The sequence below is a fragment of the Prosopis cineraria genome, unplaced genomic scaffold, assembly GCF_029017545.1.
Source record: "Prosopis cineraria cultivar Desert tree isolate PC_DT_omini unplaced genomic scaffold, ASM2901754v1 PC6, whole genome shotgun sequence".
NCBI lineage: Eukaryota > Viridiplantae > Streptophyta > Magnoliopsida > Fabales > Fabaceae > Prosopis > Prosopis cineraria.
In genome coordinates, this window is record NW_026555337.1 from 2,766,466 (window position 1) to 2,838,554 (window position 72,089).

At 33.6% G+C, this 72,089-nt stretch overlaps 4 protein-coding genes and 3 pseudogenes across 16 annotated transcripts in view; all 7 read right to left on the minus strand.

Annotated features, from left to right (window-relative positions):
* The window catches only part of LOC129312718 (protein-tyrosine sulfotransferase-like), a 7,159-nt gene extending 1,677 nt beyond the window's left edge, over positions 1–5,482 (minus strand). The window contains exons 1-9 of one of the 7 annotated variants that reach the window (XM_054955399.1): positions 5,138–5,482; positions 4,578–4,643; positions 4,307–4,430; positions 4,136–4,207; positions 2,904–3,192; positions 1,703–1,843; positions 1,052–1,159; positions 797–938; positions 66–112 (exon numbers count right to left, since the gene is read on the minus strand). In XM_054955399.1, coding sequence (XP_054811374.1) covers positions 66–112; positions 797–938; positions 1,052–1,159; positions 1,703–1,843; positions 2,904–3,192; positions 4,136–4,207; positions 4,307–4,430; positions 4,578–4,626 — 972 coding nt within the window. In that variant the 5' untranslated portion in view covers positions 4,627–4,643; positions 5,138–5,482. Of the gene's footprint in view, positions 1–65; positions 113–796; positions 939–1,051; positions 1,160–1,702; positions 1,844–2,903; positions 3,193–4,135; positions 4,208–4,306; positions 4,473–4,577; positions 4,644–5,137 lie in introns of all 7 variants that reach the window. The other 6 variants (XM_054955400.1, XM_054955396.1, XM_054955398.1 and 3 more) reach the window with 6 other exon arrangements.
* Positions 5,483–10,253: 4,771 nt separating this feature from the next.
* On the minus strand, positions 10,254–18,683 carry LOC129313168 (protein ENHANCED DISEASE RESISTANCE 2). Its single transcript, XM_054956117.1, is given in 22 exon segments — positions 10,254–10,598; positions 10,774–10,875; positions 11,085–11,180; positions 11,912–12,055; positions 12,139–12,189; positions 12,303–12,404; positions 12,800–12,975; positions 13,070–13,133; positions 14,257–14,564; positions 14,695–14,841; positions 15,133–15,204; positions 15,310–15,374; positions 15,477–15,510; positions 15,513–15,571; positions 16,080–16,180; positions 16,255–16,301; positions 16,376–16,506; positions 16,661–16,722; positions 16,803–16,868; positions 16,942–16,995; positions 17,108–17,182; positions 18,234–18,683. Coding segments are annotated over 22 exon segments (2,202 nt in total). The 5' UTR covers positions 18,387–18,683; the 3' UTR covers positions 10,254–10,505.
* Positions 18,684–27,740: 9,057 nt separating this feature from the next.
* LOC129312780 (UDP-xylose transporter 1-like) lies at positions 27,741–34,814 on the minus strand. Of its 7 annotated transcripts, none has more exons than XM_054955494.1 (10): positions 34,752–34,814; positions 34,397–34,524; positions 33,666–33,850; positions 33,494–33,561; positions 33,255–33,387; positions 32,801–32,962; positions 32,436–32,708; positions 30,984–32,345; positions 29,967–30,084; positions 27,741–28,841 (listed from the first exon to the last, which is right to left on the minus strand). In XM_054955494.1, exons 2-8 carry the CDS (start codon positions 34,506–34,508, stop codon positions 32,256–32,258), a joined length of 1,023 nt encoding a protein of 340 aa, XP_054811469.1. In that variant the 5' UTR covers positions 34,509–34,524; positions 34,752–34,814; the 3' UTR covers positions 27,741–28,841; positions 29,967–30,084; positions 30,984–32,255. The 7 variants fall into 7 exon arrangements, with proteins under 7 accessions (XP_054811469.1, XP_054811468.1, XP_054811466.1 ...); XM_054955493.1 differs by having other exon boundaries at positions 29,967–30,113; XM_054955491.1 differs by having other exon boundaries at positions 27,741–28,175; positions 28,689–28,841; positions 29,967–32,345.
* Positions 34,815–37,293: 2,479 nt separating this feature from the next.
* LOC129313208 (uncharacterized) lies at positions 37,294–42,183 on the minus strand (annotated as a pseudogene).
* A 4,002-nt stretch (positions 42,184–46,185) lies between these two features.
* LOC129312847 (uncharacterized) lies at positions 46,186–50,097 on the minus strand (annotated as a pseudogene).
* Positions 50,098–53,719: 3,622 nt separating this feature from the next.
* LOC129313619 (cytokinin riboside 5'-monophosphate phosphoribohydrolase LOG1-like) lies at positions 53,720–57,137 on the minus strand (annotated as a pseudogene).
* Positions 57,138–68,464: 11,327 nt separating this feature from the next.
* Positions 68,465–72,089, minus strand: part of LOC129312452 (protein CNGC15c-like) — a 5,703-nt gene continuing 2,078 nt past the window's right edge. Inside the window, 7 exon segments of the mRNA XM_054955084.1 lie at positions 68,465–69,172; positions 69,522–69,758; positions 69,851–69,962; positions 70,440–70,732; positions 71,339–71,424; positions 71,427–71,550; positions 71,636–72,089. The exon segment at positions 71,636–72,089 is cut by the window's right edge and continues 105 nt beyond it. Of these exon segments, the coding sequence (XP_054811059.1) occupies positions 68,495–69,172; positions 69,522–69,758; positions 69,851–69,962; positions 70,440–70,732; positions 71,339–71,424; positions 71,427–71,550; positions 71,636–72,089 (1,984 nt within the window). The 3' untranslated portion in view covers positions 68,465–68,494.

Consider the following 72,089-nt stretch of genomic DNA (forward strand, 5'->3'; position numbering starts at 1 on the left):
TGAGTAAGGTTTCCACACTAAAACTCCATTGACTAGGTGTCTTCGTGGAAGGAGATCCTCCTTACCTGATGTTCAAAGTTATCGGGTTCAGAATTTGATAGTGAACTATGCCCTGCAATACAAATACGTGATCAATGCCATGTCATCAAACAGATCTAACAAAAATAAGGTAAAGACTAGAAATGTCAACATCCACACGTCCCCTGAGTTTCAATGCAAAAGATGGCACTTGATAAACCCACCCAGATCAGCCCAGACCCCATTATGTGCCACAGACATATCCAAGTGCACATGGTATTACCGGTGCTTTAATCATGCTCCAAATACTGTAAGGTATCATTTGAATTGATAGATTTGAATTTTAGATTTGAAATCCAACATTTCAGATCTTACATTTCAAATCCATATATTTAAAATCCTTGGTTTGGGTAGTTTACAAAATTTCAAATGAAAAGAGATGAACTGAGATTCAAATGAAAATAAAAAATAAAAAATAAAAAATTTATTTCTATTTTTTAATCGACAAAATATGAGAATAGATACGAGAGTCAGAAATATCAATAGTGAAAATATGAAGAGAACATGATGTTTAAAATGATTAGAATTTCAAATGACTGGGATGTAAATGAAATTTAAAATTACAAAGGAATTATAATTTGAAATGAATTTAGTTTTAAATCAAATCTAAATTCATAAATTTTTGTGTATGCAAATGAGGGATTTCGTTCAAATCCAAATACTTGTTAATCCAAACATGCCATAACATTCATTTGACTGTCTGACATACCACACTAACCTATGTTATCAACACTAGTCATGCTAGCATTTGGTGCTCTCAGCTGTGATATCACCTGAGCCCCAACAACGTTTGCAAACATGGAGGCAGATTCTTTGTGCTCCTCAGTCAGACCAACGTATAACATGTCATCTAATCTCTTCTACAAGAATTACAAACATCTGTCATACATGTAATAACAGGAACCCAGGAAGTGGTGAACATTTATATGATGCAAAAAACACAATTCACAACCTAGACAACTTATTCACTCACTACCTTTGCAACTTGAAGCACGTACTTGCCAAGAATCTTATACTTCTGTACACAATGGCGCACTTCATGTGATTCTGCTGCATAAGAATTGTTTGTCAGACCTGCAACCTGTCAATTGAACAGTCCACCAAAAAAATTGAAATGAACACTTGGATACATGAAATGCTAACATCAATTAAGTTTTGGAAATTCCAGAATCTGACTCATCCAATTATATTTGAGGGGTTAAATTCACAGGATATAATATCTAACTAAAATCTTGAACTCTCCATGCCCATAATGTTAGTCAAGTACTATGCTAGTTGCCTAGCTGCACACAGGGTACTAATTTATCCACTTAAATATTGGAAGAACGTTTTCACATGCCATCAAACCCAAAGCCGGGGTATTGGCATATAAGCGTATAAGACATAAAACTGAGAGTGGTTAGTCCAACAATAAAGTTGGTAACAACAAAGGAGTTTTGCACCGGCAAAATATGTGCATATTCTAATGGCAATGGCACATGAGCAGGAATTAAGACTCCAAATGATGTATTCCCATAAAATAACTATTTCAGAGGGCAGTGTAACTAACATAGCAGTCGCAAAATACATAACCTATAAGAAATTAAGAATGACCACAGGGATAAAGAAACACATACTATAGTACCTGGAATGTGGCCCCATTATGTACAATATCCTCAGCCACGGGATGATTGATGAATTCATGCAATGGCATTGCAAATTCTTCCATGTCATAGAAATCATTGCTCTTAGGGATAGGTAACCCCCTACTTTGCCTTGAGTCCCTCTGCCTCACAAAATGAACAACAATACATCACTTGGTAAATTTAGAAGTTGTATCCAATTAGAAGTTCGTGCGTTAGCAGACAACATGGCATCATGAAGCAGAAGTATAATTACTCCATAAATGCATCTATTTCCCCTCTATTTGGAAACCTTAATGACTGTTATTTCCATATTCAAAAGTACATGGATCTGTCCGTGGTCACAATATAAAAGGCAAGTAATCAACTTCAAGATATACCCAATCAGGATGTCCATGATTACTCTTTCCAAATAAAGTCTGGGCCCACGCATTCTTAGATTATAATTATAATAAATCAGCAGGATTATCCATTTTACATCATTTCCAAAATATATTTGTCTTCCACATAATAATGTTCATTCAGTACATCATGCACAGATAGCAATCAATTATTGTCCAACGGCAATCATACTATAAAATTTCACATAAAGATCCAGTCACAGAACAATATGCCCCTTGCAGAATGTCCATATATTCAATTACAATTGAAAGGCTTTTTAATTTTCAGAATCTCAGGAGAAATTGGTAAAAGTGGCATGTCAAAGTTTCAGTTCACATTTGCCCCATTTACAGGAGACCCAATGTGAAATGCCTCTTGCAGTTATCATAATCCACCACCATTTCAATACTCAATAAGGAAGTTACTAGATTAGGTCCCTGATTCACAGGGATCATCAATAGAGAAACAAAAAAGGAAAAGAAATAGAAGCACTCTAATCCAAACTTACCTTCCCAATGATCAACTATCAACGCTCTCAATAAAGATCATTTTCAGAAAAGACAAACGCAGGTGCGTAGACGCTAATTGTCTTACAAGTTACCACATCATTTATTATTTGATAAATCTGATGCTTTGAATGTATCAACACCCCTCTACTTAGGGGGCATGTGTATTTATGTAACCTTCACAACCCTATGTTTCAAGTTCAAATATTATGGAAAAAGAATACACTCCTTTATCAGATATGCTTGTATGTATGAGCAAGGAAAGGATATATTCCAATTGGTAACATCCAGAGATAAAATGAAACGAGGAACCTACCCTGGCAAACAGGTCTTTCCTCATCCATGGAACCAGATACTTCCAGGGCCAGATATCAAGTGTACTTACGCCTTTAGTCTTAGAGCACATGCGTCCAGCAATACGAGTTGCAGATGTCAAGTTTGGATGCACCAAAAATCTAGCTGCAACCTCTACTGAAAATTCATAAGTACTAAAGACACGACTGATAGGATCCCTAAGTATGGTAACCACAGAACTTCTCTCCCTTGGAAGTTTTGAAGTGATGCTAAAGTCATCATGCGTAACTAGAAGCCTGCAGTTAGGTTTGCTGCAAATTCATGAAAATAATAGCAAGCAATTAATAAGAAACTTTTGACAAAGTTTACATTGAATTTTGCATGCAGGAGATGGGTTAAACAACTGAATATACAACGGCTGAAAAAGTTGGGGCCCTCAATAAGCTGATATGCTTAAGATGCCATAGACAATTTAAAATGAAGCGTTACAGTTTTGTTGAGTAAATATTCTACAGAATAGAAGCTGTTATAGAATAAAAGCATATTATATTAGTTATATTAATGTAAAATAATAGCCAAAGAAAGTAAAAACCTAAAAAATATTTTAAATTTATAATGTCTATTTTATCATGTTATCTTATTGTATGGACTTTTCTGATGGTATTACATAGTTTTTGGGATAAGGCTTCTAGTCAAACTCCTTCACATGACTATGGCACCTAAGGTGCTTGACTTTTTCCATATAAAAGTTGCCAAAGGTGATGCCTTTTGGCAAACTTTGTGAAGCCATGGCCTCTCATGCTGTGAGAGGCACTGGAGGTGTTTGGCGCCATGTCTCAGTGCCGTAGACGCTCAGGCAAGCATCTTTAATGACACTGGTAAAATGGTGGGTAAAAATAATTTCAATGCTTCTGCAACTCAGTAATTATTCTAGAATCAGAGAGACATAGCTGATAAGGTTGAGTAACAAGGTTCTAAACCAGGAAAAAATAATTGCTAGAATTTATTAAATGCTAAAGGTTTTTATAAGCACAATAGATTTTTAACCGTCATAAAAGTTTTAAAAAGCAATCACTAGGGTCTCAAAAGTTTTGCTGTCAAAAACTGCAGCAGGAAGAATAAAAAGAATCAGTCCTTTTATTTTAGCATATCCAAATGTATCAAAAGCTGTTTATAGGAATAATAGTTGAAAAGTAACAAAAATTTTAAAAAAAATTGCAGTTTAGTGTAAGATAGAAAGAAGTTAAAAGGAACCTTGGATCAAAGTGCAGCTTATCGTAAGAACGAGGGCATTCGAGAGAGCTGGGATACAACTTCTTCAAGAAACTGCAGATACAATATACCACCAGAAGCATAGATCAATGAGTTTGTCAAGATGCAGGTCTTATCTTTTTCAGATACCTAACGGGAACCATACAGAATTACCAGTGAAAATATGTGCGTCCTCCTGTTCTTGGGACATGGAGGAAAAATAGCAAATCTCTTAGTGTGTGTTTATCCTCTCTAATTTCTTTGTCAAGTGAAGAGTGCGCCCAATTTCTAACAGCTCCTTCACAACGTCCAAAATCATGTTTTGTGAAAGAGGCATCCGCTAGTGCAAAAAAAGAAAGAAAGAAAGAACCCCAATGTAGACCAAATTAAAACAAAACAATTATTAAAAAAAATCAATCGAGAGACTAAACATGAAAATGTATACCTAGTCCAACAAGCGTCAACAGCACACAAAATTTTAGGATACGATCCATCCACAAATCTCCTGCTCCTGGAAGAGCCAAATGAAACACCGAAAAGGAGACCAGCAAATGAGTAAATAAATGGAAATGAATTACAAGCCAACTGCAGGTTAAGAGAACAGCTGCTATCTTCTAAATTCCTTAGACCTCGTAATGGCTTCCCATGATGAAAATCCTAGTCAAACACATTTCTACATCAGCCCAAGAAACCCCCCTATCACGGTAAGTCGTTTCTAAGCCCAAGCCAATATAACAATAAACTAGAAAAGCGTAGAACTCAACCAAACACCGGTGATTAAAGGAGCATCATATTCATATAACATCCGGAAATGGTAAAGCAAGAATGCGACATATTCAATGAAGCAGCCAGAATACCTTTCAGTTTCACAAATATGGAAAGATTGCAATACATTGTAGGAGACCAGGATAACAGCTCAAACAATAAGCTAAATAAACCAACGACAAGAACAGAGCACGAAATGAAACACACAGACACACATCAATTCGAGTAGTAGAAATATACGAGTAAAAGCAACTAATGGACCCGCCTGTATCGGCCTCAGGATCTCGTGCTCATAAATTCCCAAAACAATGTTGGCACTTGAATAGACAGACCTCAGTCAATTTGGACCCACCAACACCCCTTTCAGAGCAGATACTGAAAGTCTCTGTCCCGAAATTCCTCACCAGCCAACGTGAAGTTTGAGAATTTTCCCGGGAAAAGAATGACCCCAGATTTTACAGGCCTTTCCTCGGGAGTTGGTGGGTTTAATAACGATGTGGAATGGAAGACCGAAGACCAGTGTCCTTTCCCTGCTAGCCGCATTCATAGACAAAGGAGCTGAGAAGGATTCCCCAACTCTTAAATCACGGAACAAAAGGGGACAAAACAAAAAGAGTAAGGGCATAAACGTATAATGCAATCAATACTGTTATATCAATAACTTTTATTAAATATATTTAACAATTTTATTTTTTTAAAATTAAAAATATAAATTTTTAAAAATATTCATCATTTAATATATTAAAAAAAGAGATAAAAATTAATTATAAAAAAAAATAATATTAAAATTGACATATTTAATAAAACATTAATTTATTTAAAGTGTTTTATATTTTGAGATAGAAAAAATTTTTTTAAAAGTATCCTATAATTTGAGATAAAAATAATATTAATATATTATTTGTAAAATTTACGAGTGTTGGCCGAAGAAGCAGAGGGTAAATACTAAATGGCGAGAAAGAATTTGTTTATATGTAAAATTTGTGTATATAATATTTTTATTGTTATTATTTCAAAATTTCCATTGAATATGGATCATTTGAAGGGAGAATCTGTTAAAAAGACCAAGTTAAAAGATAAGTTATGTCCAGGGATTAAGTATTTATAAAGCAATTTGATCGATTGACTGAAATGCCCCTGTGCGTTTGGGCCTATCCGCTTCTCATTATTCGATATTCATCTCCTTCCCCTTCATCGTCTTAGACCCCATTGGAGGAGGAGCGGTTCTGGAGAAATGCAACAGAGATGGTGGCAATCCAATCCAAACATGAAAGCCCCTATTAGTGATGGTTTGTTCAGAACGCCCTCTTTCCTTAAGATTAGGGGAGAGTGTGGTGCGCATAAGGATTTCTCTCTTCGATCTTGCTTTTCCGATCTCAATCCGGTGAGGTGCGGGTGCGCAAATCTTCATGACAGCGAGGCGACGGTAAGGCTACGCCGAACAGCTTCAAGTTTGGGTTTCTCTGATTATTACCCAGTGAAATTTTTCTTGCTGGTTTTGGAATCTTCTTCTTGAGGAATGAGAACGAACAAATTCGATTATTGCTGAATCTTGTCGACTCACCAAACTGTGAATGTCGACTCCCGCGACTAGTCGAGTCACCGGACTGAGAATTTAAAGGTTCGATTGCTTTTTTTAACTTTTCACGTTCGTAAAATTTTACTTTTAAAAAGCAAAAAATTATTTAAATAAAATATTTTATAAAAAAATACATAATACATTTAAATAGTAATTAAAAGTGAATTTTTAAAATATAATTATTTAAAATTTTTAAAAAATAAATTAAAAAAAAGAATATTATTTAAACATATTATATCAAGTTTAATATTTTATTTTTATTTAAAAAATAATTAATTTATTAAAAATATAATTATTATTTTAATAATAATAATTAGACTTGACATTTTTAGTATTTTAAATTAAATAATTAATCATGTTAATTTTTAACATTAATGTATAATAAAAATTATAAATATTTATCATATTTTTTAAAATTATAAATGAAAAAAATATAAATCACTAAAAATTAAATTTATAGCATTATAGATCAAAATTTATGTTATTTAAAATTTTTATCATATTTTTTAAATATTTTAAATATAGTATATTTGTAAAATAAAAATTACAAATTGTTATAAATTAATTTTTTAAGTACATTTCACTATTATAACCCAAACAACTTTCAGTATATCAAACTGACTTTTAAAAAAATGTATCCAAATACAAATTTCGTTACAATAACTAACTTTCACTAAATTAACTTTCATCAAATAAACTTTCACTAAATAAACTTTTGACAAACTAAAAATCAAACATACACTTAAAAATTATCAATATCAATTTGGTTTTCTAGGTTGTAGATTATTGATTGTAGATCTGAGTTGTTGAATATTTCAATTATTGCTTCATATTTTTTATTGAAGACATGAGCTGGATTGTGTGATATTTTGGTGTTCCATTTTTTATTTTGTACAATCTTGAGTCTAGATGCATCTTTGTTAATCAGGGTGCAGGGTACAGGGTTGTAGATACAAGAGATTTGGTGTAGGATGTAAAGGTTTTGACTTGAGTCTAGGAGTATGGACTTAAATCCAAGGGCTTTGACCCAGGGTGTAAAATGCAATAGGTTAAGTATAAGGTGCAAAAATTTTGACTTAAAAATGTAAGAATATGTTTGCTCAAAAAAAAAAAATGTAAGAATATGAACTTAGGGTGTTAGGGTTTTCGCTCAAGGTGAAGGTGACGTGTTGGCCTAAGGAACAAAAGTTTTGGCTTTTTTTCATTAACACATAGGGCATTCGATCAATTGTATATATTATTTTATGAATAAAATATTTAATTTGATCATTAAATTACACTTGATTCTTGAGCATAATTTCTTATTTGACTAGGAATTTATTAGCAATTCTTTCTTATTTGAATCAATGCATTATGCATCATAACAAAATATAGATTATTTTTGTTTTGAAAAATAAAATTATAAAGTAGATTTATAGATAGGTATAATTTTATTAAAAATTATCTTATAAATTAAGATAAAAAAGTATAAAATATAATAATATTAAAATTGATGTTACAATAGAGTGAGAACACTTTATTATACTTGTTCAATCCCAATTTTAGAAGATAGTTTAAAAAAAATTCATGTAATAATAAAATTTATTGATTACATCTTCTTCAAATCCTAATTTTCAAGAATCAAAAGATAATATTAAAATAAATATAATTAATAAACAAAAGATCATTTCTCCACCACAAAAAGTGACCCTCCAAGAAGTGCAGGGTGTCGATTTTCATCTCATCTAAGGTTCCGTTTGGTATATTAGAATCTTGCCTTAAGAATTAGAAATGGAAATAAAATTTAAAACATAGTTAGTTTGGTATGTTAAAAATCAATTACACCAAATTTGATGGAATTGATTTCATAAAAAATATTCAATTTTTAAATTCCATCCTTCATTTTTCATCTTTTACCCCTTCTTCTCTTACTCCATTCAACTTTCCATCCACCATCTTAGCACCTAGCAACCAGCGCTGGCGACCTTCTCAGCATTGGAAACCTCTAGCGACTTCTAGCACCTAGCGATAGTGACCTTTGGCTTTGAGATAGCGACTACGAGCAACCTCTAGCCACAGAAACCTCCATTAATAGTGAAAATCGATAGCAACTCTTCCTCTTCCTCTTCCAACAATAGCAATCTTCGATTTTATAGCTAAAGCTTGAAGGTGACTTCAAATCTAACCTCCGATTTGCTAAGATTGAGGCTCAAAACCAAAAGGAGATCGAGAGAGAAACTACTTTGATTTAGGTGTTCTCTCCCCCTCAATCTTCTAAGTCTGAAAGTGTTACACAAAGAGAGTGATTTCTTAAATCTAAATCTTCGTTTTTGATTTCTTGATTGTTGTAGAGCAAGTATTGAATCTAGATTTCCCTCACAATCTCCCTTTCCCTCTTGATCTTCATCTTCGATTTCTTGATTGTTGCAGAATAAAAGTGTTGAATTTGGACCTCCCTTTTCCTCTCAATCTTTGTCTTTGGTTTTTTGATTGTTGAATCTCCATTTGTTGTTTCAATGGTAACTTTTGTTGATTGTTGAATCTAGAGTCTTGTTGATTGTTCTTCGATGGTGCGGTGGTTCTTTCAGTAGCAATATGGAGAAGAGTGGTTATGTTGGTCTAGGTATTTTTTCAATAAGGATATTTTGGTCTTTTAATATTATGAATGTGTTTTGATAAAAATTATACCAGGATTTCATGGACATACCAAACATATCATTAAACCTCATATTCACTTCCATATCCATTTTCATTTTTACTTTCATATCTATTTTCATTTTCATCAAAATAATTTCCATCATATCAAAGAAGCCATAAAAACTTCACTGTAAAAGCATTTCTATGGTGGTGGTTTGTTGCAATATGTGTTCTTTTCTTTCTTTCTTTCTTTCTTTTTTTTTTTTGGGTGAATCTCTTTCACTTTTCTCATCTTCACCTTCTCTCTGACTTCTTCCGTTCGTTTCCCCTTCTTTTTCCAAATCTGGTTTCTTCCAATCTCCACTTGCTCAATTGTCCCATTTTTCCGGCTCATCCTTAATTTTGACCAGTTGACCCATTTTTTGACTGATTCATGCAACTAGCGGTTTGATGGTCTCTATCGAACCCGACCACTGGCCAATTCCCAATTTGATCAGTCATTTTTTTTTAAAACCCTGGTCAAGAACCTTTTTTCACTCGTTCCAGCTTATAAATCCTTTCCTCGCAAATAAATCATCACAAATGCTTTTTCAAAACAATCCTAAGATCACAACCACCTAAATAATTGCATCACTCTTTACGTTACACTTCAACCATCGTTGCAAAAATCATTAAAATTATCAAATCGTTTTATAGAATTTTCAATTTCTCTTTAGTTGCAAGGAAAATTAATTAATTAAAAGTATATAAGCATAAAAAGTTGAAAAAATATCCATCTGTAAATATATTTAAAAAATAACAAATGTACGGACATATAAGCTTAAGAATAAGTTGAAATATTAAAGATAACAAAAACAGAAAATAAAAGAAAAATCCTTACACCTCATTACGAGTGAGATCGCATTCAGCGGGTTCCAAAATTTAAATGAGTTCATTAAGCTTAACATGAAATATGAAAGGTATAAACATTTTTTATGGACCAGTTTGAATCTAGTGTATAAAATCGTAAATTTTAATTTATTGGGTTTAAGATAAAATATTACAAGAGAAAAGAAATCCTTGTGCATTTGAAACCATGAAGTATGAATTTGTCCCAATAATCTCTACTCTCAAAAGTCTCAAAATACTAAGCGCACATAAAGCATGAGTATGGATGCCAAGTCAAGAATAATATCACCTATACCAGATTTGAGATATAAGCTTCTACCGAACAAGTATATAAGATTTTACAAATAGCAATCCCCCCATCCCGCCAATGGTTTAGCAATACAGCCCACTGTAAAACTCAATTTGATTGAATGAAATAATGGCTTCTGGTAATTTATCATCACGGAGACAATAATCTATTTTTCTTCAAAAAAAATAATTAAATTTCAATCATGAATTTATATACATATTGTGAGTTCAAAAAAATTATTGCTTCAAGCTGACTGACTTGGACGCATCAAGATGGTTAAGGCGACAGGTTCCAAGAAGATACTCAGGGAGCTCCTCGCGCGTGTTTCCCTGAGCAACATATATTGGCCATTACCGCATGATCATGACGTCGCAAAAGAAAGTCCAGAACGCAGTAAAATATTGTTACAGGAGTATAAATTTGACCAGTTTTTTTCTATCCTCACGAAATTTGCAAGACATTAGTCAGAACCCAGAACATCGGTAAATTTGCATTGAGTGTTACCTGTACTAAAAATGCCATCTCAATAACCAAATTGTTGAGGTACCCCAGCACAAGACTCACAACGCCTCTCGCAACCGTTGAAGATCCAATATCAACTCCAAGCTGAAAAGGTTGGCATGAATTCGAAACAAACTTAGAAAGTGAGATGATTCGAACTTATACGTCTAGTGATTACCTCCTTGGCTGTGTTCATAATGTTCTATGAATACCACATCAAGACAGGACACATTCGCAAATTCTAACTCTGAATAGTAAACATCTTCATCTAATGATGAATTAATCATTTTGAGTCATTATTAATGCATAATTACCTCCATATAGTTCTTCCCCTGGAAATAATTGATTTCCAGAGCTTGACCAATAAGACATGCCTTCTTTCCCACACTCTGCTTTACTATCCATGAACCCTGAAAGTAGGATCGTCAAGACTCATTCCATGGGAAAGACAAATGACAAGAATGTAAAGTTTGCCTCTTAAACAAAAGGATGCTGCAATAAAAATCTCTCTAAATCATTTCTCATGTCACAGTATAGGACCATTGTGGGAAAGAAATCTAACAAAGCAACACCTCAAATTGAGTAACAAAGTGTTTATTTGGTTAAACGGTGAAAGAATTCTTGCCAAACTAACTTCAAAAACGGTGAAGGTAACTCCCACTTGCGTTTGCCAAATTCACTTTTCCAGGACTTCTAGGTTTCGTTGATGGCCTTTCAGGAAAAAAACCCCACTCAAACAAGGCTTTAGATAGCCAACTTTCTAGGAGGACTTTTGGGGATGTTGGGTAGGGTATTCAAAACACCTCCTAAATACAACTAAGCCAGAAACCCAGTTTAGGAAGAAAATAAAGCACAGTTCCACTGAACAAAGTGTTACCACTTTCTGCAAAACCTAAAAGTGGTCAGGGAAGCCATTAGGGATGCAGCAAGGGTACGATAGAGGCCTAGAGGTTTCTAACATGATTCGAGATTTAAGTTACACAGATTCATGCAATCTTAAAGCATGATGCGTCATTAACTTGTTTTTGTTTACATTGAAATAGGATGGAAAGAAGAGGAGAAAGTATATCTTCAAGCTCCAATATACACGAGCTATTTGGCTGCAAATGAGCAGATTGTACCAGTGATGACATTTGCTAACCTTGGATATGTATGGTATAAGTTTAAATCTTGAATTTCTAAAGGCGTCATCACCCTTGACGAAACTCTCTAGCAAAGGAGAATCTTCAATAGGGGCATTCATCATGTAGTATAGTGCAAGGTTATATGTTGTAGAACCTGGAACCTGGTCAAAAGAAAGAACCTAATAAATGTTATAGCAGCAAAAATATAATAATAAATATATAAAAAAACAAAATCGCAACCAACCTGAATATTTACAATGAAGAAGAACTCAGATCTACCCTGTGTAGCATATTTCTGCAAGTAAAAGCTTGATCAAGTTGGTTTTCTTTTAATGTAAACCATAGGTTGCTAATGCAGAATTCAACATTATCAATACCGAGAACCAGAAAAACAAGGTCAAAGTCAACCTGCACAATGCTCCCAGGGCGACCACCAAGATCATCCTCCCTTTTGTCAGATCTAAGCCAATCTGCACCAACCATTTGCATCAAGGTTCCCTTTGCTTTAACCTACTCATTAACACCAAGAGATAAGTACAAGTGTACAACACAAAACAATCGTCATTCAAAGAGTCATTTCACCTCTAACTTGAATGAGTGTAGAAGTTTGAGAATAGGAATAATGTCCGCAACAGAATCAAGGATAAGAAGATACTGAATGTAATATATTTCCCACTTCATATTCATGGTCATTATCTTTAATTAAAGCATCTGGACTGTACGTAGATGTATAAGACAGACAAAATCTGGGACTTGACTGTCCTATGAGGGCAAAGTAACAATATGCATAACAGCAAAACAAAACATGCAATGGGACAACTTCGCCACCAGGGCAATGCACCAAGTGTTTTTTTTTTTTTTTGGGCCAAATATTTTAATTAGAAATCAATTGTTGCCACACGTACCTTCACACGGTCTTCCAGATAATTTTCTCCACGAATCAGGAAAGTAGAAGGATCTGCTTCCGTCCAACTGGAAAGGACAGTACATGCAGGATCTTTTGGAAGTGTAGAACCATAGGAGCATGGGATACTTTCTTCCCTGATCATCTCTTGCAAGTCTACATAACCCCTTTTCTGAACTGCAATGTATTAACTCGAGGCATTGTTAATCAAACTATCATAGAAGAAAATCAAATATAATGGTGATATGCCATCAAACGTAACACTAATCACCTGCAAGGTCGTGCAATCTTTTCACAAAACTAGCAGCAGTTGACAACTTGGGATGACGACTTTCCTGAAATTCTCAGATTCACAAGAACAAATGGAGACATATCAAGCAAATCGCAAAATTAACATCACTCTGAACAAAAATGACATGAACTCAAAGAATATCGAGGAGGAGGGATGGGGCAGGGTGGAGGGGAATCCAAAATTATAAAACTATTGAGTGAATTACATGCATTATGAGGCACGTAATTAAAATATGATCAGATGCTGCCCCTCCTTTGGGACAGCAACAGCTTGAATCTCACCAAGCTGAGCATCTTTGCAATAAACACCCAATGAGTCTCAACAAGAAAAAAAGCTAAAATGTAAGACTAAACAAAAATGCATGAAATCAAATATAAGCCATCTCAGAGCATAGCCACGAAGCTGGCTTGATAAGATAAAGACAACTGGGGAGAAACAAACAATGACACAACCTCAGTTAAATTGAAAGTCCTGCTATTGTAATTACATTTTAGTAAACGACCAAATTTACTGTAAGGAAGTCATCACATTTCTCTCTACCTTAGACAAAGGGGTGCATGAAAAGGCCCTTCTGTACCAGTCCTAGAAATTGAGATTAAAAAATGTTTTAAGCAATTCACATGGTTTTGGGCCTGGAAATAAGAAAGCATGAAGCCGGGGACAAATATTAATAAGAGATGCATGCTGGGAGTATTCCCCTTCCTGTGATAGTTATCCCTGTATCTGAAGAATTCATTTTCCAGTTTTTAAGAGTCATACAGATCATACAGACTAGTGGGCAACTCAAACAAATAGTTGGGCAACTTAAGTCTTTTTTTTTAAAAAAAAAATAGAACTATTAAATCTCTGACAATTATACAAGTTCATGGTTTAGAATAAAAGTAAGAACTAGCAATTAGTGTCATTTGGCAGTCCGTTGATGACAAAGTCTGATTATTCGTAAAAGCCAAGCACTATTTTCTAAATGATCAAGCAGATATTCCAAATTGAGAATGATAAACGGCATTTGACAGCTCATTTATAGCATTGATTAGCCATTACCAAATGCATATTGACAGAAATATGGAGATAAACATCAGGTCTGAAGATATGAATCACACCAGGGACATGATTTGATCATTTTTCAGCATTATATAAAACAAAATTATTTTTAAATAGCTTTTTACCTGGAACTTCTTGTGACTACAATCTGGTGTCCATCCATTTTCTGATTCATCACAATCTGATGGTTCCGGAACATCAAAAAATTCATCATCTGCATCGTTTAGACCAACAAGGCTTGCGTGCTCTGATTGTGTTTGATCCACTTCCCCATCTGTGTCAGCATAAGTTTTCTCATTTTCTGCCTGTGTTTGGATATTGAAGTTGTCATCCACTTCCTTTATAGGAAACTTGACTCTTCTTGTCAACTCTCCAGATGAACAATCAGAGGAAGAACAATTTCCGAGTCTTGCTCTATATAACTCCCTCAGAGCTGCATATGCAAGAGGGAAAAAATAATTAAAACACAATCTTAATCCTCCAAATTTGAATATGGAGTATCAAGTTATATATAATAAACAATTAATGTCCAATAAGAAAACTTAATAGACAAAAGAAACAACCAGCAACTCTGCCAAGCATTTGAATAGTTATGGAACGGGCTGCCGAAGTTTTTAGATAAGACTTCCAGAATTTCCAATCAATAGCAAGCATATGCTTTACAACAGATTGCTTTCCTTTGCTCACCGGTGATATAACATAACCTCCACCTGAAAGAGAATGCAGGTTGTCATTCCCAACCGCTTTAATTCAACATAATTCACATAGGACATCTTGAGAAACTCCAAAGACACCAGAGATTTAAAAGGACAAAGTTAGAAATCCTCAAGTTTACATAATTTGATAAGATGATGACAATGGTGATTAAAGTCATAAAAAATCATTTAAAAGGTCAGTGTGCCATTCAAGTTCAGAATAAAGATGATTGAAACTGAGCACAATACCAAAAAATAATATGGTACAGAAATATTAACTACTTTTATTGTTCAAGCATACATTACTTTTAAGGCATGCACGGACATAGCCTCTCTGAGGGGGACACTTCTTGTGAAACACAGAATGGTATAGGATAACTGTGACAAGGAAAACCAAAAATATAAATTACTTCCATTCAAATACTACGTGTTCTCAAACTTCACATATGTTTTCAATCATATTTTTCCACCAATCAAAACTACCATAGGTTCCATCATCTTCTCTCCTCCAATAACGTCGCAACAACAGATCTCTCCGTTTCATTCCCCTATAAAGCATGATACAACAGGAATAGAACTTAATATAAGAAAAGACAAGGTTATAGCCTCAAATCAGCTATTGGCACATATAATGAAAGCTTGGATGTTACCAAGGCAACCATTCACTGTATAGCTGCTTGTGATAATGTCAGTGTGACCATCCAAATGCTCAACCACACTCCCCTTGAAGAAACAGAAATCCCATCTGCAGTTCAATATATAATGGTAATAGTGATGACCTCAATAATATGGCTATGCAAAACAAGCCTGACAACCAAGGTTTAAAAAATTGTGTGCACTTCAGTTTTCTGTGCACAGTCACTGATCAACATGATCATACTACTCAATCTTGGCCCTTTCACAACCTAACAAAACTATGTCTAATTGTTTGCATTTATTATTTGCACCTGATTAAATTCTCGAACAAAATAATATATAGCCACACTAGTTTCATAAACAAGGCCCTTTATTTTGTATTTGGCTGATTGACACTTAAAAATTTGCGTTGATGAGTGGGGGGAGTGGGGGAAGGTAAACGCCCTAAGATCACATGTCTGTATACCAGCTCAAAGTTGCTTTCAAATTACAAAGCATCCCATCAATATAACATAACATCTCCTTGTTAAAGAAGAAAGAATTATTAAGGGTTAAATGGAAAGGGGAAGAATAAAAATTTAAACTGCAAGAATATCTCATGCACTTAACAGACTTACTCTGATCTTGAAGGACCAAGTGACATAAGAGTACGGAAAATGGCTTCTGAAGTCCCATCAACCACACCAACAGCCATTATTGCAGGGTGATCATCCCACTTCTGAAGATAAGACCATATTCAATAATTCAAAGTTCTTTATAAAATAATAATAGGTGAACAGAAAATTTACCAACCTTTCCATGTGAATCTCTATCTTTTGCTTCCTTAAATAGTCGCAAACCTGCATAACACCCATGAATGTGTATGCGTAATTTTAACTACCTCAATCAGCAAAAAATGAATTATAACTTTTACCATTTTGGCAGCCAAATATTATCCAGGGTGAAGGAGCAACAACATCAGATGTCACAGGATCCAAATTTGTAGAAGAAAAACGAGTCCAGTCTAAAGAATTTGAGTGACTTTTCCGGCTAGAACCATTTAATCTGTAAGCATAGCAACACCAATAGTATTAAGGGTAATGCAATAAAAATGTCAAAATAACGTCACGAGTGAATAATAATTCAAAGTTGTTATTTCAGACATCTTGAAATTTCTCATTGCAGTACATTTGTTTTCCATATGGCATAAAAAATTTACCTAAACGACTGCCATCTCCTCTTAGAGCAAGCTACATGAATATCACCAAGATCAGGAGCACGCTGCACACATTCATAGCAAAAGTTTCTATTTTTAACAAAGAAGATTCATTTTGGACTTCAAAGTTGGTGAGATCTTGTACCTTTAAGGATGCTTCCTGAAAGGATTGAATCCATCTTGCTGCTTCTTCAGGACGGCTTGCTCCTAACTATAACAATCACATTATATGATTTAGCATTAAAATTTCAAATGAAATTTTGTGTCCCTAATAGTGATCTCACCTTTAATTGATCACAGTGATTTGAGGTGTTGTAAAGAGTAAATATGAAGAATACCTGCAATATGTAAAAAGAATTACTATTAAGTATATGTAAGTGGTGCATATTGATTTGAATAGAAATTTGAGACAAATATCAACATTAAACCACCAAGAAACAGTGCTTATACTTTTCTGTTAATGCTTTCCCTCCCATTGTCTGTGACTCGTATGCAAGAATCTACGATAGCACTTCTAAGAGGATCCTGACATACAGTTAGAAAAAGGTTTCACTTCCTCAAATTTGATCAAGTAAAACAAAAACTTAATTCACCTCATTGAAAAGGTCAATATCAAATTTGGTAACTTTCACTTTCATTTTCAAACATAGAAAGTCAAAATTTTCAGTTTCTATTAAGATAATGACGAGGGTTAAGAAATTAGAAATACATGAAAAGTAGCTGATTGGTTTCATGAAGTTCGACCAAAAAAAAAAGTGTTTGAATAAGAGTGAAACATTGTGTCATTACTCTCTGAATAAAACATTATGTCATTACTCTCTGAATAAAACTCTTATTAAAACAGAGTGAAACAAAGCCAAATTCTGCAAGATGTTTGCTTCACTCATCGATTGTCAGACATCGTCTTGGGGGATAGATTGATATGAAGGCTCCCAAAGTAGGTTCCAAACTTCAGAGTTTGACATGCGATTGTCTTAATCTTATCATCCAGGGTTATTGTGGACTGATGCATGCACAGGCGTGAGTGCGCAGCATTGGCACCCAAGATGTTTTTGGGGCATAACACCCTTGTATATAAAACAAGAATAACATGTCCCTGTGATCTTTGTTTTGTCACTAAGACGCGTTTTATGAAATACCGATTGCATCGTTTCCCTCTGAAACGATTAACAATCTTACCAAAAATGAACATCTTATAAAACCAATTCAATATATCTTTCATGCACTTCTAAAGAAACTAAAATAACATCATCCAATCATTCAGTCTCGCGCGCGCGCGCGCGCGTATGCGTATGCGTATGCTATCTTCTAGTCAACCCGTCAACTCATATCCAACGAGAAACGACAACCGCCGGTGGAACAATCTAGTTCTGAATACATGACGCTAACCTTTGCTAACAAAGAAGTGGAAACGAAATGATATAATATTTATCCAAATAAAACCACAAAAAGACGTAAAAATAGAGAAAATTGGTTCAACTTCATTAGCGTCTCAGCAAGAAGCGAAACTCCCAAAGTCCAAGCAATGGGCAGGATCAAGGAAGAAAACAAGGGCATATAGGAGAGGAGGATGAACCTCATTGCTTGAACTAGGAACAGATTTGAAACTCTTGAGAAGGTGGCCGTCGAGGACGAAGTAGCGCTTTCGCGAGAAATGCAATCCAAAGCGGTTAGAGCGTATAAGATACAACCATCCCTCCATTCTTCCATCACTTTGGGGAGTACCCATTCTTAGAAACCCTCACGCTCGGAAGACTCACTTCTGATATCTCTTTCCTCAAATTCTCAGTCAAGATTCAAGCAAAAGTAGATTGCGATCTCCCTTGCCGGATTTTCACTTTTCAGGAGTGAAGCCAATCGTTGATATACACTGGATGATGAAGGAGATGTCGATCCTCTGATCCCAGCTAAGGGATTCAGAGAATCGGGCGTATTGCAGAAGGAGTAGTGGCGCACCTCTTTGGAATTGCAGGTGAAAAGTGAAATTCGCTACCCCTGTATTTTGCTGTGGCGCGTGGAGCGCTTTGAGGTGCATCTCGATTGGCTCGCATATGAGACAACGATCGCCTGTCACGTAATCACACTCTGAAATTACACTATTATCCTTCTCTTCTTCCATCATCGTTTACAAGATGCCACTTGTCACCTCTCACATCCCTTTGTCCATTTATTTTTTATTATTACAGTAATTCTTCTTCTGCTTTTTTTTTTTGGGGGTAGAAGAGTAATTCTATTTTAATTAATATGTTAATATTTTAATCGATGGTATTTGAAGCTACAAATTTTCATTCGTATATTTTTCATTTTTGCATTTAAATTTTACTGACTTAATTTCAAAATTATTCATCATTGATGATTTTTTAATTTGAGAAACTCCTTTGGTTGCTATGGCAAAGGCGATGTGATTGAATAGCGGTATCATTAACTATTATTATGGAATCGTGGTAATGTAAAAAAAAATTATCCTATCATAGCTTATTATAAAAATTTAAATAATAATCACCCACAGGTCGACTTTTTTCTCGATGGGTGCAAATTATTGACCGAAAAAGAAATAATATTTCCCTTTAAAAATCATAATTCATTTTATTTATTTTTTCGTTTAAGAATGTAAGACATTTTTTTAAAAATTAAATGTTTAAAAATATAAAATATTTTTAGTCTTTCGAGATGTAATCATTATCTTTTTTTTTTTAAATGTCTCTATTGAAATAACTTTATATTTATTGTAAAGTATTTAATAGAGGTAAATATGAAAAGATAGAATTAGTTGAAAAGTAAGTAATTACTTTATTAAAAAATAAGATTCAATTAAAAATGTCTTATTTTTTTAATAGATGGAGTATGCAATATCTTGAGAGAAGCTCCTTTAAAAAAGTTATTTTTTTACTAACAAATGTTGATTTGGCTATTAAAAATTTAGTTCATTACTTATAAGATTATAAGATAAAATCTCGATACTACTATAATCATTTTATTATTGGATGATTTATAAATATTTTTAAATTGAATACATGTCCTAATTCTAATGAATCTCTCATGTCTAACTCATCTAATTTTTTATTTATATAAAAAAAGTTATTCCCCAAACAAACAAACAAATATATATATATATATATATATAATTAAAAAAAACAAATGATTGGGTGGGTGTGCAAGCAAAGAGGCTTGCTGCTCAATCTACGCAGCTTTAAATAATAATAACAATGACGACGACGACGACGACGACTTCTTACTGGCTTAGCAACGCTCAAGTCACCCTCAGATGAGTGAGGTGGCGGGTTCAAACCGGCGTGGTGTATGCGTGGGAGCCTTTCCTTTGAGAAAGTATAGTGTGTGAGCGAGGGAGTAAAAAAATATTAATGATAGTCGAATTTGTCCAAAATCAATAAAATTTGTCAATCAAAAGAATCATTTCATGCGTTTAATAATAATAATAATAAATAGTGGTCTGGGTTAACTAAAGATTTGTTAGCAAATATATTAACTAATTTATCCATGGAAGTTTCAAAGAATTCGTCGATATTCACTTTGGATTTGTCAGAATGGAAAATGATTATATATTAGTTAATTGAGAGTGGTTTTTGGCACATTCCCAAGAGGTAACAACAGCTGTGTACTGCGTATTATACAATAGTCTGTTTTAGTCTAAATTTTTTATACCCCACGCGTTTTTTTTTTTTTAATCGGTGGTTAAAAAATAAAAGGCATCTGGGTGTCTATCAGTGTATGAAAGAAGAGATGCAGGGGTGGTGGCGATGGTCAGGTATGGATCACGTGCAGTTAAAACCGTGCAGTGAATGAAAACTGAAAAATCTCAACCATAAATTTTTATTTAATGTCTAATTAAAAAACAAATATATAAAAAAGTTTCTCATTTACACACGCACAATCACATTTTATTTAAAATAAAAATTTATAAAAAATAAAATATTTTTAATAACTCTGTTAATAATTAAGTTGAATATTATAGATTTTATCTGAATGTATTAATTTAATATTAATTTTTTTATTTTTATAAAATAATTATTCAGATGCACTACAATTTATAATTAATATTAGATTTTTTATAATTTTTATAATTTTTTATGTTGATTAATATAATATTAAAAATAAAGATAATATTTTTAGCACTTTCCAAAAAAAATTAAAATATAAGTTAAAATTTTTAAATATAAATTAAAATCAAATCTGAACTATTTAAAGAATATCTAGATAATTAATTTATAAAAAATAAAAAAATTAATGTTAAACTAAACTATTTAAATAAAATTTATATTGTCTAAATTAATTATAACAAATTTATTAAAAATATTATATATTTTATAAATTTTTATTTTAAATAAAACGTGATTGTATATTTATAAATAAGGAACTTTTTTATATACTTATTTTATTAATTATTATATAAAAATTCACGGTTTTTACTGTACATGATCCGTATCCAGCGAGTGCCTGGCATGCCTCAGGGTCGCCGTCACAGGTCAGAATAACCAGTCTCCCTTTAAAAGTCTAACAGCTAAGATTTATGTGCGAAAAGGTGTTATCATGATTCTCCTCATTCACGCCCCACATTCGTTTCAAAAATTGTTTTTTTTTTTGGCCTGAACACATTCGTTTCAATTATATTACTATGTGTTTATGTTCATGATCATCATTAAATTATATGCTCCTATCATATCACTATCTTTTAGAAAAAAATGACATGAAAACTTAGTTTTTGTATTAGATTTTTTTTTCCCTCCCTATTCTTTGAGTATATAGTAATTATTTTTGTCCCATTTTATAAAACGTTTTTCTAGAAAATTGTGAATAACATGGATCTTATGATTTAATCACTAACACTGCTGCTATTGGTTTGATTTGCAAGAACATTAAAGGAGAAATGCTCTGGGGATTTGGAGAGACGGGGCAAGCTGATTCTCCATTCATGGCTGAAGTATTGGCGATTAAAAAAGCTATTTTAATCTTGAATGACCAAAATGGGAAAGATGCTGACAAAGAGACTGATTGTTCAGACCTTTACTGGTACTACAAGAAGAATTCAATAACAACAGCTGACTGGAGGGTTAGGTGGGAGATGAATGAAGTTTTCGATGCTTTAGCTAAATGTTCTGGTTTTGTTATTACTCTTTCATGTAAAAAGGGGTAATGAAGCAGTTGATTGGGTAGCTGTGTCTTATAGAAAGGGATTGTGTTCTTTTGAATGGGTTTTGTCACCAACATCCTCCTTTGATTAATATTTTGACCAATGATTTGAGGCTTTTTTTTTTTTCTTTTGTTAAAGGAAGGCAGGTTGAAAACTGAAAGGCGTGGAGGTTGGTTAAGGTGGTGTTGTTGCTATATAGTTGATGACTGTTTTGTTTTAGTGTGGTTTTTGTACTGTTCTGATTTCCTTTCTCTTGTATTTGTTGTTCATTTTGACTGGTTTGAATTTTTTTTTTTTTTTTGGTTTAGGTTTGTGTGTTTGGTTCTAGATGTATATGATTTTGAGTGTTCTTTTTTCTTTGTTGGCTTTAGCTTTTAGCTATTAGTGTGTGTATTATTTTTTTGTTGACTAATAAAATTGACTTGTGTTTTGGCAAAAAAAAATTGTGAAAAATGATTAAATTAATTGGTTACAGTTTGGAATCTGACTTCTTAAAAAAATTAAAAATATTTTATTTAATAAGAGAGAGAACATCTAAAGAGTGAAATAATAAAATTAAAAGTATTTTTGGAATAATCTTTACCAATGAATTACTCGCATTGATTTTTAAAATATATCATATCGCGTAACATCGATCGTACGTTGTAAAAATATTTTATAAATTGGGATGAAAAAAAAAAAAACATGATTAATTATAGTAGATGTGGTTTTCGAAATGTGACAACCACTGCCCGTGGAGATGGGTGGTGTTCCACGACCACATGATTATTTCTCAAAATTACAAAAGCATGCGTGCATGGAATTGAAGGACCACTTCTTCTTTTCCACGTATCCTTATAATTAATACCCGTTGCTTAAGGCAATTCATCAGGACCATCCATATCCATGTTACTAATCTTCCAAATGTTCAAACGCGGCATTAAGACATTAATGCTGTTCTGAATTACTCTAAAATGGATTGGTTAAGTGTTCACCCGAAAATTTGCTAATAATACTCATAATATGCTAAATTAATGTATAGCCTTCTCCTTTAGGAGAGAGGTCTGGTAGTGTGGTACGGCTAACCCTATACATACTTGTGATTTTACTTTATTACCATTACTATTCTTGTTGCTGTTATTGATTATTGTTGTGACAGTTATGGGTTTTTTTGTTTGGATGGATTTATTACCGTTTTTTCTTTTTTTGGCTGACCGAATTGATTTATTAGGTTCGAACTCTGAAGCAATGGAAAGAAGAAAAGTACTCCTAAAAGAAAAGTACGTAACAAATACGTTGGTGAGGGAGGGAACGGGCCAACTGGAAGTGGTGGGAATCCATTTTTGAACCAGTCCGTGGCTGGCGCCGGCGGTTGATGATGCTGACGACCTGTCGTTTTCTGATCTTCTTGATACACCAATTCAAGGCGTCTTTCGTGTCAGTCGCATTAACATGCAAGTATATATAATTATTTTGAAACTTCATTCACATATGCATGATTCGGCGTTGAACTCAAAGTCTCCCTCTTAGCAAAGCGCGCAGAGTCAAAAGCATGATCGCAGTTTGGCCAAACGTCACCTAAAGCACCAAATCTTAAATATTATTTTTTTAAATTATCGGTTATGTTAGGAACTTTATTATACGCCAAAAAAAAAATCAGGATGTCGTAAAATTTAACCTCTTATACTATATATGGATATTAATTATGCCTCGCAGATCTGTTGAAGTTTCCCAACTACTTGTTCAGGGCAGTCTACTAATACGCCAACCCTCTAATAAGTTGGCCATGAAAATTTAATTCTTGTGAAATATTTGACCAAACAAATCTAATGCGCGTTGAAGTCTGCTCGTATTAGGATATTTTAGAGAAAGATTAATAAAATTAAATCATCATACAATGCCAGTAAAAAGATATGACATTATGTGAGGTCAGCAATATGAACAGGCCAATGGGTTGCAGAAGCATTCACCTTTACATTGCTTATAAAAAGACTATACGAGTTTTTAATCATAAAAATTAAAAATTAAACTCCTGAAAACTTGTTTAAAGGAGAATACTATCTGCCCCTTATGTCTTATGCTGGTATAAGAGGGTACAAAATTTGTCATAGATTGGATTGCCAGTGCTGTATACTGTGGTTAAGATGATGTGCTCTCTAGATTGGGTTGTCAAGCCCCTATCCAAACTGGCTCATGTCCTGTAACTAGCTGATGTATCAGATGAATGCTATATGTAGGAATGAAGTTATGGAACTGAACTCAGTTCTTTATTCACAGCAAATGCACACAGATGACACAGATTTTTGAGCAGGAGAGAATGTAGAAGACTGTCACTTGAAAAGATTCACCGAATGAGCAAAAAAATATATTTCACTGTGTTGAACCTAAACTACCCTCATATATGCGTTGGCTTCGGATGTAAGAAGTTATTCGGTATAACCGTTCCTTTTAATCCAACAAATTGAACAATGGGGTTATTTATACATAAAGGCTCAAGGAATATTGTGCTTAAGACCCAAACTATTTTATATTCACGGTAAAGCCCCATGGGCTTATATATTTGGCTAATTTATCAAGGGTGAATAACCCAACATCCCCCACTCACATTTAGTGAATAAGATATCATAGGTCTTATCTCTTTCTCTTTTTTCTTTCATACGAGATGCTTTATCATGATTGCATAGGCTTGACATTTTTATTTTAGGTGTTTGTACCAGGAATCATATTAAGGACTACCACAAATAACCCTATAGTTGAATTTATTTTTAATTGAATTTGTGCCTTAATGTCCTATATTTACTAATATATACTTTTCTCATTATCACTAATCTGATCCCTCTTAAGTCAATCTAAAATTCAAATAGTCTCTCTTATATGCATAGTATCCATATTTATGAATTAATAAATTATTTCATAAAGGACATGTCTTGAATTTGAGCATGGACATGTATATCTAAGGTAATTTCCTTTCACCTATATACTAATTTGATAGGAGACAGTCGCTTTCCTAACATGATACATTTATATCCCATCAATCATGACCATGGAATGTATGTTAAAGTAGTAAACACTGTGACACATCTTCATGATAATGTCAAAGTCAAAGGAAATTATTGAAAGAATTTTTCCTTTTTGGGACTCCCATAATAATGAAGTAGGGATTTATTCACTTGCTTCCCATTATGATTCTTAAACACATGTGATATGAAACACATCTTATGGTGTTACTCTTGCTTGTAAGAGCATACGTCGTTTTCAGTTATTATTAATACTATTCAAACTTAAATTCAGATACTCAATGTATCTAAACCTAAATTCTTCTATTCTATTGATCTCACATGATGTTAATTTAAAAGAATTTGTTGTTTGGTTACAAGCGTCATAGATATAAAGATCTATGACTCGATCCAAGTATACTTATAGATCTCATCTCGACTTGCGCTTTAATTAAGGCAACATATGATTTGTGTTTCTTCTCTACCATGTCAACATTTATGTTGCCTTACTGGTGAACACAAATGTCTTTTCTTTAATTTGAATGTCAAAGGTAGGTGCTCGTATGAAAGAGTCAACCCTACTAACATGTACGACATACTAAACATTGTATATTCACGAGCGTACACATATGGAAGTAATGAAAAAAATCTCATTAATATAATCAAAATATTATATTAAGTCTGTCTTTTTACAGTCTAGACATGTCAAGAGCCCTTAAATGTTTCTCAAATATCTCCTTGGTTATGGGTTTTGTTAGTGGATATGCTATCGTACATTTCATGAAAATGTATTAAACAATGATAACCTTTTACGCTATATAATCATTTACAAAGTTGTACTTGATGCCTATATGTTTGGTTTTGTTGTGTTACTTAGGATCTTTGGTGCAGGCTATGGTTGCAGTATTGTCATAATGAATTAACACTGGATTGTACTTTTATTTCCAAATTCAAGATGTTTTAAAAATCTCTTCAATCATATAATCTCTTGCACTACTGTAATACATGTTACAAATTCAGCTTCCATAGAGTGTAGGGCAATGCATGTCTACTTCTTGCTGCTCCAACAAATGGCCTCATTGTTTAGCAAGAAAGTGTAGCCTGAAGTCGATCTTTGTTCACCTTTATCTTCGCCTAAATCTGTGTTAGAGTATCTTGTCTAGCGTAGATTATTCCCTTAGTAACACAATGCATAGTCAATAGTACCCTTTAAGTATATTAAGATCCTCTTTACAGCCTTCCAACATCCTTCACCGAGGTTGAATTGGTAGCGACTCACAAGTCCTGTGGCATAGCAAATGTCTGGTCTTGTACACATCATTACTTACATCAGACTTCTAATTGTACTAGCATATAAAACTTTTTCCATCTTCTATTTGGATATCTCAATTTTAGGACTCATATCAAGACTAAGCTTCACCACCTAAAGCTGCTAAGGTATCTATGGGTTTTCTATACCTAACCCGTGGACCCATAACCATCACAATAATTTTTTTTAATGATTTAGGCTGGAAACACAATTCAAAAAAATATTTTTTTAATGGTTTGGGCTCACAGCCTAAAACCAAAACTCAAAAAAAAAAATTTAAGTAGAACAACACATCAAAATGATGTCATTTTGACAAAGACGTCTTCAACAACCTCCCATTGGGTTAGTTTGACCTGGTTTCTTCGATGGACCTGAATCTTTCAGAGGCTATATCTCCTTTGTTCAATTTTTATTTTGCACATTCTTGTGTCATTTTCTCTATTTTTTTGAGCTCTACACGTTTATGCAATCCTTTTGTCCAAAAAAACTCAGTTTTCAAACACTCATTATTTTGGTTTGTTTACATTGTAACTTTCGGCACTATAGATTGCATGCAGAATGTGTATAGTCTTATATAAAACATTTATATCAACCAAGAAGCATATAAACATGTTAGTTTGGTGAGAACAATGATAAAAACAAATAGAGGTAGATTATATAAAAAAGAACTGAGAATGGAGCTGGTAGATTTACACAAATGGAGTAAGCAAATCAATGTTTAATTATCATACACGGAAAATGCAGTCCAAGAAAAACTATCACTATGATACCAATATAAGAATTTGGAGGAGAAAACTAACCTTATGTGATATACCAAATGAATGTTATATGTGGAAATGAAGTTACTGGATCGAACTCGGTTCTTGATTCACAGCAAATGCACACAGATGAGAGAGAGATTTTTGAGCAAGAGAGAATATAGAAGACCGTTACTTGAAAAGATTCATTGAACAAGTAAAAAAATACATTCCATTACGTTGAACCTAAACTGCCCCCATATATTCACTGGCTTTAGATGTGGGAAGTTATTCAGTATAATCATTCCCTCCAATCCAACAAATTGAACAATATGGTTGTTTACGTGCAAAGGCCCATGGAATATTATGCTTAAGAACCCAAACTCCTTCATATTCACAGTAAAGTCTCGTGGACTTATATAATAGGCCAATCTATCAAGGGTGGATAACCCAATATATCCTATGTTAATTTATTATTTACCATTGGTCCTTGTTCTTTTTCTTCTAGTTTGAATAAGAGGATATCCTTGGCTAAAAAAAGGGGATGAAATTGTAATTTAGCCATTAAATTATAAGTCCTAGAATATTTGGAATTCTAAACTTGTCTTTAGTGCATTTTTACCCCCTCAACATTTAAAATATAGCAATTTACATTGTGGTTGACCTTAACCACTAGTTGAGGGAAAAAAATAATAGAACATGACCTAAAAATAATAAAAAATGATTAAGAAATTTTTTTGCTCATTTTTTATTCAAATTAAAGTTAACTTTTGTTAATAGTAGAGATAATATATCATTTTTAAAAGTTGAAAGGAAAAATTATATCAAAAATGAGTTTTAATTTCTAGGCACCTCTGGACTTATAACTTAAAGGCCAGATTGCTTTTAAACAAAAAAAAAAGTTGGTACAAAATTTTACAAAATATTTATTATTAAGTTAAGGATGAATGTATAAATTTAATCATGAACTATTTTTTAAGGAACATTGGGGAGCCTATACTATCAAGTGATACAAAATAAATCATCAATTAATTAAAACAGCATCTAGCGCCTATCGTTAAGCTTGAGCAAATGACCTTGATTTCTTCATATCTCTAGATCTTCTATCTCTACTCCTTTCATCAATCTCTTCCTCTTCACACCCAGGCATTGCTTCCAGGAAAGTAATACGCTGGAGATCATCATCGGCGTCAAAGGAGTTCCTTCTCTTTCTAACGACTATCCTCCCTGTTGATTACCTGTCCCCTATGCTTGTGAAAGCTCGTTGCGTGCATTTGAATTTTGCCACTACCGTTGATGACCCCAATTGCTTTACCAACACCTGGAAGAAGGACGCAAGTCCTTGTACCTACAACGGTGTCAAATGCGATCAGTTTCTAAATCCAAATAATTATATTTCAACCAAGCTGGTTTCTCTGATCTTCAAGGTTAAGCTTGCGTCTTTCATGAATGTTGGGCTCCATTCTAGAATTAACATTCTTCCATGTCAACTCCGATAATTTCTTAGAGAAGTCCCCATAAAAATCATGGAATACAAATATTTCTTCAAGATTGACTTGAGCAACAACAAGCTTCAGGATTACTTCCCAATGGAAGTTTTTTTTTTCTAATAATAAGCTACTTTTTTTTAAATCTTAGGTTCAATACTCTTATTGGACTCGTCCCTCCAAAGCTCTTCACCATGGATCTTGATGTCATCTTCATCAGCAACAACCAATTCAACATAAACCTTCCATGGAATTTCACACCCACACACACGTGAGATACCTCACATTCACTGACAACAAGTTTGTTAGACCGATCCCAAGAAGCATCAAAAGTGCATTAAACACCTTGATGGAAGTTTTTTGTGAGCGCTTACCTTACGAGAGTGGGTTCTTGAAAAAGGCCTCCACGGATTGACGGGTCCAATTCCAAAATCTTTTACTTGGTTGGATAATATTTGGTTCTTGAACTTAGCTCACAACAAATTCTATGGCATTGTTTCGGAATTAGTGTGCAAGCCTCCTAGAATCTGCAATAATAGGAATATGTCGGAGCGATGGCTAGAGAGAGGAAGAAATCAATGTCATTTGCTCAAACTTAATGATAGGTGCTAGATACTCTGTTTTAATTAGCTAGTGAATTATTTTGCACCACTTGATAGTATAGGTTACCCAACACTCTTAAAAAATAATTCATGATTAAATTTACACCTCTACCTTTAAGTTAATACATAAAGGTAAATATAGAAATTTTAAAAATATAAAATCATACATGACAATAAAATTATTGTGCAATATACAGTGGTTAGTAAAAATTATAAATTTCATCACAACATGCCAAGTGTTTAACTTATAAAATAAAAAAGCATTTAACTTTCGACTAAAGTTTTAGTTAATAAATTGTTGAACCAAAATGAAAAAAATATCTTTTTTTTGGGCGGGGCGTTTTGCAGCTAGAACGTGATGAGTTAGATGTTGGGTAGGTAAGTAGAAGGGGACATGACATCGGCATTTTTGAAAGAAGAATGAAGATCGCGTTAGATGACAAAAACATTGCGATTGTAAATTGGAGGTACAAAATATTATAATTTGAGGAAATTCTTAAATAAATCAGGTGTATTATATTATTTGTAGTTAATCAAATAAAAATACGACATTCAAATAATATTAAATATAAATTAATTTTGACATTAATGATAGTAAAAAGAAAAAAATAAAAAATTAAATATGCACTCTATTATAGAAATAAAATAAATTAAAATAACGTCACATAAAATTTTATTTAAATAATTTAGATCATTCTAATCAAATAAATTATAAATAATGTGGTGCATCTTGATTTAGGAATTTCTTTCTCAATTCATATTTCCCTGAATCACCTCATCATTTGGTGACAGCCCCACCCATACACATTCGTAATTTCTTTTATATTACTCATTACAATCTTAATTATAAAATAAAGTTTTAAAGTCTTATTTGATTGCATAGTAATGAATTGTTTTTCATCAAGTTGTTATTATTAAACATATATTGTAATGAAAGGCAAAATCGAGGACATTTTTTACAAGTATAAGAAAATTAATGAGTTTCATTTAACAATAAATATGGAACTAGCTATCTGTACCTCATAATTAAGGTTAAAGAGAAGAGAGTACCTCTTTCTTCTTCTTCTTGTTGGTCACCAACAAACAACCAAACTGCTCCAACACATCCATTTTCCTTCACCCAACACCACTTTCCCTTATTCCTGCTTCTTATTTCCTGCGTTTTTTTCTTTCTCAAATTGGTCTGCATTAGTATATCTGGAATTCCACATAAGCCAACAAAACACTAATTTAAAGAGTTTTGTGGCTTGTCGGTGAAAGTGCTTTGTTTTCGCAAGTCAAGCCACGAGTTCGAATCCGGCGTTCTCATACACTCACAACAACAAAAATTACGTACTTCAAAAGAAACTTTGGCCTCACATTAATTCAATTATTAATATTTTATAAAAATTTTTATATTTTCCAATCGTATTCTTAAATAAAATTAATATAATATTTAATTTATTCAAAAAATTCTTATTAATTATTTGAATGAAATCTAGCAAATTAAGGTTATGATAAAAAAAATTTAAAATATATCCAATACTTTATATTTTAAATCAAGTGAGGGTTTTAGAAAATTCTTTTTGCTGCGTTCCTGGTTTGAATATGCACACATATACGAGAGAAAGAGATTTAAGACCATGGATGACTTTTCTGCAGCGCCTCAGTTTTCAAACCTTACGTAATTGATGCTATAAAAAATATCAATTTATATCAATTTATACACATATGCTGGGAGCAAGAGATGCGGCAGCAGAAAACGTTTACAAGATAGAATAAATACTCAAGCAGGAAGGATCACTTCATTCAACCAATTTTTTTTTTTATTTGACTCTGGAAACATTTTTTTTCTGTTCTATATATATATATATATAGGCTAGTTTCCTAGAAGTATATGAATATAAAAATTAACACCGCTATTATCAATACTAAACATTGTGTCCCTTAAACTTAATTAACTCCTAGCTAGCTTCCCCGCTCGCTTATGACCGTTTTAAAGCCAGTTTTGTTTTTCACATGTTAATGTCAATCAAAGAATCTTTCTCATAGATATTAGACACATAAAAATCAAATATTAATACTTACCCCAATCGATTAACTCCGTCCTTCACCCTTGCCATCACCACCATCAAGTGTATCCTTCAAAAAATTAATGTCCCAAAAGAGCATGAATATGAGTTTCTTAAAACAAATAATCTTTTCAATAAAGAGCAACGCTAGATTTTCCCTGGTGAATGACACATGCATATCTGCTGTTGCATTAACTGAGAGAATACAATGATTCAATTTGAAAATGGTGACAGGCAGAAGTTGACACGCCTGCTTGTATTATTGATATGAAGGAATATATTGTACGGTAAATTCATGTTGGAAAGTTTTACTTTAGAAATATTTAATACAAATTATAATTATTTTTGGAAGGGGGTGAGCGTCAGAGGCAGAACAGTATGAGCACGCATTGCTCAAAGCAGACCTCAGACCAAAAGGCTTCATCACAATAATAGCTCTCCAAATTATATATATATATATATATTGCAGCTACTTTTTCCTTCAAGAGTCAGCACCAATCTATCTTATCTTCTCTTTTTAAAGACTTTAATTCAAGCTTCGACGTCACGGACACAATAATAGCACTTCACTAACTCATTTTGCTCTGCTATATTTGAATGAATGTAATCATCTTTCTGCTGGTGTTTTTCTTGGCTGGCTTCCCACTTCTCCCTTCAATTAAATAAATCAGTCCACACTCAAATCTGCAGCATCTGAAATGAAATTTTGGACGTCTCGGAGATTGGGTTGGATTCATGGAGCCTCACTTGGATTGGATCTCATTAACATGTCAGACAATGAGTTAAGCATGCAACAGGGTCTTTCAATAGTCTTGCTACTTCACAAAGTGTGTACAAGGTAAAGATAGAGAAACATGTAGGCATGCTAGAAGTGAGTCTGTTAATTAGGAAAAAAGCGCGCTTGATATATTAACACGCCACTTTATTATTTGTTTGATCTATCTTTTTCTCCAAATTTCAGTGGGTTGGGTACACCTCAAATTTCCCCCCTCTATAATGCAATGCTCAAGCTCTTCTAACTGCAGGCTCAACATTTTTTTTTTTTTAAACGAAATGGAGCAGGGGGTGTTTACGCCTACCCTTTTCATTAACGCAGAATAAATTCAATTTCAGTAAAACTATGTTTTCTGCATCATAAAATGAGCAGAAAAAGAATAAGGCACTGACTTGCTGTTACAACAACAAAATAAACAGGAAAAAAATTGATTTACACTAATTAAAGTGCCCTCAAGATTGAAAGAACCTTGGAATACGAGATAATCTTAGATCAAGCCAGAGCCTTTTCCCCTTAAACAATAGAGTCCTTGCTCAATTTCTTAGCCTCAAGACTTTCCTTGTCTTCATGCGTCAAAAGTGGTGAGCTATCCTTATCCTTAACCTGTGAAGAATCAAGAATCAAGGGCCAGCAAATGAAACTAATCCCGAGCAGGAATAAGCAAAGAAAGATTCAAGACGACGAATTACTTACCTGAGAGGCCAAGGAGAGATCAACCTGCTGTTTCCTTTTGTTTTCCTGAGTGCAGAAATGAGAGTAAAAGCCCATTCCCAAAATGGCAATCATTATACCAATAATATTCCTCTCAGTGAAGGGGTCATGGAGCAATGTGTAGCCAAATGCAAGAACAAGGCAAGTCTTGAGGTGGCCAAGTACTTGATAAGTTACAGGAGATGTTTTGCCAATCACTAGAAAGGTGCTGAAGTTTACAGAAACAGCTATCAAGCATGACAGAACAATGAATGCCTACAAAGTCCAAATTTTGCCATAAATCAGTATCAATCATATGCATTATGCATGAAATATAACACATATGGAGGATCAACAATAGGTAGTACCAAGACTATGGGAGAATATTTATGGGAAAAGACGTTTTGCTTGGTGAGGAACTGATCCACTAGAGGGCCTGAAACAAAAAGAACTGCTGCTTGGAATGGAGCAGAATGGTAGAGAAGTTGTGTTGAGGAGACATTAAGCTTCTTCTGTATCGTATTTGTCAGCTGAATTATGTCCAAGGTTAAGAAAAAAGCAAGACAACAAACTCCTCTGCTGTAAGTAAACTGAACCTTAGCAATCAGGCTTTATAACAGCAAAAAAAAAAAAAAAAAACGAACTACAAAAGGAAGGAAAAGCCCTGTCAAAACTTACTACACTCTGATGCGTCAGTAGACTTCTCCACCCAAACATCGATTAATATGATAAATTTTCATTGAATCCTTGCACAAACACTTCAATCGTGTGTGTGTTTGTGTGTAGGAATTTGTTGTAACTTATAAGTGTTGTAAAGGATACAATTTGGCTGACACATGTGGTTATGATGGCTAAAAGGGAAAGAACGGTGCCCACAAAATTGAGCTGGAGATCTGTGACAGAGGCAATGCCAACTCCAACGAGTAAGAGGAATAGAGAAAACTTTATTTTCTGGCTGCAACAAGTAGTACAAAAGGATTTGTCACTGAACAACATGAAAATTGTTAACATTGAATATCAGATGCAAATTGAGGGGTAAATTTCGCTGGGTGTTAATTTACCTGAACTGCTTCTTGAGGAAAACAGTTTCTAGCAACACAGTAAAGGGTATGATTGCAAGTTTGGTCATCTACGAAAGCAACACTCCCAAATGGTAAAAATCAAAATTAAAGAACATATTTTTGTGAGTGACGAAGGGAAATTTTACAATGAAAGAGAGTAGAGAGAAGAAACCTGATAGAATCCAACAGAATTGAAACCGAGGCTCAAGTTGAGAAGGCCAATGGAAACGCCATTCAGAATGCCAAAAAGAGTGACCGTCTTCATGTCAATGGACTTGGCCTCAAAGAAACTGAGGCGTTGGGCAACATGAAGTGTGCAAAATGTAACCATCAGATGCCAGCTAGTTAGTGTTGTGGCTGTCCACAACCAAACAGGAAACAACAATGGTTAAGACCACCTAGGAGGACTCATGAATCTTATTGATGAGCCTTCGAGAAACAATCCCACAAAACATAACGCCTCACCATTTTAAAACTCTGGTGCATACAAATGTCAGACACCACACATATGATGGAGTCAAGTACTAGATATTAATTTTGGAGAACCTTTTTAGTTCAATCTTGTATTACTACATCTTTTCCTAACCTATCATGTAAATATATAAGCATGTGTAAGACAAGATAGGCTGTTTTACCGTGAGTCGCAAACTAATTATTAGATACTTAGAAATCAAAATCATAAATATATACATAATAAAGAAATTATTAAGTTTCGTGCAATGCAAGGAAAGACATATAGTGGACTGTTCTACAGAAACTGATTGGTAGATGCTCAGGGCTAAGAATTACCATCAATAATGAAATCCAACACACTTTCGATGATGCAAATCAACATTGCGAAGCGAAACAAACTCATGGATAAAGACAAACATGGATTATGAGGAAGTGATAAATGAAGATTACCAAAAGGGAAGCCTAGATTGCTCATCAATGCTTTGTTGCAGATGACTATAGACACAGAGGAGGCCACTGAGAGAAACAGTGCACCAGCAACCCCCAGTTGGAAGCTCGACATCTCTCCCGTATCTCTGCTGAAATTCATTTATGTATATATTAAATCAAATAATTTATCAACATCATTTTACACACTGAAGAGTAAGGACAGAGACAGGTTTTCATAAATTTTAGGGGAGTTGAAATTATGTAACACCTATGTAATGTAATTTTTAAAAAAATAGGGGGTTGCGGCCCCTGTTAGTCTTCCTCCCTCCGCCACTGCCGATGAGAGCAGGACTTTAGAAATGAGCTTTTCACATACCTCTGGAAAGCGTTTGACGGAGGGAGAGAAGGAGAAGAAAGCGTTGGGTTGGGCAAGGGAACGGAGCTTTTGCGGCCATTTTATTTTCGTTGGGATTTGGTTGGTGCCTAATGCCGTCTAGTTTGGCGGGAGTCTTGGAGTCGAAGTATAACTCAACCTCCACAGGCAGTTATCGGCCACTTGAAGCAATCCACAACCAAAATAAAAACCGTCCGGCGGTCACCCGTCACGTGACCTTATTTTCCTCATTCGAATTTTTTTATATTATTTTTGATTTTTGTATATGCGTGTTCGAAGATAATTTGTTCAACATCTGCGTAAAAATATCTTAGGTAATTTAGTTTTAGTAGAAATCTTGATAAACTGCTCTGGAAAGTGGAAATAGGCAGTCTTACTTTTTTTTTTTGAGTGCATAAGCAGTGTTACTTTCATCGAGGTGTTTATGAATATATATATATATATATATATTAAAATTTAAGTTTCTGAAATTTTTTTATTAAGTTTTATAATTAAATTATAAATGACAAGTAACATATAATTTTCAATAAAATATCGTATTCATGGACGTATAAAAGTAAATGATTTTTTTTTTTTCAGCTGAACTGCCAAATTCTTTATTTTGAAACGTAGTGAACTATTAATATAGGTACAGGCTATAAAGGTTAATTGATCAATTGCCAAAATTAAATTGTGAATTTGTTTTTACCTCCTAATTAAGTTTGACAATGCTGGAATCTTACTTAATTGGATACTAATTATATAAAAAAGGATTAAAATACTTAGAAATTCTTTTTAGGCACTTCTAGTATTTTTTTAGTTAACAATCATGCATGTATATCTATTAATTTAATTTTATAAAAGAGGATAATTTTCACCATTTGTTAAAATAACCCAATGTTGACCGTTAATGAAAAAATATTAACTTTTTGTAAAGTTAATAGATACCTAATTACTGTTAATTTAAAATATTATAACTCTTGGCTTCATTTTTGGGGAAATTTTTGCACCTCAACCTTTAAAAAGTAGGCAAGTTTTACTGTTGATCTTATAAATATAATGACTTCGTGCAGATGACTTGACACTGAACAAACCGTGCTCATAATTAATTTAAAAATTTAATATTTTTATTAGAAAAGAGAAGAAAGTAAATTGAGCAAAGCGGGACCAGCTGTATGGTTTAAATCAAAGAGAAGCAGGGCATGTGTTTGTGACACTTTAACTAATTTAAATTACCAAACACGTGTTTGAATAGTAAATACTAAATAAATTACCACCAAAAATTGTTTTAATTGATAAGAATTTGTTCTATAATTCACGAGATTGCAGGACCAAATTCAGACATTAATGTGAAGACTGAAAACCTTATTGTTAGATAATTTATAAATATTCTTATAAACATTCTGAATGTAGAGATATATCCTGACTTAGAACTAACTAATCTAAATTTTTTTGTAAAAAAAAAAAAAAAAGTAAACAGGCTCGTGACTGAGAAGCAGGAACCCAACATTTCTGTGTGCGCAAGTTATCTCCCAATTCAAGACCTTGCTCCATTTCAACCTTCATGGCTCATTCATAGACTTAAGTCCCTCTGCAAAATAACATTCCTGCCCCCGATCCTCTTCCCTCTCTCACTCCTTGAAATATCATTAAATGAGATGATCCACGCTTGCGAATCCAATTTTTTTTAAAAAATAAAATTTTAATTCTCTATATTTTGTTTTGATCCTTATATTTTTTTTCAGTATTTTTGATTCCTATACTCTTTGTTTTTTATTGCTTTAGGTTCTTCTATGAATAAAATATAAAGATTTTAGAGAAACTTAAAACAATAAAAATCAAAATATAAGGACCAAAACATTAAAAAAAATTACAGAAACCAATAACAAAATGAGAGCAAAGTATATGGATCTAAGTTATGCTCTCTCTCTCTGTTTTTTTTTTTTTTGATAGCTTACAAAGTTTTTCTTATAATAGCAATAAGCAAACATCATAATAAAACGAATATATTACAAATGTTTTGTTAACGACCCTGGTGAGAGACAAAAACTAGAAAAAAATGTAATCCTCCTGTAAAATGAAAACCTCAAAGGAACGTAAATGACTGAAGCACATGCAATAAAAAATTTATAAAACTAAAACAAGAAAAAATAATAATCCTCCTGTAAAATGTTTTGATATGTTTTAAAAAACTAAACCATATATAATTGTAAACTATAATATACCATATTATCAATAAGTCATGAAAAATACGACATACTCTTTAGAATTTCAATTTCATGAAATAAATGAGGCCCAATGTAGTTGAATAAAAAATTAATCAATTCCTGTAATAATCGTTTGTGTTGATTATCACACGTTAGACAGTTATATCATATTGCAAAGAATGTACCCACAACAGTTGGGCTAATTGAAAAAGATTTGATACCCCTTAAATAATGTTGTTGCTTAATTAGAAGAGTTAACCTAACAATACTCAAATATAATTTAGTAATAATGAATACTGAATAATTATGCTTAAAAAAAATTAAGAGAAGAGGTCATATGTAGGGTAAGGCATGATTTTCTTTTGTCTCCTTTCCTTTGCATAGCTATCCGACAAGGCATATATGTAAAAGAATGAAGAACTTGGACAAAAAAGAAGTGAATGACTACATGCTAGGAAAGGAAACAACGATTCTACTGATTGGCAAGCCATGTTTGGAGGGGGGTATAACCGTAGGGGACGCCAATATTAACCCCTTATTGTCATTCGTTCCAAAAACAACTTATCAGCATCAGTGAGGCGAGTCTGGAACAGAGCCCACTCGTTTCTGCATCTTTCTCTGACCTGAAAGGTTCGAGACCAAAAAATTTATAATACTTGTACTGTAGAACTAGGTTTTTTATCAATGGAATAAACGCAAATACTTCCTTCATTGTCAAGTCATTTATAAATTATAAACACTTTCCTCAATTTTGTAAATCGGAAAATATCGTACTCAACTATCATACTGCAAACCTAAACGTTGTGCCTATTTTCTCCTAATGCCTTTGGTGCAGATGCACTGATGCAGTATACACCAATTCATCGGAAAAAAAAGTAAAATACGAGCGACTTTGACATGGCATTCATTATTAAAAAAACACGGAAAAAGTGAACATAGAGATTTAAATCCTAAACTGTTATAGCTGAGGGAGTATTTTTGGTCTTCAAAGTCGAAGGAGATTTCGAATGACTTTAGCATTTGTTTCGCTTTTCTTCGGTGATGAAGGAGATTTCAAACCTTTGGAAAATGCTACGGCCAAAGGGAGTGATAAGAATGAAAAATTGGCATCAGACTCAACCAAATCCCTATATGTGCACGTGAGCAATAAGTTTGATAAGCTCCAACCCCGCAGAATGTTAAAAGTGTATTACAGTAGATAACGTATACATGAAGCTAAGCCACCTTCGTTGTCATGCGTATAAGAGCATAAGTAAAATTATTCTACGTGAAATACACTTACGGCATCCCCTTGTTGTTTTCTGTGATCATCAGCATCTCCCTGAAAATTATATAATACAACTCATGTAACATTGTGATTCATTTAAAATAATTTCACTCGCAACAGAAGCGACAGAAGCAAACAATTGACTGAGTTTTCAGGGGGGGAAATAGACTTAGGTGGCATTGCTAAATAGAAGAGAAAGAGATGCTTGTATAATAGGCACAGTAGGCGACCATGAAGCATCTGATTACCTGAATCCTATTTAATTTTCATTTGTTAATCACACTCATCCAGACACATGAATCGAGCATTCTAGGCAGTACAAATATAGAACTTAAGCAGTTTGAATTCCTCCTCAGGTAAGCTTATCTCAAGCACAAGTAAAGTGGAAAAGCACTCTCCAGAAATATGCGGTCTCAAGCCCAACTATCTCCTATAATTAGCTACGACTAACCTGGCTCCTGAGAGAAGGAACCCCTTGATGAACAATCCATTGTGAATCAACCACACCGATTTTTTCATGTGCTGGCTGTCAAAATGAAACAGAAAGGTATTAGGTTAAAATAAAGAGGATATTTTTCTTGTTTCAACTATGGATAAGATTTCTGTTAAAGCCAAAAGTTTCAGGAGAGACAAAAGAAATGATCCATATCCATAAACGCAAAAATGAAAGAATCTCTTTAAAGAAATAGAAAGCAGAATCTACTGACCTCTACACATCTTCTGAGAGCAAAATCCAGTCCCCATCCATGCACTAAGTCATTCTACAAGCATATGTTGGGAAGTTTGTCAAGATACTGAAAAGTTTGTTCATATCATGAAGTGACAAATTATGCATTCATTTAGTTTTGTTAAAACGACCAACACATGTGATACGAAATTTTTTTTTTTAAAAAAACCTGAATCATATGCCACACACATCGCCATGCTTCACGAGAAAAGACTGGAGCCATAATTTCACAAAGCTGAAAAAAACACCAGAAACAATAGAAGTAAAATAGAATGAATAGATAAAAGTGCCAGTAAAGAATATTGTTGCATATCAACGAGGAAGAGATAATCTACGCAGCACAAGGAGGCAAGTGTGGATCACTACACCAGCCTGGTTTCTCTTCCGTAAACCTATCCACCAATACATACATGAAATGTCACGAGAATACATGTGAAAACATAATAAGATTGACCCTAAGGCTATGGCCGGAGTTAGAAAGGGAGGATGAACAAAAATTACTTGTGAACTGATCTATCACCTCTCCTCTTTGTCATTTCCCATGTTGAATCACTATTTGAAGAGCGGAGATATCTCCAATCATGTTCTTGACCAACTCCATAAATCTGATAATAAAAAAACAGTTGATCAACCAAAAGTTGCATACAAAGAAGAGACTTGAGAAGAAAAGATAGGATGCAAACATATATGCATACTTGTCTCCATTGAAGTGTTGCACTCCAAGATCCTCATCCCATATAAAAATATATTCATAAGCTGATACAATATCAGGATGCAAAAACTCTTGGCATACCACCTGGATACCGTCAACGCACAACGTAAAAAAATTCAGGGATAGCACAAAATAACCATTCCACATGATAATATAATAAGCTAATTCATGAACTCATTGAGTTGAATTTAAACACAAACATTTGATCACCCACTGCAGAATATTTTTTTTCAAATAAAAAAGCTAGAAGGAGAAAATTCATAAACAATGTGAATCTCCAACAAAGAACCAGTGAAAAATGGGAGGAACAAAGAACAGAAGGATGGTAACAACGTACCATTTTGTTTGTTTCCTTGCATTAACTGGATTGCTTTCTTGACCACTCAAATTCATCCCATTCATTAATCCGATTGTCATAATGAAAGAGCAAAATTGCAAAATCATCAGAAAACTACAAAATTAAAAGAGAGTCAGTATGCGAAGGCAATATGAGAGGAAGAATAGGTAAACAAATATACGCATATAAAAAGTTCACTCAAATAACCTTTTTGACTGACGCATCAATGTTATATCTCTGGTCATAGCCAACAGTGAATGTTACTAAATACTTTGGCTTTTTTGGCAGATCCTATGGAAATCAAGGTCTTATTGTTAGGCTCATAATATCGATGTTTAGGAAATAAATGCATGCAAAAGCATTGCTTGAAGGCATATCTGAGATATGTACACATCTCTTGGTGATGTGACAACGCTTGGCACAGAGCTAGAGCCAACAAAACATAGTAAAAATGAAGGATACGAATCAATTCTGATCCATCCTGAGTTATGTTTATGGACTCTGAGAATTAGTGGTTAGAAGCCTCAAATAAGTTGTAGCATATGAATATCTTAAAGATATCATACCTCACTTGGTTCACCCATAGCCTTCGCAAATGAAAATCAGATTCAGACACAACAATTCCCGGTGGTATTGATTCTGCTCCATGAGGATTTGTTGGAACATATATCTGGAAACTAGCAATTTTGCGTCAGACTTGATAATCAAATATGTGTGTAATTAAAACAGATGGCTACTGCTGAATTACTGTGCATGTATTGATACTTTTTCCCGAAATATGAGTACAAAATAATCAATTTTCCTATACTGAGGGTGACTTTTAGTTATTTTAAATTTTGCAAGAAAAAATGGATAGCCAAAAATCTAAGGCAAGAAGAATTATATGTGACAAGTTAAATGAAAATAAGAGGTAGTGATTCAGATTCAAGGGCTCGCTTGGAAATAGCATATCTGAAAAGCAAGTGGAATTGAGTCAGACTAGAAAATTACTTTGAAGGAGAATACACTTACTAAAGTTTTAAATCTTAAACTAGGTAACAACACTTCTGGTCTCCAAATGTAAAAGTTGTTGTCTAGGTTCTTGTACCTTGTTTAATTTCTTGATAAGCAGCATTGCAGAAAATCTAAGCAAGTAGCACTACATGATCTTATAAGCTAAATGAAACATAAGGTTGTCTATTGCCAACCATTCAATGCAGCTTGAACATTGTCAAATATTTTATTTGATGGGTGTCCTCTAGATTATGCGGGCATTTCCTTTTCCCAACAATATACATTCACTTTCCTTTTGAAATACCAGATCATTAGGCAAGCTTAAAAAACATTATTAAAAAAATAAAAATATTGTTGCTAGATTAAACATGAATCGATTGAACTCATACACCACAAAATCATGATAACTTTTTGTAAAAAAAAAAAAAAATCCTTAAAAGTCACTATCTAAACCATGAATGACATTGCAGGGAAATTGGAATTATTTAGTAGTTATTTGTAATTATGTTTAAAAGGAAGTAGTTTCGTTACTTTAGAAAGATAGAAACGAAAGAAATTAATGTAAATTGTAGGAGATGTCAAATTGGTGTAAAATTAGTTAAATGTTCTTTTTTTAACATAATTAAACTTAAAGAGTTTAATGTTGAATATAGTCAGATGTAATTAAAACAATAGCCAGTAGACGCTCAAATAACCTCTCTAATGAACAGTTTCACCTAAAATTCTGTTTTGAAAGCCAAAGAGTTTTTCCTTTGGGAAACGATTATTGACCCAAAACAGCAGAAAATACACAAGTGCTTACAAGTACATTGATGTAGATAGCAAAAATGGAATCACCTTGTAACTAAAATTTTAAAAAAATTACCTTAGGTAATTTCATTGATCCTAGGTATTCAAGACTCTCGGTTCCAGAAGATTGGTCTGCACCAGCTTGAGAACTGTTTATATCAGCTAAAAATTTATCTACCTCAGCTATTGGCACATCAAAGAATGTCCAAAGCTTGAAGGTAAGTGAATCTGCAAAATAAAAAAATATGAAAAAGAACATAAATGAAAAATATATGTCTGATGCTATTCTGGCAACATATCATGTGACAGAATTACCTTGGCGATATTTGAGGATGGCATTGAACCAAGAAAATACCCAAAACAATTCCCATAATTGCTGTGATGAAAACCTTGATGTTATCATTTGATTTTTTAAGCGCCACTGCAGAAAAAACAGCGAGCCAGTGTTCTCTTAGGCCTTCCTCCACCTCTCTTAATCGGACTCAAAGTTATATGTTCCACTCTTCTCACTGGTGCCTCCCTTGGTCTTCTTTGTACATGCCCAAACCATCTCAACCGATTTTCTACCATTTTTTCCTCAATAGGTGCCACCCTCACTTTTCACGTATGTGCTCATTTCAAATTTTATCTTTACGTGTATGTCCGCACATCCATCGTAACATTCTCATCTCTGCTACTCCAACTTTATGCTCTGCTGTCCCGTTAGAGCCCAGCATTCACTACTATATAACATTGCCGGTCTGATAGCAGTACGATAAAACTTTCCTTTAAGTTTATTAGGCCCTTACGGTCACAAATAACTCCTTTAGCTTTTCTCCAATTAAACCACCCAGCTTGAATTCTATGTGAATATCTCCACTGATTTCGCCATCATTTGAATAATGGCTCCCAAATATCTAAACTTTTCCACTTGAGGTATAATTTGATCTCCCAATTTCACTTCCAAATTATTTTCGAATAGTCCTTTACCAAATTTACAATATAAATATTCCGTCTTACTTCTACTCAGACGAAAACCTTTCGACTCCAACTAAATGACACCAAATATTTTCATGTAGAAATAAAAATCGTCATGTCTTAGCATCTTGGATTGATTGAGACACAGACTGGCAAAATATGAAAGACTGAAGTGAATCTATATCGTAAGCTGGCAAACACAATTAATTCATACCTTCGCTGCATTGTCCCCCTCCAGCTAGGATCTTTCACAATTAAATCAACAGATCTATAACCGGGTGAAAATTGATATCCTTAAGCAAATTCTGATTCAAATGCGTCATCCTTTAACCACCATAACTGTGAAAATGAATAACATGCAAGTTAAATAGTAGGCAGAGTATGCGTTTGCTTGATCTTGCACCTACATTTGTGTATCTATCTGGTATAATGCCAAAGTGAAGGCAGGCACGCATGCAGATCAAATGAGCATCTCATAAAAACTATTGTTACCAGTGAGCTGGTACGTTGAAGTGTGTGACATGTGCGCTCGTAGGCTTGCATTGGAAGAGAAAGGATTTGTACAAGGAAAGTATTGCAATATATCAGCATAAGTTACACAACATTGAGACCGATTACTGCTCGAGTAAAACCATATATATAAACGATCGCGTGTTTTTCAAAATTAACAGCAACCTAGTTTTTCCCCCCTCTGAATTTCCAACACAAGTGCAGTCACCTCGCAGGCGATTCGTATCTAGACTTTGTAAGAACATGAGTTATCATCATATGGCGGCAGAAATAACAATATATTAATTTCCAATATTTCAGTTTTTACCAGAAAGCTCAGTTTCAGCTTAAGTATGGCATGCCACTACCCATACAAGTGAGAAATTATTCCAAAACCACGAAACAACGAAGCGAAACAACAGTCGAAGAGGAATACTGTCCAAATTGACAACCACATTACATCCTTGACCTGTTGATATCCATCTATATCCCTAGCAAAATGATAATCACATTTCAACAGTGATTGCAATGAACGCAGACAATATGGATAAACAGCTCTTACAATAAACTGAATGGTGAGTGAAAAGTTCTTCGAATGCACGATCGAAGATCATTGTAACGATTGGACAAGCGGGAACATACAGAATTGATTGGAGAAACAATAAGGTTTAACACAAGGCTCTTGTCGATCGAATTGCAGAGACAGTAACCGTTCAGGGAGCAAAAATGTTACGAAACTGAAAAGCCAGCTTTTAGGGAATTAAAATTGATATGATCGAAAGCCTTCGCTTTTTAATTTTCATGCATACATTTCTCGTTGCTTTACCTTCGTGGCAGCCTATCGGCATGTGCCGTGTGTTTCATTTGTGGACACGTGTAGTGAGCTTAATACCGTTGGATTGTAAAGCTATGCCATCGTATGGTCCGGAAAGTTCTGCGACGCCATTAAGATTTTCATGGGGCACAAAACGACATTTTATCGATGAGGGAGAAAAATGTGTTCTAGTAGCCTATAGTTCGTTGATTACTACTAGTAATTGCCATATATATGGTATCCATTTGAGAAAATATATTGGAAGACCAATTAGACAAAAAAATATCAAATAAGAACAAAAAAAATTTAAATATTATTGTATTGATTTAAAAATAATTTTAAATAAAAATATATAAATATCTCTATTTTTTTTATCCTTTTAAAACTTATAAACTTATGAATGATTTATTATTAAATGTAAATTGGTATTTGTTAATTAATGAATGGTTGTTTGTTGAAATATGATTTGAACTTGTTACCTCTTATAACCAATTATTTCATATTTTTTGAATTTATCAATTACTAAACAGCTTCCTGTTAAATGCGAATAGGTATTTGTTAATGAATAAATGGCTATTCATTGAAACATGATCCACACTTGTTCCTTTTCCCACAACTAAGTTTTTTTTATATTTTTAAACTTGTTAATTACGAATGACTTTTTATAAAATGAGAGCTATATTTAGTAATTAACAAATAATTACTTAATTAAACATGATCTATTCCTTTCTTACAACCAAACTCTTTCAATTTTTTAAATTTGTTAATTAACAAATGACATCTTGTTAAATATAAATAGGTACTTATTAATTAGTGAACGATTGGCCGTTAATTAAAAAAGTAAGGCAGTGATGTTATAATCCCTTTCTATTCAAATTTTTTTAAATCAATTCCCTGAGCGGTGATATTTCCACAATTTTCCTTGATTGATATTAAATATCTTCAAAGGTTATTGAATGATATTTTTCCTAACTTTTTTAGGACATGCAATAGTTAATCTCTTTGCCTTTTGAAATACGTTCATTTTTTTGAAATAAAATTTAAAATGAAATATTTAGCCAAAAGAATGCTACTCTGAATTGCCTAAAATTATTGAAAAGTAAATAATTTTAGGCATTTAGAATGCTACTCTGACAAGATTAAAGAACTGATTTAAAATAATTTGATAAAAAAATATTATAATACCCTCACTTTTTTTTCTTTTTAAAACTTGTAAACTTATGAATGATTTTTTATTAAATGAAAAATTGGTACTTATTAATAGATGAATACTGCTTGTTAGAATATGATCTAAATTTGTCCATTTTTACAACCAATTTTTTTTCATATTCTTGTACTTGTCAATTAGTATATACTTATTATTAAATATGAATATGTATTTATTGATTGACAAATGATTGCTTGTTAAAACATGATCTACATTTGTCCCTTCTTACAATCATTCTCTTTTAAATTCTTAACTTATCAATTAACTTATGACTTCTTGTAAAATGCAAGCAAGTACTCGGTAATTAATAAATGATTATTTATTGAAACATGATTCACTATTATACTTTCTTACAATCAGCTCTTTCGGATTCTTGAATTTATCAATTAGTAAATGAGTTTTTTGTTAATGTGAATTAGTATTTGTTAATTAACAAATGGCTATTGGTTAATTAAAAAGTAAGGTAAGGGTATTATAATATTTCCTATCTAAAATTATTTTTAAATCAATTCCCTGATCTTGCAATAATATTTTAAAATTTTTGCCTTTTATTTTTCCCGTGCTAAAAATGCTCAAATATTCTTTTAAGTTTTGATTATATTTTCAAACTATTAGCTGTTAACTCTTTGTGTACTTCTAATAAATTTTGCGCATTCTGTTGAAAAGTTAGAGGAGTTGGATAAACATGTAACTTAAAAAACACAAACCTTGATTCTGCCGAGGAAGCCAAAAAACATGTTGGCAGTTGGCTTTGTCTACTCATTAATAAAGACAGAAAAACGTGCGTAAGATTGGGAGAGCGGGCTAAATGAAATGATTCAATTAATTGTTTCATATTGGAGAATTGAAGAGAAAGAAAAGAGCTTTATCCTTGCACATAATGAATGAATAAAAATAGCCGTTTGGCTTACAAAAGATTCAACATAAATTAATTACAGTTATGTTCCAAGAATGATCTTTTTTATTGATTACCTTACGGATAATCAATGAACTATACCTCCTTGCTATCCACAAGTATTCCCTCTAATCTAAAAACAATAACAGATTCAGAAATCAACTCTTTCGTCAAGGAGGAGGAAAACAAAGAATAAAACCAATCATAACAGTTAAGAGTGATCTTAGAACTTGACGCAGCTTTGTGGTAGACCTGTATCATGATCCACAGAAACTATCTCGGTGACATTGTCGCATCTTAGCACATCCTGACCCAACTTAGCCCCAGCAGCCTTCAAGCCCCTTTAGAGAAAAACAGGTTGATTAACAGAGGTTCAAAGATGGCAACTTTGAAGCTGGAGGCAACTTCATTCCCGGCAGCGAAGTTCTAAAGTTTCATTCAACAATGGAACTTCAAAGTCATGCTTGTCATGCCTAACCACATTATCCTTTGCCACGGATATGTGCTCCAGGTTCCATATGGTTGGTTGAGAAGCTAGCTTGGTTTGGGAAATTTGGATAAACGATGACATACCCTCTGAGATACATCATGTCAATGAGGAACTTTTTCCATGAAGCTTGCCACCCATTAGTTCTCGACCTTGGGATTTAACTGTGTTTTCCTTGGCATTCTCAGTAAACCTCATGTTATATTACACGTAAAACTCTCTCCAGTGCTTAGGGAGAAAAACTGCACCCCAACTGCATGGTAACTGGTGTAAGTACGGAATGTTTGGATGGATTGGTTTGAAGAACTCTGTGGCATTCCACTTAGGTCTTTCTTTGACAACTTCAATAAGTCTTGGGGTGTAAAGGGAGATTGAGGAGAGCTCAGGGAGAGAGACCTGGGGATCATAGTGGTAAGCTAAGAGTGCATATTTGATCCATAGGTAATAGTAAGGAGAAACTTCGATATCATCCTCGAGAAGGAGACCAAGTCATCATCTGAAGAAGGGTACCAGCTCTCACTCACTGCTCTAATGAGCCCTCCTTGGATGATTCTCCTTCTCAGGTTTTTGGTCCATGAGGCCACTCGAATGAGCTCACAAGTCTTATAGTTTCTTCATCTACTTTTACTGTCCATGTTGAATGTTATAGGAACTTCATCTCCAACATAGTAAGCATTGGAGAGAGATTTCAGAAGCCTTGTTAGTGACTGAACTCTGTTTTGAGTAATAATGTTGAAGAAATCCGCCATTTTGTTCCAATCTGTACGATTCAATTATGATAGATAACAGTTTCAAGAAATAAAAAAACTTCAGCTGTGAAGTGAAAGAAATTCAAAATCACAGGTCTTAGAATCTCTAACACTGTGGAGAATTATAGAACTTAAAAAGTTGAGGTTAATAAGTAGGAATTCTACTTGGCAATGTTGTTTTACGCAGATCAGCCATCCAGAGAACTTTGAAATGGTAGCTCTTGGTAAAAGAAACTAAAAGGTAGCATTGGAACCAGCTTCTGAAGCCAACTTCAAAGCCTTCTTCACATTAGGGTCAATGTCTGACACAGTGATAACAACACTGGGATTATGAATTTTAATCAAACCCTCATGCTAGAATACAATGCTTGTATAACTGGCACCTCTGAGTTTGATACACCAGAAAGTGCTCCTATTGCCAAGTCAAAAATCTTAAACCTTCTTTCCTTGCAAACCAACTTAGGCCAGTTTAGAGCAGATGCAGCATCTTCACAAGAACAAAAATTGCTTCCTGGCACAACAATGTAGGCTTTTTTACCAACTGTGGATCTAAACTTCTGAAGAAGCGGTGCAAGTGCTTTGACTTCGTCAACTGAGTGGGCATAAAAGAGTGCATCATTTTCTGAGGGTACATTGCAGCCCATTGGGTCACTTTTAATCAAACCCTTCATGCTAGAATACAATGTTGTATAACTGGCACCTCTGAGTTTGATTACACCAAGAAATTGCTCCTATTGCCAAGTCAAAAATCTTAAACCTTCTTTCCTTGCAAACCAACTTAGGCCAGTTTAGAGCAGATGCAGCATCTTCACAAGAACAAAAATTGCTTCCTGGCACAACAATGTAGGTTTTTTACCAACTGTGGATCTAAACTTCTGAAGAAGCGGTGCAAGTGCTTTGACTTCGTCAACTGAGTGGGCATAAAAAGAGTGCATCAATTTTCTGAGGGTACATTGCAGCCCATTGGGTCACATAACCAGTGGAAAGTGCTTTCCACCATTGATCATCTCGAACTTCAACAATATCCTTGAAGATTACAGTGGTTTCTGAGACATAAGCAAGTCTGTGCTCACTATCCCCCAAGTCTTTGTCATTTGGGTCAACCGGAAGAACAAATGAGCCCGCATTTTTATACTTCTGAAGTTGATAGCTATAGTGAGAATTAAGCAGAGGTTAGATTGTAAAAGTGAGTGAATTCAATGAAATTATCAGGTTAGTTTCGTCCAATTATCAACATAAATCCAATATTTGCAGTAACCAAATTACAATCAAGACATCATATAAATTCTTTGTAACAAAATAGAAAATACCGTTTCAAAGTCATCCACTAATGGGTCTACTGTGATTTGTACGACTCATCAGTGCTGGTGTACCTAAGAAATAGTTGATTCTTAATTGCAGTTGTAAACTCATTGGGATAGTCAATTGATGCTTGTTTGACTTTTATGCTCAGTGTTTAATAAACTGCCAAAGCCAAACTGTGCTATATATAGCTATCTACCAACCAAGTAAATCTATTCAATTCTTCAGAAATTGGTCAAAAGATTTTTCACGAACATAAAAATATAATCAAATTATTTGAATTTTCAATCAAAACTCAAGCCATAACGTACCTAAGATGCAAATCTTCCCCGGTTGCGAAGGTAAAGGGTGTCTCAATGAACAGAGTTTTGACAAGCTCAGCAGATAAGAACCACGAGCTGGATAAGAAATCAACCTGCACAATTTTATCAGCTGTAATATTATAAGCTGGATCAGGCAAATAGAGTCCTGCTTCCTTAGACCTGAATTTTCTGTAACTTGGGAATGTAAAATCCTTCTGCCTGAAAGGCAATATCCTTCCTATACTTCCCAAAACAGAGTTCTTGTACTTCTCTGTCCCAGCCACATGTGCCAATATCTGCAGCATCTTCCTTCAGGAATCACGTCATCATCAACTATATACACGAGATCAGCCTCAGTCTGAAGAGCCATCTGGAACCTTCCGTAGTACTTGAAATCGTAACTCGAGCTCATGAAGCTAATTCTTGAATCATTGTAGCTATCTACAATTCTCTTCAGTGATAACTCATTTGGGCTCCCAAATGAGAGCACCCAAACGTGGTGGAATGGAAGGGTCTGCTGAAGCAAAGAATCAATCTGAGAACAGAGCGTCTTTCTCTTGAAATGGTTCAGAATAACTGTGATTTTGGTCTGTTTGGACCTTTCAAATCCCATTTGGATCTCATCGCCATTAGCTCAGAAAGAGACTCAGAGCCAATGGTTTTGCTCTGAAACTCTAAAACCTCACTGTAAAGCTCCGTCTTCAACTTAATCATATGAACATCATTAGACTTCTTCTGCATGAAATCTATTTTCTCGTACTCGCATACTTGAGATGGAGTAATGGGCTGCACGTGAAGATCCTCTCTGATGAGAGAAGTAGCTTCTCTGTATCGACCCAATACGTGGGGCGTGATCATCATATTCCTCCACTGATTTGCGATTCGAGTAGCCCAAGTGAAATCGGGTCTGGATCGTAAATCTATAGCGGGGCTCATATAGTACAGTAAGAACGTGGCATAAACCGCAAAGAAAAACTGAAGACATGTGAGAGCAGTCACAAGCTTGGCAGACCCACTTCGTTGAGCCTTCATTTTGGCCTTTCCTCCAACGTACTCACTGATCATTCTTCCAAGTAATCCCTACTTCTCGAGGTCGAATTCCGATCAAACCCCATTTTGCAAATCTCGGCGGATTCAACGTCGTCCCACCTGAAGAACAACAGATAATACAAAGTTAGTCCTATGAATTCCCAGACCAAACATGCAACTTATAAAACTGTGCAGAAAAAGATACCAAATATAGATAATCAAATGGGGGGATATGAAAGTTGGTGATGGATTCTAGAGTGAAGTTTGAAGTTTGAAGAAGCGAGGGACTTAATGGTCTCATATATAATAGTGGGAAAGGTGATGACAAGGTGAAGAAGAAGTACACATTGGGAAATGCATAAAAAGGTCACATGGGCTTGACGCTTATACGAAATATGAATACGGGATGGTGGGTGTAATGTATGTTCGTTCTTTTGTATATTTTCTCTCACCCTTAAGAAACCATCCCAAAGCCGCTTTTATTGCCGCAGAAAAGGGCTAACCCTGCGTTCCTTGAATGAAAATATTTTTATTGTATATTAAAATAAGTGGTACAAATGAAGAAGACGGTGTAATTTTTGTCCCTCTACAACTATTTGTTTTTGAACACACACCGTAATGCAAAATATTCACATGCATGGTTTGTATTTGCCAAAATATTTTTGTTCTGTAACTTAGGGCCACTTGTGAAAACTCACATTCAATTCCCGAGGTTAAGAGCTTGCTTTGATTGAGAGACGTCAAGAAGCAGGAAAAGATGAGAGAAAGAAAAATGGAAGCAGCAGGGAACAAGAGAAATAACACGTGGGAGATGGAGGTAATACATTACTGTATGGCTTGATGACGAAGACAACGCGTGGAGTGTGAGGAACAGAACCCGTTTCTTCTTCAACTAAACAAGCTCAGAACCTTCAGCCTAAAACAGGCCTCTGATTCAAACCATAAGCTTAAGCCAGGGACAAAGGGAAATGGAGTGTGCATGAGAAAATAATTTGAACAGATATATTATGATATAATACACACACACGCATATAAAGGGGTTTGACTTTGTTTGCTGATAAGATTACGTAATGAGAGCTGCAACGAACTGAGTTAATGGGTGATCGCCGAATATAATTAGGCGAGTTAGACGCCAAGAAAAATCCGGCTGGGTTGGCTTTCACAGCAGAGAATTCAAATGAATATTGGTCGCTTAGGCATAAAAAAGGTAGAACTCAAATAGTGGGAAACGGCGCAACTGCTCCATTTTCATTTTTTTCCCTTTTTTCTCCATCTTTTTCTGGTGAGTTGCCATTGCAGATTTGCAGCTCGTGGAAGAAAATTTCAATCAGTTAGATTGAGCAATAGGCTGATTATATATAACCCAAAAAAAAAAAACTCTTTTTATTCGGAGTTCGGAATTTAAGTTTTGATTGTTGAGCTGTGATTAAAAAAAAATTTTATTTGCACTAAATTGTAATTCTTGGAGAAATTTTATTGTGGTCATTAATTTATGAAATGCAAAATTAAAAATTTAAATAATTTTTATAAATTTAAAAATATTAACTATCATTTTTAAAAAATGATAAAGTTAGTTAACTTTATTTTATATGATTAAAATAAAGAATCCATTTCAATTTATAAGACACTTTTAAAAAAATTTGATATTATAAAATAAAGTATTTGATAAAAATAAAATTTTATTAATATAGTTTTAATATATTATTTTATATATTCTCTCTCTTTAATATTTTTTTACAAATGTAGTATAAATAGTTTATATTTTTTGTTTTGCAAAAGTAAAGTTATAAATTGTAGTGGTATATGTGATTTTATTTAAAAGTATCTTATAATTTAGGACTAAGGGATTATGAAATACTTCTCTGATCCTATTTATAAGATAGAAATTAATTTTAGTCTTATTTATAGAGCATTTTATTATTTCTATATTCATTTTTAATTCTCTATTCTTATTAAATATTATGAAAATTTTTTTAAAAATAATTCTTTTATCCTTGTTAGGTGTAGATGTAAAAACTTATTAAATTTTAAAACAGAATTAATGAGGTTTAAGGTTTTCTTTGCTTTCAGTAAATATATTAAAAGTAACTTATAAATAAAATAAAAAGAAGTATTTAAATGTTGATTATCACTCATTAATCTTGTCAACCGATCTAGCAAAAAAAAAATCATGATTTAGTAAATGCTTTTATTGATAAATCCTGATCATCGAAAATACTGTGATTTTTTTGTATGTTGTGTTGTAAAATAGAGCCTGAAATACTAGTTAGATTGAGTTGAAAAAAATTGATCCAGACGAAGAAGTTTTTTCCCTAACCATATTAATACCGTGAACAATAAGTGCTAGCTTGACGGGTTGGGGTGGTTGGGGTTGCTCATTTAACTCATTATTTTAAAAAATTTTAAAAAACAGGAATATAATATTATAAAAGACTAAAATCAAATTGTGATACATGATGATAAGTACTCTTTCCGTCTCAAATCATAAAATAATTTTAAAAGAATTTTGCTATCCCAAACTATCAGGCAATTAAAAAAAATCATTAATTATACTTTTTCAATGTTACTATTTAAAAAAATTAAATTGATATTATAATATAATGATTAAGTACGTAGTAGTATTTTTAAAAATTTATAGTTTTTTTAAAAAGTAAGTTTGTGAAATATTATTATTATGTTTTATTAACATGTGTATTCTTATGTTAAATTATATTATAATTTATAATAGAGGGAGTATCTCAACGAATTCCATTCACATTTTTGTGATAGGCATGTGATATGATGTTGCATTAAGACGCGAATTTAAAAAGAACTGGCAAGAAAGCCACGTTAGAAACAGGATGCAACGGCGACTCAAGGGGTGGCAAAATCAGAGAGATCCTTTTGCTTCACTTCAAACGGGATCCGAGAGAAAGATCTAGTGAGTTCAAATCCCTTGAGAGTTTTGAGTCTTGCAGTAAAAACTCTGGCCTCTTGCCAAATACTACAGAGAAGCTGTAGAGTAAGAAAATTTATTTCCATGGAGGTTACTCTGCGTCAGATGAGCTCATGATCACGTGCTCAGGTGGCGTGTTCACGTGAGACACCCAACGTGAAGGTCACAGACCTAATCGTGGTTAAAAGTCAACAACCCTTAACATTGTTTGTTTAGCACAGTCAACGCGGCTTTTCTTGACACTGACTTCAAATAGTTACGATTCATTTTAATTTAATGTTTTTTCAAACGTTGACAATGCCCATATATGTAGCATCCTTTGACTAGGCTTGTTAACCATGTTAGTGGAGGCCACATTGGCAAATCCAACTAGTTATACCCCCCCCTTTTGTTATGACCCTCTCTCTCTCTCTCTCTCTGTTGAGACTTACCACAACCATGTGAGTTTCCACAAACACCTTTACAAAAATAATTTCACAATTCTCTGTACCCTCCTTAATTTTGAGATGTAATGCAATACTCTTTAAATACTAAACATCATGCATTATTAATTTTATTATGTTATATAAATTATATATTCATTAATTATTAATTTCATAGCTAAAAATATAATCAATTTTCTTAATATTTAATTCGATGAAATATTAATCTCTGAAATCTCTTAATGTCAATTTGAGGTGTTATTGATTAAGAATATACACACCTGTCTAGACTAAACATGTATTTGACTTTCTATAAAGGCGAGCATTTACAAAATTGAAATAGAGTTGTTGAGCAAGTGATGCAGTTGGATAAGCATTTCTCGTGGGTCACGGACTTCTTCCAAGGAAGATTCTTCCCGAGTTTAACAAATAACAATTAGTCATGCAAAATCAGTCTTTCATTAGCCTCGTTTTTGGATCGTCAATTGGAGATACACGAGCGATCTAGTGCTGTTTTAAAAAATTAACGTTCCTGGCTCTTAGGCTTAGCAAGGGGAGCCACTCATGAGTTTGCCTTGCATCATCTCTGGGGGTGAAGCATGTGGGAGGTAAAATGTGTGTCCATATTTTTCTTCAACGCCATATGTATCTCTAGACACTTTATGATCAAATCCTTAGATTTAGGCATTATATGAAAGTGAAACTGAACAGAATATATGTAGTTAGGTTTTGAAGCAGCCAATATTATACACTAATAACAAGGGAATGAAGAGTACAAAAAGAGGGAATACTCGGATTTGAGGGAATTGTTGCTACGTCATCTACAAATCAACAATAGCAATCTCCTCTTTAGTTAAACTGTTAAACTGGTCTCTATCACTTGTCATCTTAGCCGCTCTATTTCCCAGCTTAGCTTAGATGCCACTCCTTCATGTTTCGGGATATATTCCTGTGTCGTTCACAACACATCAAACATCTCAAACACATGATACACTTGTATTATATTGATGTTCGCTAATATATAATTGATGTTTTTTATGCTCTGATGAAAGCAAAAGTGGGAATTAATACGTACCTCCATCTTTTTTATGAGCTCTTTGGAGTTGGGGCAGAGACGATGATATGGCGAGCATTGGGGCTGATGAACCCTTCCTCTACTGCCTTGTCGATGAAAGACAACAAGGAATTGTAGTAGCCATCCACATTCAACAATCCCACCTTTCCCACCCACAAAAAAAAAAAAAAACTCAATATAATCTGACAAATTGTTTTTCTTTGCTTGTAATCTCATGGATACTTAAAACATGAAAAATACTGGTTTATCATGGATGCCTAGTTGAGCCCAGGTTATGACCTCCAGAAGCTCCTCAAGTGTCCCATAGCCACCTTCATTAGTTACACAAATTCAGGTTCTTCCACATATACCACAGTTTAATTTTGTTGATAAAAAGGTTAGAATCGGCAAGCGACCAAAATCTGCATAAATTGACTGTGTTCATAGGATACTAGCATTTCTGTTTTATCTTTCTCTTCTTTTATAATTGTTTGATGGACTGATCAACCGATGGGACAAAAGTATATCACGGATCACTAAGCGACGAGTAATATGGCACAACCCAAAAAAAGAGATTCAATTAGTTATTTTAAATGTTTATCATTAACTTTCTTTATGATTAAATTTATATGCTCTTTTTTATGAGCTTGCATTGCAAGTGTAACCCTTCCAAACATTGCCTTTTTTCTGTCATTTACCTGACCATCATACCAACACTCAAATCTGTGGACTTATCGCATTAAGACTCTCCTCCTAAGTTATGGGCCTGATTAGGCCCAATGGACTAAATTCTTTGCGGATAAAACATTTCCATTATTTTATATCCTTAAACTGTTTATTTAAAAAAAAAAAGGCATCCTAAAACTGGACCCCAGAAAATATACCGGGCATGAGTGGTAAACTATATTGTTTATCAAGTGTGAATAATGTGTCTTTCTATTTGATTATTAAACCACAACTCAACCGTTTTTAAAATAATGTTTACTTACTAGTTAATTCTGTTAATTATTCTATACCCTCATCCTCTGTGACTTCCTTTTTTTTAATAAAAATAAAAAAAACTTAGTTCTTGTACTTTATTCACATTTGTTATTGATCTTTGTATTAATATTTTAATCTCTATACTTTTTTTGGTTTTAAGTCCTCAAGATCCATATACTTTGTTCATGTAGGGACGTAAAACAATAAAAAACTTTGATAATTAAGTACACTTTAGAATTAGAACTAGTTTAGGTATTCACATATAAAATAAAAGTTCATATAAAATAAAAGTGAGAGGATTATAATACTAGTGAATGAGAGAAGCAAGTTTTGGATGTAAAATGAAGAAAATAAGGATACCAGGTAAGGCAATGAAGGCATCAGAGTGTCTGGCCATCTTAGCTTTCCTTTGATGCATGTCTGCTACTGCCTTCACTTCTCCAACTGTTTCTCCTGTTATCTGCAATTCCACACCCACCCACTTTCTCAGTCACAAAGACAGAGATTGAGAATCTTGTTATGATTACTGACCATTACAGAAGAAAAACAACCCACATAGTTACTTTCTCAGTGTCACACTTGATCAAACAAGGACCGAAAAACTGGGCATCCCCATATGAATTCCATGCCACGGACCAAAATACTACTATAATAACATAACCTCTCTGTCTCACTTCGAGAATTTAAAGCAGAATTCCAACCACGATGCAAAAACTTAGTATACTAGAAAGTGAAAGCACCTTCTCATAACAAATGCTCTCTCTCTCCTCTCTCTGTGTCCTCTGTTTTGGGTCACTTTCTTTTTTGTTTTTTGTTTTTGTTGATAACACTCAAAATGAAATGCTTTCAGAAACTTACTGACGTTACCTCTCTCGGCATTAGTGTCTTGGGAATAACCCTGCACACAATAACATGACAGGCATTAGTTGACAACAATTGAAAAGAACGATGAACAAAGTCTCTGTCAACGGCTAGCATCAGTGAACATTATAATGCTTGCTAAATCTCACCCTATTACATGGCGACCACCATTATAAACAGCTTGAGAAATCAACCCCATCAAACCAATGCTGCCTCCTCCATACACCAGATTAATATTCCTTGACACCTTCATTTCAATCACCAAAAAAGAAGCATCCAAAAAGTTCGTAAGTCCAAGTCTCATTCTTTCACAGAAAGACCATAAAATCCAAGATATAGCAGAGAAATTCATATGAACTTAACTTTTGTTCCCTAACTTTCTCTCAGTTTATGCAGCAGAAATGTAAATGCAAAGGTATATACAAACACAGACCAGCGTCTGAAAACAGAGAAAATGGAAGGCTATAAACTGATGCTGTTCAATAACTAATCAATTGCTCATAAAGATAAGAATAACAAGAAAATTTATGGGGATTTGATCAAACCATGAGCCAATTTCTAAGACGAAAAGCGAAACGAATATGAGAGGCAAGTCAAGTATTACCAATTCCTTCCCTAGCTCAATAGCTGCATCCTTATAATTGGTCTTCTTCCCTGGGCTACTCCCACAGAACACACAAATCCTCTTGAACCTGGATTGTTTCATCTCAGTTTCCCTCTCCATCTCTATCTCTCTGAGTGTGTGTGCGTGCGTGTTTGGTATTGAGTTAATATCCCCTGCCTCTGTGCGCAGGTATATATAATAACGTGGTAATAGGCATGGGCAAAAGGCAAACACAATCAAAACGGCATTTGTGAGTCGTAACGACATCAGGGACGGTGCTGACTCACCCACAAGTTGCATGAATAGACTACATCCACTCATGTGTGTGTTTCTTTCCTCTTTAACATGGTCCCCTGTCCCAGAAACAAAATGGACACACCGTGGTCCAAGTTCCACATAATTGTTTTCAATTTTTGTGCTCCTGTAAAACTCACTCGCTTTATCACAATTAAAAACCAAAGTTAAGACGAAATTTTTATGCCTTTATATTCCCTCATAAAGTTTGATTGTTTGTTTGTGTAAAATACTAGGTAGGTGAGAGTTGATACTGATGCGTATTAGCTACAGATTTCTGTCTATAATCAAATTATTATTATTGTCATCCTCATTTGACAATCTTTCTCCACAGGAAATATAAGTAGCAGTAGTTGCTAAGCAATTTCTTTGCATACAATGGACGGGTCAAATTGATTCCGTACAAAGGATTCACGTACAGAGCCGTATGCTGCTCATTGGATGTGGGGGAACCATGCAAGAGATGGAGCAAGTAGTGTCTTCTTGTGAAAATTAAATGATAATATAATTAAATGAAAATATCAATAAAAGATCTTTTCTTAATCAACTCATGTTTACGTAGCAAGTAGAAATTCTCATCTAAGTGATCGGGAATTTGATGCCAACCCCGTATTTTGAAGGAGATTAGTCATTAGAACATGAGTATTGGCGCAAAAATTAAAGAGAATCCTTTATTGTCTTGTCCGTTAAGGTTAATGTTGGTTGAAAGGGATTACGGTGTCCGGAGCGAATGGAATCTCAACACGATTATGAAACATAGCGATGAAATTGGCAATTTGGCGTAGCCATATTTGGCAATGGTGTCCTCTTTGCTTAAGGCTATTGTGACTGCCTCACTCATTTATAGCAACGACCAGAAACTTTTGACCGTGTTAATCAATCAGAGACAAGCAGTGAGTTTTGAGGGTTCTTGCTTATTCCCAAATTAAGTTCATCAGATAACAATTAAGGTTTCCCACCATGCTACCTTCCCCGTTTTGTTCGGTGCTGATGGGAGCAGAACGAATCACTTGCTGATTTGTGCACAAGATAAGGTTTTGTCGGGTAATGAAGTAACTCTGTTCAGACATATTTGAAGAGAAGCGAGAATCAGGTATAGATATATATATATATATATATATATGTTATGTGGGAGCTAATCAGAAAAAAAAAGCAAGAGTCAAATCTGGTATGCTTAGCCCTAGTGAGGACTGTGCATGTTTGTTGGAGCATTGTGAGGAGAAAATGGGAATTATATGGTCCTTCACGTCTGATTGAGTTCCGCTTCTCCATGGTGGAAATCCTACTCACATCTTCGTCCACTTGTGTCTCGATACCTACTTTCTTTTCTATTGTTTTACTCTTATTTTTTCATTTTTTTTATCTTTTCTTTTTTCCGGGCCAGCACAGTCTTTAATTAAAAAAAATTAAATTTTAATACTTATTTACAAAATCTAAATATGAACTTCCGCATCTGCAACACATGCAAGATAAATTTCATTTTTATGACTTATAAATAATGTAAGCTTTTGTACTAATTGGTATTTTTTATATCTCATATCTCACTCTCAATTTGTCCTTTTCATATTTTATATTGATGAGCATTTTGTAGAGTTTGTCCTCATCCCAAAATCTTCTTTTATATAATCATTGCAAATCTTTCGTTTTTTCCATCAGATTATTTTATTTACTTTTATTTTCTGCAATTTAGTCATGTTTTAGAAATTAATTGGAAGGAGAAAGAAAAAATAGACAGGAGGGTGAAGTGCTTTCTAGACCTTGCTTATGTATTGATCGTTGATACTTTATGCATAATTATATTTTTCTTGACAAATCACGAAGTAGTTAATAGTAGCTAAAAGCTAGAAATTCAAATTAAGGTGGATTAGAGGAAAGTGGCGCATATAATCATGATCAGGCAAGGGCCTAATTAGAAAGACTTCCTAATTAGGATACAGAGAATCCAGCGCCCTGTTCCCGAAGGCGAAGAGGATTAGTTACCGCACGGGCCCATGTATGTGAAATAGCCGATAAACTGTTTTCACATCAAATTCAAAAGTCGCGCCCCAGGGTTTTGGCTCATTCAATCTCAATATCAAACAGCACTCATGTGAAGCAAATAATTGCCTCCTAATCCAATTTCAACCTTTGTTTAATATGATCGGATCACATGCCTTCGCGCATTGAATCCATTCATGTGAAAAATAGACGGTGCATTCTCTTCAAAAAAAAAAAAACAAAGAAAGAATTCTGTTAAAATATCTTAATCTAAATTGACTACTCGGTGTTAATGGGAAAAGGTTAAAGCGCCTTTTCACATATCAAATATCAAAATCAAACCCTTTTGACTACTGTTCATTTATTACAAAGCCGCAGCACTAATGATAGCTCCCATGCATTCCCCATGAATTAGGTACCGCCTAATTAAGATCAGGAGGCTAAATCCGGCCATCATCTGTTTTATGGCCGAAAGCTGTATTTATGGTGAAAATGCTTTGGCGGCAAATCCCAATGCACACTACAGAGAAAAAACATTGGTTGAGTTCGACTAGATTCTTTTGCTTAAAATAAAAGAAAGAAAGAAAATGACATGGCGGCTTATGGCGAGTGTTAAGCCTGGATATATATATATATATATATCCCTCCCAACTGGGGGTTCATCATTATAGAACAGTAAATGAAGATAGGTTGTTAAGGAGAAAAGGAAGATGGGGGGGGGGATGGGGTTGAGATAGATGGGATGGAAATGAAGGGTGAAATGGAGAGTGGGTGCAGGGGTTGAATTGGGTGTATGGCGTGGACAGTGACAATGTACCCATAGAACTGCAGGGAGTAATGATTGTGTGCGCTTTTTGGTAATCTGGGTTGGTGTTCATCTGGAATGTGTTTGTGGAAATTGGAGCGATAGCGGAGATATGGGAAAACAAGACAGGGCCAGAGTTGAAGTGCTGTCCAATAGGACATCGGAACGTACCAAGTGTGGGTGCTTTTCGGGGTGAGTTGAGAGTGAGTAAGCAGTCCCCATCCCACCATGGTTTGCCACTTGTCCCTTTGTTGCCTCTCTCATCATTCCCTCTCTTCCCTCCCCCCATTCCTCTTCATCCTTCCCACTCATTTATTCCCCCTTCCATTTATTTTGCAAATTAACAATAACAACGACGCCACTTCTCAAGGTTATTAATATCAATCAATTCTCACCCCCCCCCTCATATATATTCTTGTTAGTAGACAATGTATGACTTCATACGCCAAGGTTATGAGGGAAAGCGAGCGTGCGTGCGTGCATGTACAAGATTTGTAGACTCAATAACTCAAATTTTGTATCAAGATGTGATATTAACTTCACTCATATATTTTGAAAAATTGTATGTGTGGTCTTTGCATGTAATACTGGCTCAAACCTTCACATTTGTGATCGCCAAAACAACTTAAAACAAACAACTAATTTATATCGTATTTGCGTGTCTTTCAAGTGTGAAAGCGTGGAAAATCCAACCTTTGATTTTTTTGCCCGCTAGCTTTTAATCTTGATGATTACAAATAATTAATCTTAAAATTATCTCAAACATGCTTGTTTTAAAATTGTGATTGATTTTGTGTTTATTGCATCATCAAGGAATCTGCTATTATTGAAAACAATGAGGAATCATATATATAGGATGATAACATGAAACGATTCACAAACTTGAATTAAGGCGTGGTGTTTTTTGGCTGCTCTTAGTACTTCATTCTCTTTTTTTGTTTTCCAACTGTGCTACTTATTTTTAATGAATAAATATAGACATAGACTAACATTTGAATTGTAGTGTTGACGAGGAAAGTTCTCACAATTTAATTATTATTGTTGAGCTAAGAGTTGAGGTAACTTTTCTTTATTCTTTTTATATACTTGTAAAATCAACGTGTTTATTGAATCGAAAACCATTCAAACATGAAACTTGTGTTGGTTTGGTTCCATTCATTATGATTCTAGACACTCTTTTACCTGGTTCTACTTCTCTCTTCTCTTATTTTTTCTTTTCGTGTTTTTCCCCGCGTGGCCTCATCTTTTACTTGTAATCATATCTATATTTGTCGCGCACACTCTCCCGTGAAGGAGTGGGCATTCATCATTGTAAAAACAACATATATCTTTTAAAAATTGAGAGTAGATTTATCATTTTTATTTACACTAGTCACACTCAGCATAGAACGCCTATATTATTGATGCTTAAATTTATTATAGGTTTAATTAGAATGTTAAGTGTAAAATAATTTAATTTATATAATCGAATTCTGAATTACCAAGACACTGCTACTAATACAGCAAACATAAACATAGAATAATTAACCTCGAACATCATTTGTCTTAACCAATACACAATTTCCATGCTTGCGCGGCTGAATATTTAATCTGTTTCTTTATATTTCTTATCTCATCATCAACACCATCCATATCCACAGGGAATATATCAAGGAGTTGGAAAAATCTATGCACTCTTGTTATTTAAGTCACAAAATAAATCAGTAATAAATAAAACAATTAATCAAGAGGAGTAGATCCACAAGACGACAGTTATGGTAGTTTTTCTTTACTTAGGTAAGATGGGAATGGAAGAGTCTGGGTTCAGTGGCAACCCCACAACAGGTAATTAATGGTGATCACAATAAATAAATAAATAAATAAAAATAAAAACGAAAGAGTATTTGAATTAACAACCGCTTCTTCTTTTGTTTGTTCATTATTTACTTCCCTACCCTGCCGGTTAAGTAGTTCCCTGATCCCTATGGTCAAGGATAATGTTCACATGCAATATGGAAATTTGTCTGAAATCAAGCTTGTCAACTTAAGATTGTCACTCACATTAATTTCTTTTGCTAATATTAAAATAATTTTGCTGTGTTTAGATTAACCAAACATTTACTATTATATCATATCTTAATAGTAGTTTGTAAATTATGGTATGGAATAATTAATGAAAAATTCTTTGGCGCAATCCTGGTAGTCTCTGAGTGATTATTGAGATGCTCAATGCTAATCCCTGCTGTAATTGTCAAAGCGGGTCCATGGCAAATCACATTGCAAACCAAAAGAGCGCTTGTGTGGGATTACATCATTACATTACATTACCTTCCTTTTGCTCTCTCCCTCTCTCTCTCTGTTTTTTTTTTTTTTTAAAGGAGCAAACAAAGTTGTGTGTGGTTATTAATTATTAATCACTATTAAGCTGTTGGGTGAGATTATAGGACCAAGCGGCCCATGAAAATGTTAAATGCCCTCCCTTATTAATCCAATAGTGAACAGTCCACAAGCCTATGCGCCAGTAGTAATAGTAGAAACAAGTTACCACTGGGATTGGATTTAATAGGAAGGTTAGCCTTTCATAATATGTAAATTAAGATTTGAATTCTCACTCAAAAGTATTCATATTTAATACCCAATAGTATCTTAAATACGATTATCTTCAATAAAAAAAATACTTATAGTTATAGGTAACCAAAATAATAATAATAATAGTAATAATAATAATAATAATAATAATAATAATAATACAAGTTTATCTTTAGACCATTCTTTTTTATTTTTAAATTTTCATATATTATCTAAATTTAAAATTATGTGCGAAGGATATTCCTTATCATTCTCTCACACAGACAGGTCAATAGTTATTTATACATGATTTAATGTACAAGAAAATAGTATGTGAAAAAATTGAAAGACACAATATTCTATTTAATGAAGACATAACCTTCGTGTAAATAAAATAATAAAATGGTGAGCTATAAAACATATTTATACAAAGTTGAAGTGTAGGCAAATATTTGCTTATCAAATTTTAAAAGGTGAAAAAAAAATTGATGTACATCTTAAATTAAATAGTTAATGAACAAATAAAACCTTAAACTATTGTTCAAAAATCACCTTTGACTCTAAAATTTTAAAATATATAAAATAAATTTTAAGCTTTTAAATTCATAACAAAATAAACTTTGACCATTAATTTTTTAACACTATTATTATCCACACGTGTTGTTTAGGATTTATTTTCTTACAAATTTAACCTTAACTTTTACAATACCTACGTGCACAATAACAATATTAAAAAAGTTAACGATCAAAGTTTTATGAATTTAAAAATTTAAAATTTATTTTATCTATTTTAATAATTCAGGATTCAGGATGATTTTTAAATAAGAGTTCAGAGTATTATTTAGTATTTACTCATTAATTCTAAATTAAAAGAAGGTATATACATCAGTGTTTTTTTTTTGGCTACAATATCCTATAATATTTTCTTATTTCAATCGCTTTTTGTATCAGGATCTTTCTTCCATAATTTTTTTTTTTTAAAAAAAGGATATCTATCAAGTGCGATTGTGTATTGGAAAGTCAATTATAGCTGCAAATTGTGCGTCTCGGCTGACACTGAAATTGAATGCGCATTTACCGGGCAAAAGATAATTCTAGCTTCAACGCTGCATCATTTCGTATTCTTCAGCCCTACACAAATGCGCAAATGACTTCTTTAGTAGTAGCAAATTCCTTTTATAATTTGATTTCATTGTTGATACCCTTCAATTTATATAATTAATCTCATCTGATAAGACTGCTCGTTATTGATGTTGTTCATTTTATAATTTTATTGAGTTAAATGATAAAAATATCTTAAATTTTTTTTTTTAAGAAGCGTTAGCATTTAAACTTTTAAAATATTTTTGCCATTATTAAATGTAAGAAATGTTAACTGTTAACTAAAATTTTATTAGAGTATTTTATGATTTTATCCTCCTTCATTTCTACATTTTTTTGTCTTTGTTTTCATTTTTAGAAGAAAATAAGTTAAAAAAATCAATAGAGAACAAAAATTGAAGACTAAACACAGAAAGAATGAGAAAAAAATGCAAAAGATTTTTCAGTTAAATTTCAGTTTAACAGTTAATATTTTTAATTTTTAATGGTAGGATGAAAATATTTTTTTTTATGAAACTTTTAGATAAAAAATGCTTCAAAATTTTTTTTAAAATGCCAGGTGTCCAAAGTTTCAACACATTTTTTTCTTTTAACATTAATTTTATTTAGCTCAGCCACCTAAAAAAAGATTCAAAAAGTGAAATAAATAAATAATAATAATAATAATCATCATCATCATCTTCTCCCTCCGGTCTATTGGCATGTTGTCACGGGAACCGGATCCTCCCGGCAGCCAAATTCTCAACATTGCTAAGTAGCCAAATGTGGTACATTCAAATAGTCAAAATATAATCAATTCACACATCACATGACTATTAAAAATATATGAAAATAATTTATTTTTAAATGGTAAAAAAATATTTTGATATATCATGTATGTGTAGAAATAAGTTAAATTTAAACCAAATTTTAAATAGACAGGTTAAGCTTATTTATATAGTTAGGTTTTTTCAGGTAAGACTAGGCTTATTTATAACCCTTCGATCATATATAGCATTTCCCCTAGCAATTTATAAGCCAAAGAAGAAGAAGAATAAATCAAGAATGAATGACCAGAGGGTCTAAAGCTTTTGTCCAGTTTTCTGCGTTAGAGGATTTCTCTGTGGCCAATTTATAACCCATTGATCATATATAGCATTTCTCATAGCAATTTAAATAATTACGGGAAAATAGCATGAAAATCTCTCAAAAATATACGAATAATCTTATAAAATATCCTAATTCTTCTCAAGTTTTTAAGGACATTTATGATATTAATGATTTTTTTATAAAATAACTAAAATACCTCCAATTTAAAATAAAACATAGGGTAAAGCAGCAAATTTAGCTACAAATTATTTTTCGAGGGATATCTGATAGCCTAAACTATCAAATGGTGCAAAGTAAATAACGAACTTTCAAAATGGAGCATCAGTAGCCCGCTATTAACTTTAATTAACAGACGTTATGTAGGACTCATAATGAAATGTATCATGACACGGGCACGATACGTCAGCATAGTAAATGTGTAAATTTGGTCACAAACTATTTTTTGAGGAGCACTAGGTAGCCTATACTAAAAAAGAAATAGACCGTCCAACACATTTCCTTTAATTTTGACTAAATATCATTTATTTTCATACTTATTAAGCACATAAAGTATTAATCTTTCCAATCCTCTTGCCTTAGTTCTCAATATAAGTTCTAAAAAAAGAAGAGGTTCTATGAGTTCTTATTTGAAAACATTCATAAGGACAATGCCAATGAAGTATAAGCATGATTTTACTACATATAAGAGAATCTTGATTCTAGCTTAATTTAATAATGAATTATTTTTTCTTCTTTGTTAGCTTCGTCTTCATGAGTGTCTTTAGATAAGAATTCTTTGAACCTCTTCTTCTCAGACTCAGATTGAGAACAAAGGCAAGAAGATTAGAGATATTAATGCTTTACGGGCCTCATAAGTATGAAAATAAACGGTGTTTAATCAAAATTGAGTGGAAAGTGTTGGATGGTCCCTTTTTTTTTATTATACAGGCTACTCAATACTCCTCAGAAAATAGTTTGTGGCTAAATTTATACATTTACTATGCTGGCGTGTCGTGCTTGTGTCGTGCCATGTGTTATTATGGGCCCCATATAACATCCATTAGTTGAAGTTAACGGTAGGCTATTAGATACTTTATTTTTTAAAATTCATGATTTATTTTGTACTATCTGATAGTTTATGCTACCAGATGCTCTTTAAAAAATAGTTTGTAACTAAATTTGCTACTTTACCCTAAAAAATAAGCTACATTACACTCAATTCCCTTAAACTTTGAACCATATATATATATAACTCCCTTTAACCTTTAAAACTTAATAATAAACCTCTTTGAATTTTTAAATTTATGTAAATAACTCCTAGCCATTAATTATACACCTCTCAGACTTTATTTTTAAAGTTGATAATTTAGGTCAAGCTCAACGAGCCAACTCAAACCCGCCCAAAAAAAGTCAGCACTAAGCTTGGCTATATGGGTTAAAAGGGTAGGATACTTTAAACTCGATCTGAATAAACCAAGCCTGCATTGACTCTGACTCGAATAAGCTTGACATTTAAAATTTTCAGCTCTCTATATATATAGAGTTAGTAATTTTGGCCAAATCCGAACCTAATTAAAAAAAGTTAGAGTCAGGCTTAGCTATATGAGCTTTTTTGAGTGGCTAAGATACTTCAAGCTTGATCCAAATAAGCACGGCCCAAACTGAGCTCAACCTGAATAAGTTTGGCCTGCCCGAGTTACTGACTCTATTATTTGTGTGTATTTAAACCCTCAAATTTTAAGTGATATACATATAATCTCTTAAACTTTAAGTTATGTGTAGATAATTAATATATAAAATTAATCATATAGAGTTATATGCATGAATATTAGAGTTGATGGAATTATAAAGTTTTAAAGGTGAAAGAAGTTATGTGTACATGGTTCAAAATTTAAGGAAGTAATATATAATTTAGCCTGTAAAATATTAGTGATTGCTTTTTTTTTTACTAATAAATGATAATTTTATATATTTTTATTCTTTTAATTTAAATTTTTAAATATTTATTTAAGGCTAATTGAGTTTAATTAGATATTATTTAATTTTATTAGCCAATCTTCAATTTTAAAATTTTAACTATCTAAATCTTGATTTTAAAATATAAATGATATTTTTGATATTTTTACATATTTGCTATTTAATTTTTTTATTTGTACAAATGTTTTAAATTCATTTGAAAAATATTGATAGACATTATTTTGGATAAAAAAAATATGAGCATGCTTGAAGATCAAATCAAGAATTAAATTTTTTAAATTTTGTTTATATTCATCTTGGGTAATTTAATGTAGTTTTTAATTAAAGTTATTTAGAGTATTTTTATTATTTTATTAAATTTTTAAGTTTCATTTAAGAAGAGACTTTGATGAGCACTAGGCTAAAAGGGGAGCTCATTTCAAAAGACTAACTTATTGGGTGAAAGAGTCCCTTACACTTAAAAACCCTACACTAAATGAAAGGGCCCATGATGTGAGACTCATGATAATGCCACTTCGTCAAGAGTTGATGTCTTCAATGACTCTATTATATGACACTTCACTTAGCCTCCTATTTGTCAGAACCCTTTGTGAGTAGTCCTTTTCATGACATCGACCTCTTCATGAAAGTATTAATGTAACAAATACAAGTATAAAGGGAGAGTTCATTCCAAAAGATTAACTTCTTAGAATGAAGAGCTCCTTACACTTATAAACCTAATACTATTTATAAAGCTCTCCAATATAAAACTCGTGATAGAGACGAGGCATGTGACACACAAAAATGGTCACATTGAATTGAATATATATGAAGGAAGGAATAGAGGAGTAAGATGGGGACGAGAGGAAAACGAAGTTAAGATGCAGTGCTTTTTGTCTTTCTCTTCTTTAAGCGGTGGCTTCTTAATTTATTGTATAGTTTGATTTTTAGTTTTATAAAAAATTAATTTTTTTAGCATGATCAATCACAAATTAGTCTTAAACTTTAATTAGATTTTTTAATATTTAATTATTGAATTTTAATTTAGTTTTTAAATTAATTTAATCACAAATAAATTTCCCTCATTATTTAGCTTTTCACAATTATAATTCAAATAGTTAATTCATTGATTTTTAAAGAGATGACCTAGGTTATACTTTATTGTAAAATTTAATTTTTATTTATTTTAGTGTTATTCAACAGCAATGTCACTAGCAATAACTAAAATGAAACAAGTAATTATAATTTTTCTTGTGCAAATTTTTGAGTCACTATAGTCGAAGTGTTATAGATGCCTGTGATTACTTTAATTTAAGTAATAATTATTTTTTTTAGTAATAACTAAAATAAAACAAACAATTATAACTTTTTTTGTATAATTTTTTATTACTAAAGTAGTAATTTGCATTGAAAAAGTTGTAATTATTTATTTTATTCTAGTTATTGTTAAAAGAAAAGCAATCATTACTTAAATTAAAATAATTACTGATATTTATTTTTTTATTTAAACTAGAGCATTTTACTTATTTTACTAAAAATCATTTATGTTAAAAAGTTCCTTAAAAATTTAAGAAAAATTATGAAATTTTGCAAGATCTAATAATTATTTGCATATTTAAAAAAAAATAATTTTAAACCATTTTTCCAGTATCAAGCATTCTAAATGCATTGTTGAGCCACAAATCTCTTAAACTAATTAATATCCGCTTGTACTACTTCCACCCAACTCATCTTTCACGACTACTAGGACTAATTACCGAGGCTAGTTCAGTTCAATCTGTTAAATCCTGTAATTCATAGGAAAAATGACTAATGACTACAATAATAATAATAATAATGAGGGAGGCCTTAATTAAAACAATATACACTTGTTATTTATTACTCATCAACAGTAAAGTCTGGTTCTTCAGGCTTCTGCAGAGAGCTTACAACCCCAGAAGCTGCCTCAGAACACATATTAACCCCTTTTCCGGTGCTCCTACCCTTACTCGATCCATATGCGACTAAGCCTGACGAGCCAGAATTTGGTGTTTCAGGCTCAGCATCATCAGTTTGGTTCATTTTAGCCCTCAGTCCAGCAAGTTCCTTCCTCTTCTTATACCTCCTCCATGCAGCTTGGACGAAACATGCAGCCCATGTTCGCCACTGGTGCGAGTAAAACTTGAACTTGTGCCTCAGCTGTTTACTGTGCAGCCTTCTGAACTGAGACGCTACAAACTTGAGGTCCTCTGACATAAGCGCAAAAGCTTCTACTTCGGAGATGGCCTTCACTGTTCTAGTGGAAGATGGAAGTATGACACTCGGTCGAGGGTCCAATGCCCATGTCAGTATTTCCTCGCCGCAGAAATCGCCCGGACCAATCCGGCATGAATTGAAGAACCCGGTTCGGCCGCCGTTGGTGGTGTAGGAATCCAGATGGCCTCTTATTATGAAGAGCATTTCATCCACTGGATCGCCCTCGCGAACAAGATAGGTGCCCTCGGTGCACAATGCAGGTTTCAGCCTTTCACATATTGCATCTAGCATCCTCTCATCCATTTGGTCAAATAATGGGACCTGTCAATGAAATATCAGTATAATTTACAGCCCTAGTATACCAGCATTTTCATTTACAATAATCTTATACATCTAGACATGTTGACTATCATACTGTAGAATATTAAGGAATAAGATATCACACATGATATTCCTGAACAAGATAGACTAAATATATATTAGATTATAGTGGGCAATTCCGATACTGGTGTAGTGTGTAACAAATCCTAGCATCTTAAATATCTCCGCATCAATGATATTAAGAGAAAATGACATAGCATCAAATCCCTTCTAGAGCAAGATAGGCTTCATATGGATTGAGAACTACATCTTATGAACAAGTGGAACTTGAGGTTTAACATGGGCTTACTCCTCGGACAAGGTCGAGGCAAAGGTGGCGCTTGATGTCTCTTCGAAGATCCACTGGAAGTCCTTTGAGAAGAGCCTCTTCATCAACTCCTCGGGTGGCCAACCATTTATATTGATCATACTTCCTTACGGCTAGTCTTAGTTCCGAAGGTAGCTGTCTGTGATGCATCCATTGTTCTGTATCAGTTCTTTTGACCCTCCACTCTTCTAAGCGGACGGTTGTTGATTGAAGGTATGTCTGAAAATGTTGAGTTCTTTGTCAATCAGCATTCTTATATATCACATGGCAACGTGGTTATGTGTCAATAGAAACAAATAAAATGCACTTACCTGCATATTACCAATAAGCAAGGCAAAAAGAACCAATCCAAGGGTTGCAACTACAATGGCAAACATTATTTCTCCAACAAAAGTGCTAGTGAGAAGATCCTGTCCTAAAGAACTGCACTCATCAATGAGCAGAGAATTAATACTCTAATCAGCGTGATAAGATGCTTCTGAACAGAATATTTGCCCTACTTGCAAGTGGAAAGGACAAAAAGAAAAATCCTTACCTCCCACACCCCCCCCCCCAAAAAAAAAGAAAAAAAGAAAGGTTTGAAGCTTCTTGGCAAGAAGACATGGCTATATTTTCCATAACAAGATATTAAAGAACTAGAGAATAGAGATGTTGTATTTTGGAAAACTATTAACAATTAGATGTTATATTTCTGGCGTTGTTCTTATCACAACAGCTAAACCAAGGATCTAAAGTGTGAGGTGAGCTATATTAAGCTTGCCCTTCCGTTGGAAAACTTCACGATGATGTTTGCATTTACTTTGTGTAAAGTCCAAGAATGATGATCCTCATTTTGGACGCGTAAAAATGAAACTCAAGAAAGTCATGAAGAAAGTAAGGTGATAAAACTTAAAAGCTTACCTCAGATTTCTTAAGCCCCACCAAAGACAGTAGAAATACTTGTTAAAGAATGGTGAGCTTGTGACTTCAGAAGTCACCGCATCACCATATATGCCAAATGGATAAAAGTTGACATCAGGTGAGCATAAATTTGTGACATTACTTGCAATAAACCAGGCGACCCTACTGGCTTCGTTGACCCTGTGGCAGTCAAAATATCCATATTGACAATATGACTTCTCCTGATCACAAACACTTCTCCAGCATGCTTCCTGTCGCTCAATTGATAGAAGATACCACATAGCACCTAAACCCTTTTCAAGATTAGCCCCAACAAAATCGAGAACTATGAGTAAGTTGAGTTAAAAAAGCTTCCTTTCAATATATGAATCAAATGGTTTACATGATTGAGTTTATAACATTCTTCTCAAAATCGAGAAGCCATTTTGATTTTCAAGGTCCGCCATTTAGCAAATGAAGAGAGAACATAAAAAGTTAGCAAAAACATTGCATCCTCTCCTTGGATAACTTTTGGAAGACCATTTCTGGATTTCATCCATATTAAGGCCTTTGTTAAAAGTTGTAAGGCAGAGTGCAGGCATTTATTGGTAAATGATGGGACCAACTGTTGACTGTGGCAGGATTTTTGCAAGTTGAATCTTAGGGAAAAAATATCAATCTTAGGGGAAAAAAATAAAAATTCAATTTAATTCAGCTGGGTATATATTTGTTTGAAAATCAACCTCCTGAAAAACTCAGCTGAAATTATAAGCAACTCTGTTTCAAAATGCACCTTTCTGTTCAAAATTTGATCCACATTCGACCCTTTCCTCTAATCTGTGTGAACAAGACAGATTGCACTTTTCTTTTTTTATCAAACAAGAATTCCTTTTTGAGCAGAAGTTTCCGAATATACTTACATGGCTTGCCAACATGTAAAGCATCAGGTTGTAAGCAGCACCAGCCCATGCTGTTTCCGTTACAACTCCAGTAGCCTTTACAATTGTGATGAAAGTGGGAAAATGAGAAACAGCCTAGGGAGATACTGAAAGATGATGATGAATCGAAGAACATTTTTTGTATTTGCCATGGTAGAACCCCTGAGGAAGGGGATGACAAGCCAAATTAACACCTGGAATAAACAGAATGAAACAGAAATTTACCAGATTTAAGCACCATCGTCCCACTTAACAAGAACGAAAACGATAGAAACTTACCTGTGGAAGAGGCAGAGCAGCAACAAAGTCTAACCAGAAACTCTTCCTGAAGTACCTAAATGCAATCTTAGAAGAATCGATAACAAGTTCTCCTCTCCCAAATACTCGAGAGGAAGGCGCAACATAAGCTGTACGAAACTTCATGAAAATCTGAAACATGTAAAAGAAATCTGCAACTGTTCTAATGACTGTGAGGATAACTTCAGGTGTTATTCCAATCTCAATGCACACTTCATCTTGAACTACTGGCAAGTAAAAGAAGAGGGGGTCCACAAACAAAGATATTAAACATGCCACCAAGAAAATCTTGTTCCATCGGTGAATGGTTTGTCCTCGAGGATCTAGTATTTTTCTTTTCACTCTTTCGTAATCCTCTGAGAATACCCTTGACAATACTCTGCCTCTCAAGAACTTCCCAGTCTTCCCTGTTTCATTCTTCTGAGCCATTTTGGTG

What these genes read in the sequence shown, in the direction of transcription:
- LOC129312780 (XM_054955494.1), bottom strand. Translation starts at nt 34,508, where the DNA reads ATGTCGAGCTTCCAACTGGGGGTTGCTGGTGCACTGTTTCTCTCAGTG. An exon ending in ATTCTGTTGGATTCTATCAG is followed by an intron (nt 33,562 to 33,665) that starts GTTTCTTCTCTC and finishes TTGCTTTCGTAG; the next exon opens with ATGACCAAACTTGCAATCAT. An exon ending in AATATTCTCCCATAGTCTTG is followed by an intron (nt 32,709 to 32,800) that starts GTACTACCTATT and finishes TGGACTTTGTAG; the next exon opens with GCATTCATTGTTCTGTCATG.